Raw genomic sequence first — 60,948 nt, 5'->3', positions numbered from 1 at the left:
TTAGTTATTATTGGTTCAAATTTAAAACTAACACTAAGATTATTTTTTTTGTTTTAACAATAACCACCGATAACAACTTGACACTTAAAATTTATTATAAAAATACGGTAAATATATCATTTATTTATATATATATATATAGATATATATAAAAATTTTAAAAAACAATAAAACCCCCCACCTACCCCACCTACCCCCACTCTCCCCTATATCTCTCCCTAATCTACACGCCAAGCCTCAAACTTCCTTTCTCTCTGGTTTTAATTTTTTGTTTTTTTTCCTTTTTTTCTTCTTCTCCCTTATCTCTCCATGCCGTTTCAGGTTTCCTTTTTTTTTTTTTTTTTTCTCCCTTATCTCCACTCCTCCATCTTTCTTCTTTTCTTTTTCTTTCACTCTTCTTTCACTTCACATCTGAATTGATTATTTTCTCTTCCTCTCCATTATGATTTTATTTCTTTTGTTTTATTTGTGGTGGTGTTAATGTTTGTGGGTTTTGGATTTGCAGATGGTGTTGCAGCTTACTGATTTAGTTCAAATTTGTAGATGGTGTTTGAAGCCATTGGTTGTATAGTTGCAGGTAAGCATTTAAAAAAAAAAAAATTATGATTGTTTTGGTCTATTTATTTTTTGATAATAGTTTTGGTCTATTTCTTGTTTACCGTCAACTTTGCTTCGTGGGTCTCTGAGATTTTTGATTAATTTTTGTTAATTCTTTGGCTTTTTTTTTTTTTTTTTTTTTTTATTATTGATAGGTCTATCTCAAGTGATAATATCTTTGTTAATAGAAACAAGAAAGTAGTGAAAAATTCAAAATCAATTTGATGATTTCTTTTTGCAGGTTGGTCTGTGGCGGCTGAATGTGTTGGGGTGGAGTTGCTATTTTTTTTTTTTTTTTGAATGTGAGCATGTTGGGTTTGATTTTGAATTTTTTTAGGTGGGTTTGTGTTTCATTTTGAATTTGCTGGGATATCTGTAGTGTTTGTATCTGTAGTTGCTATTTTTTTTTTTTTTTTTTGGATGTCAGCATGTTGCGTTTGATGTTGAATTTTTTTTAGGTGGGTTTGTGTTTCATTTTGAATTTGCTGGAATAGCTATAGTGTTTGTATTTTGTTTTGTTTTTTTATCTTTTAATTTAATTAAAAAAAACTTTTTCACGTCAAAAAAAAAATTCCTTCGAGTACCAAAAATTAATTTTTGGTAATCAAATATTTTTTTGGTGGTTTTTTTTGGCTATAGTGCCGTTTGTAGAGTCTATAGTGGCGTTAGTCTCTAGGTGTCAGTCTCTCTCATTCGTCTCTGGCTGTGGGTTTTTGGTTGTGGTGTCTGGTTTTGAGTTTCGGCAGAAGGGGTGGGGAGATTGGCGTTGGGGTGGGTCGCTTGGCTAGCAGTTGGGCAGCGAGTCGGCGAGGTGGGTCTATGGCGGCTGGGCAGCGAATCAGCTTGGTGTAGAAGAGAAAAAATGAGGACGAGTGAGTCTGAGGAGAAAGTGGACAACGAAAATAATGGGAAGGAAGAGAAAAAAAAAAAAATTATTTAAATATTACTACATAAAAAAATATATATATATATATATATAAATTACATCAGAGCGCTGAGAAGGTTTATTTTTTTATTTTTTTGGGCTTTGGCTCCACGATGCAGTATTAGTTTTGTGCATTTTAGTATCATTTTATTCATAAAGTTATTTTTTATATATAATTTTAAACTATAAAAATTTAAAATTTTGCAGGCATAAAAGATAACAGGAAAAAAAAAGAATGTAATCTTATGGTAAATTTTTTAAAATTCATATCTAACGAAAAATATATTAAATGATATAATATTATTTAAATTTATTTAAATTTATATTGGTTATAAATTGAATTGATCTCAGTCATAAATTTTCTTTTACATCACTTTACACTCTCTTTAGTACAATATCAATAATTATACTTGAAATCTGGACGTGATCATGTGATTGGTGTGAATGTATGCAAATAACCTCCTCTTTTTTATTTTTTTTTATTTTTATGAATGTAGGAATGGATTTCTCTCGGATTTGATTGGGTTCTCAAATGCTGTAACATACCAATGAAACTAAGATCCTCTCTGGATGATATGGACTACCCCAAAGAAAAAAAACGAAAGAAATCCAACGAAAGTCATTTTTCCAAACGTCCCATGATGGTTGCGAAAATCCAAGGGAAGTGAGGACTACTTTAATCCTGCAGATATTTCTTTTGGTCTTTATCATAAGGGCAAAAGAGAATTCCAGGAAATAGACACGATCAAAGATGAGGTCATGCTCAAGTTTATTAAAGAATCTGGCAAATCAATTTCGGAATTTTACCATAAGGTACGTAACATGAATCATCTCACTAGAGCTTGTTGCGTTGATTGTTCGGAAGAAAAGTATTGTGATGATACATTTGCATTGATTATGCTCCGAGATGGTTGTTTCATTTCATATTTATTGGATATTGTGGTAGATCAGAAGTGGGATAAGCTATTAGAGCTATTTGATAATCGTGGAAGATAATTGGGATTTGGTTTTATTGGAGAACCAAATTCCATTGGCAATTTTGGAACGTTCGAGGAGCCTTAGATACAATAATAAAAAAGTAGTACCAAAAACAATCAAGCAATTCATTTATTTTGTATATTTGGGCATATCGCTTCGAGTGTAGCTCTTTCACATCATCAGGATTGGCAATGAGTGCATTCAGGAAACAGAAGTAGATGAAAGAACAACTTTTGTAACAAAATTGATATCCTTTGAATGGAGTCCTGCATGTAATACAAAAGTTGTTTTTTCATCTTACTTCTATTTCCTGAATGCATTCATTGTCAATCCTGACGATGTAAAAAAGCTGCTCTCAAAGCGGTATGTCTAAATATACAAAATAAAAGAATTGCTTGATCATTTTTGGTACTATTTTTTTATTATTGTATCTAAGGCTCCTCAAAAGTTTCAAAACTGTGAATGGAATTTGGTTCTCCAACAAAACCATGTACCTAACTACAGAACCAAATCCCAATAATCTTCCACGATTATCAAATAGCTCTGATAGCTTGTCCCACTTTTGATCTACCATGATGTCCAATAAATATGAAATGAAACAGCCATCTTGGAGCATAATCAATGCAAACGTATCATCACAATACTTTTCTTCCGAACAATCAACGTAACAAGCTCTAGTGAGGTGATTCATGTTACGTACTTTATGGTAAAATTTCGAAAACAATTTGCCAGATTTTTTAATAAACTTGAGCATGGTCTCATCTTTGATCGTGTCTATTTCTTAAAGTTCTCTTTTGCCATGATGATAAGGACCAAAAGAAATAACCGCGGGGTCAAAGTAGTCCTCACTTCCCTTGGATTTTCGCAGCCAAAATGGGACGTTTGGAAAAATGACTTTCGTTGGATTTCCTTCGTTTTTTTTTTTTCTATTGGGTAGCCCATATCATCCAGAGAGGATCTTAGTTCCATTGGTATGTTACAGCATTTGAGAACCCAATCAAATCCGAGAAGAGTCCATTCCTACATTCATAAAAATAAAATAAATAAAAAGGAGGAGGTTATTTGCATAAATTCACCCCAATCACATTATCACGTTCAGATTTCGAGTATAATTGTGGATATTATACTAAAGATACCGTGTAAAGTGATGTAAAAGAAAATTTATGGCTGAGATATGTTCAATTTATACCCAATATAAATTCAAATAATGTTATATCACTTAATATACTATTCATTAGATATGAATTTTAAAAAATTTACCGTAAGATTATATATTTTTTTTTCTGTTATCCTTTATACCTACAAAATTTTAAATTTTTATAGTTTAAAATTATGCATAAAAAAATAACTTTATGAATCAAAGTATACTAAAATGCACAATATTAGGACTGCAATGTGGAGCCAAAGCCCAAGAAAAAAACTTCTCAACGCTCAAATATATATATATATAAATGGGTTCAAGTTACATTTGGTGTATTTCTAAAAAAAAAAAAAGTTATATCTGGTGTAACTTTTTTGAATTACACTTTTTCTAAACCATTGGATCTAAACCAAGAAACACAACATTTTGGAGTATGTGAAGCTTCAAATTGCGAGTAACTACTGGTTACATTCCAAGTCTCTACCATACAACGGAAAAATATATGTCATAAAGAAAGAAAAGCATATATCATCAAACCATATAATCTAATCTCTAAGTTCTTGGCAACTTCATAATATTAGTTCCCAAAGAAAACAATATTCATATTAATTCTTCAACCAACATATTTGAAATCTATGTATTTCCAGTGAGAAAAAAAGATTATATAATTATAAAGAATGAAATATGCATAATGAGTGACATATATAGGACATGTTTTTTGCGTTTGTGGCAAGTTTAGGGTTAGGATAATTTGTGAATTTTATTTTTTGGTTTAACTCTTTATAAACAAGTATAAAAATATAAAAATTAAAGAAGAAGAAGAAGACGGTTTTAATTTTTAATTGATTAAGAGCATTAGCATTGAAGAATGCTAATGCCATATCTAAGGCTTTTTTGGCATTTCATAGCTAAAAAACATTTGCATAAAAAATAGTATACCTCACTATTGTAAAATTTTTTGCAATAGTGCTACAGTACAATTCTAAGTTTAGAATTGTACTGTAGTACTATGCTAAAAAATATATATATATATTTTTTATTCCACCCCTTAGCTGAAAAAAAAGTGATGATGTGAAAGAAATAATAAAGAAAGATTAAAAAAATAATATTTTAATGAAAAAGTAAAATAATAGAGTTTTTGAATGTAAGGTGTATTGTAAAATGGTATGGTATAATTGATAAAATAGCTTTTTGGGATGGTAAAATAGAATAGAGTAGTATTCTTCAATACTGATGCTCTAAGCTACTCCCTCTGTCCCACTTTGTTTGTCCTCTATTCCATTTTAGGATGTCTCAAAATATTGTCCTGTTTCTAAAAATAAAAATTATTAGTTTACTAATGTTCCTATTATACCCCTAAGCCTCATTAATAATAACTCCTTTTAAAAAAAGCTGATAAATTTATTTAAGAGTAATTTTGTAAACTTATACACTTTTATAAGGCAGACAAGATAATAAATGATGTTCCCTTAAAATATTTGACTTTTCAAACAGGACAAACAAAATGGGACGGAGGGAGTACTTGATATAATTTGTTTTACTGAATTTGTTAAAAACTTCCTAAATTGAAGACTATTCCTTATATATATATATATATATATATTTTTTTTTTTTTTTTTTTGAGAAAAGTCAGCACTCAACATTAATTTCAATCACCAAGTAATCTTAGATTCATGGTAGAACTGTTGTAGTCGAACCATGCGTGTGGTTCCCAACTTTTAAAGGATTGTATAATGAATTATTGTAGCACCAAGGTGGCCTTTTTCTGCATCCTGCATGTGCCAATGGACTATTAGCATACTTATTATTTTGGTATTTCATATACATATTATTTTGGACTTTTTTATTTTTTGAGAAACGGTGGAAAAAAAATTATAGAAAGACGTATACTTTTTTGTGTTTTTTTTTTAAGTTTAGAGATATATATGAAATATAATAAATAAAAGATAATTAATGAGATCCTAATTAGAATATTAACATTAATAAATATCTTTTTTGACCGTTAGATCCACATAAATTTAATGATTTAAAAAAAGTGTAACTTGTAACTTGAAACTATCTTTTATATATATATATATATATATATATGTAGTAATATTTAAATAATTTTTTTTTCTTATTTTTTTTCTCTTCCTTCTCATTATTTCCGTTGTCCACTCTCTCCTCAGACTCACTCGGCCTCTCTTCCTCATTTTTTCTCCTCCACCAAGCTGATTCGCTGCCCAGCCGCCATAGACCCACCTCGCTGACTCGCTGCCCAACTGCTAGCCAAGCTCCGACCCACCCCAATGCCAATCTCCCCACCCCTTCTGCCGAAACTCAAAACCAGACACCACAACCAAAAACCCACAGCCAGAGACGAATGAGAGAGAGACTGACACCCAGAACCAACAGAAAATCAAGATTAGCATCGCCACCAAAACTCAAGATCGACCACAAAGTCAAAACCCAAAACCAACCAAAACTCAAGATTGGCACCGTCACCGAAAACCCATGGTCACCGAAACTCAAGATAGGAACCGCCACCAAAAACCCGATGCCAGAGAGGGCAGAGAGAGGAGTCTAAGTGGGACAAAGGAGAGAGAGACCGGATGTAGAAAAGAGGGAGTGAGCTGAGAGAGAACGAAAGAAATTGTTGAGAAATGGACTCCCTGTCTTTATTGTTGCATGTGTAAACCGAAAGAAATGAAAAAAAAAAAATGATGCAAACTGCAAACTTGGAAGTTGCAGTGAGGAAACAAATGAAAGGAAAATGAGCTGAAGAAGAAGAAAAAGACGGGAAGAAGTACATGTATAGATTTTTTAAAGAATATGTGGTGTAGATTTTACTTTGGAAAGGAGAGTCTTGGGGAAATAAATGTTTTTTTTTTTTTTTTAATCTTATATAATAAAATGTTGATGTTTGGTTCAAATCTGCTGTTATTTTATTTAATATTTTCTATCTTTTAATCAATGTGATTGCTTTTTTTTTTTTTTTTTTTTTTTTTTTTGCAAAAAAAATGATTTCGTTTTTCTTTTTATTGACTTTTTATCTTTTAAGTTAAGTTAAAATATTAATTTGACTTAAATGTAAACTAATTACGTTTAATATTGAAAAAAAAAAAAAAAAAGACATGACCATCTCCACAACCATTCAATTAAAAATTGTAATTACCATTCGAGTGGTGGTGGCAGTGGTGGTTGAGGTGGCAGCTGCAGTGGCAATGGTTGTGATGTTTGTTTATTGTAATTAATATGTTATTTTATAGTGTTGTATATATTATTTTATTATATTAAAAGCTAAAATAAAACTACTAATGTTGAGTGCTTTGTAAAGTAAGAAAATAAAATAGATAAAATAGCTTTTTATGATGCCAAATAACTAAATTTATGACTCCACCAATGTGGACGCTCTTAGCACAAAATTTGACATAAATGTTAAAAACATATAGTACATGTAATCTAACAATAAGATTTTCAACACAAAAAATTAGTATAAAGTTATTTAGTTGTGTAACATTGCTTAAATTTATACCTGTTGATGCCCATTTTTTGACAAAAATGCCTAACCGTAAAAGAAGCCCAACAATAAGAAAAGGTGAAAAAAAAAGGGAGTGGAAGAGGTAAAAGTAAAACAAATAGGCCAAGGAAACCCAAGAAAAGAAAAGAGGTAATAAACCTAATGGGCCAGTGTGGCAAGAATGGCAGCCAGCAGGCCCACGGGCTCATTAAAAGGTAAAAGTAAAACAAATGGACCGAAAAAACTCAAGAAAAGAGGTAAAGCAAAACAAATAGGGGAAGCACGAGGAAAGAGGTAACAAACCCAGTGGGTCCACATGGTTGGAATGGCAACCAGCAGACCAATGGACACAATAAGAGGTAAAGGCAAAGCAAAATGGCTTGGAGAAGCGGAAGGAAAGAGATAGCTAACCTAGTGGGCCTACATGGCAAGAATGGCAACTAGCAGGCCCATGGGTACATTAAGAGGTAAAAGCAAAGCAAAATGGGCGAGGAAACCCAAGGAAAAAGATAACAAACCTAGTGGGCCCACATGACAGGAATGGCCACCAGTAGGCCCATAGGCATATTAAGAGGTAAAAGTAAAGCCAAATGGGTCGAGAATGTCCAAAGAAAGGGGTTATAAACCCAATAGGCTAGCATGGTAAGAGTGGCAACCAACAGGCCCACAGACATGGCTAAGAAAAGAAACAACAGGGGCAGAAGCCCAGCGAATTGCATGGGCAGGGACTTCTACCAACACATTGTCCGAGCCCATGAAGGAATAAAGGGAAATGATGAAGCCCAAGAGCCTACATCCTTCATGCTATGGGTCAAAATGTCAATTGTAGAGTAGGGTGTAATTTGATAATTTTGTCCAATTTAGGTTGTAAATTACAAGTTCTTAAATTTTTTAGTGAAAAGTGAAAACCCTCCCTATAATTTAAAGTGGATTTTGCAATTACCCCCCAAGAACCTACCTAAAAATGATACTCACTGTTAAGGTTTGTATATATATGTGTAAGGGTCATATTTCTTATGTATTGACATATCCGAGCACTCTACATGTATATATTTGAGTCTTAGATTGTGTTTGTTTAGAGTGTGAAAAGAATATGAAAAATATTTTACATCATGAGAAGTGTTTGGGTTGGCTAGAAAACTCAATCAAATAGAAAAACCATTTCTGTTGACTGTAAAATATCAAGGCTTGAAGTGTAAAATAGTTTACACTTCTATTTCTCCTTCAAACCACTTACACCTATTTTCAGCTTCTACCCAAACACAGAGAGAGAGAGAGAGAGAGAGAGGAAAAAAAAAAAGAAAGAAAGAAAGAAAAGATGTCAGTGCTAAACTCAAATTATATAACTAATAATAACTTGCTACCTAAAATTTGTGATAATATAGTGAAAATGTTGTGATATATCATTACTCTTAAATACAAAATATATTTAAAATAAAAACAGTGAGAAACAATTTAAGAGCCGATTTTTATAGTTTTATTAGTATAATATACTTTCTACGAAAAAATTTAGTATATTACATTGGCAATATATATGACATTTTTTTTTTTTTTTGATACGGCAATATATATGACATTAAAATGCACATGTTAATTAAATTAAAGAAAATTTAATCAATATAATGAAAATTGAACCATAAAAATGACAAGAAAAGACAAAATTTACCCAATTTACTACTATGTCACAACTTGTACTTACATCCTTTGTCGTTTTTGCTTTCATCCTTTGTCGGAAGAGACTGCTCCATTGAAATAATGTGCGCTATTACGACAATGACACAGACTTCGTGCCCGTTTGGTTCGACCTTAAGGGGCCAAAAGTGCGTTTTCCAGCTCAAGGGAATCCTGAGAGAGAGAGAGAGAGAGAGAGAGAGAGACACCTGTTTGTGTGGAGGAAAGTAAAATCGTTCATTCCCATCATTCACAGCAACAAAGTAACTGTTGCATCAATGAGAGAGGCCGAATGGGGAAGAAATCAAGAGGAACAAAGTCATTTTCTCTGTATTTTGCAAAACTGGTTCAACCATATCGGTTTCCGGTTTTATAGTTGAACTGGTCGGTTTTTTATTATTTCTGATTTTTTGCTATAACCAAACCGAATTGTAGTCTGGTTCCTGGTTGAACCAGTTGACTAGCCGATCTGATCCGGTTTTTAAAACCATGGTAATGGTTGGGAGAAGTAACCAAAGTGGGGTGGGTTTTATTTATTTATTTATTCATTATCTCTTTTCCTTTTTCGGTGGAGCTTAGAAAGTCTTGTAGCTATATGTGCCTCTTTTAAAGTTTAAACCATATTTGTGAACAAATATAGTTAGTTACCTTTAATATTTAAATGATATTTATTATATATGTTGTGAAAAATTATTAACATTATAAAAATAAAATATATTCATCATTATTTATTTATTTATTTTAAAAAATTATTAATTAAATTATTTATGACGTCACTGGTTTGACCATCGGTCAAACCTCGGTCGGACCAAAAAATCGATAATTAGTCTCTTTTCCGGCTTTTTCACCCTACTAGTTTTTAAAACCATAGTTACAAATGATAAATAAACTAAAAACAACTGAATAGGAGGACCAAAACTAAATGCTCAAGATCTCCTCCTTAGTTAGGATTTGGCTCTTTCACACCAATTGTGATGCCCCAGATTGATTGAATATGGATTGAATGTGAGTGTGTTTCAAGTCCCACATTGGGTATATAGTGGATAAATTTGGCTTTTATTAACAACTCCAATGAGCCTCAATTGCGACTAGCCATTGCCTTTGAGTTATTGCGCAGATGTGGCTAGCGATTTTTCTTGAGTCATTACAAAATTGTATCAAATACAACTGATAACTTCATGTGTGCCCAGCAACACTACCCCACAATATGGGACCTAACATTGATGTCAGGGATTTAATTATGGTAGATTGTGACGCCCCAAAAATTTGATTGGATTGAATATTGATTAAGTGTGTGTGTTGAGTCTCACCATGTTGGTTATGTTCAAATCGGTTTTGTTCATGTATTCTTCTCAACCATTGCAAGCTTAGCTCATAAAATTAAAGGTTGAAAGCTGTAAAAATTTCAAGGTGGAAAAAGCCAGTTGCACTTCAGATAAGAGAAGGGAAGAAAGTAGTAACATTGAGTTAAATTGGAAAGTTGAATAGATGGGAAAGCGTTAAATGTTGCTAAGAAAAAGAAATGTGAGAATGATTCTTGGTTGAATTCAATCAGCAAATTTTAATTTCCGAGAGAGGAAAAGACAAAAAATAATAAAGAAATAGACTAGGAAAATGGCCAAATTACTAGTGATTTGAATTTAATGTGGAAACGTTAGGCAATTGTGTTGTTGAGCAGCTTTCATTGAAGGGGATAAAAGAGAAAAAATGGACTAAATTGAACCAAATTTGATCAAAGTGACTCAACAAGAGCATAATAACAAAAAATGTTATGCTACAACTTTTAAATATTATATGGGTCCAATTAACCATCCATTTTTTAAAACTGTTTATAGAAATTTGAAAAAGCTCAAAAAAATTTATAACTTTTTGATTTTTTCCATAAAAAATTTCCTTAAATAGTTTTCTAATAGTTTTCTAATGTATGCCCTAAGGGACATACATTAGTAAAATTCATATTTTATATATATATATATATATATATATAATTAGAACTCATGATCATTTTTTTTTTACTTCAATTTTTTAATATATAATATAATTAGCTCTTTGAAAATGGACAGCTAGAAAAAAGTTTATACCTAAAATAAATAAAAAAATAAAAAAGAGTTTTGAAAAAGCGTACTTTGAAAAATTGCGATTTCAAAATGGGCATGGGAAACGGCGAAGTTTTACAGTTCCACCTGATATCTACAAGCTTAAAATGTTCAAGAAAACCCCCCCAAAAAAAAAAAAACTAAATGAAGCCTACGAAATGAAATGGACCACTCCAATATCCACATTCATTACAACTACATGCACAAAATTAGTTTGCAATTGCAACACTGTATCTGGGTTCTTCCCTTTGCCATCCACATTCCTCTTGCTTGTTTCCAACCCGGTCATAGTGCCTCAGGAAAACGCAAATCCGCAGGGCCTGGACCCAGAATCCCTTTCTGGTCGTTAATCTTGGGGAGTACAAGAGGTGGCTCTGTATGTCCATCTTTTTCATCATCCCTCCAGCCAGGCGCTGGCCAATCTCTCTATAACATCAAGAGATAAATAAATGAACTACTAAAGAAAATAGAGAATATTATGCGCGTCAAGCAGAGAAAATGATCATTTCTTCTTGAGAAAAGAAAAAAACCATATAGAGGGACCATCATGGAAAGAAGCATTACCAGTCCATCACCACAATCAGATTGAAGTAACCTCAACATTTGCTTCTTATCTTTAAAAAAAGTTATTATCGCCTTATAATTGATTATGCCTTATAAATGATGCTCTTATTATCGTGTTTGCTAATGTTAGAAATACTTGCCTCATCATGAGTGTAACTTGTGTCCTGCAATATAGGGGTCATTATTGGGGGAGCAATATCTGGGTCTGGTTTTTGAAATATAAATGTGGTGTAAAGACCTGTGAAAGGAAAATGCCAAAGAACCTATTAGTAAAATGCTGAACTGGGCAAGTTGCAACTGATAAATGGTAGAAAGAATAGGCTTCAAAGCAGACAATGAAATGTAGATGAATCACCTAACACATCATAAGATCGAGGAAGAAGTCTCCCTCTGGGATCAACAAGGTTTGGAACAAAATTCGTTATCATGCCTGCAAATTGGGCTCTTTCGGCAACACCAAATATGGAGAATGAAAAATCAGCCTCACTAAATCAAACAATGTTAATCACAAGCAAATACATTACATAAAATCAAAAGCAGAGCCCCGGGGATAGGGATGGCAATGGGGCAGGGCGGGGCGGGGCCGATGGATGGGGTCTTCGTCCCCGCCCCGCATGGTTTTGTCTTGCCCCATCCCCGCCCCGCCCCGCATGACGGGGAATACTTTCTCACCCCATCCCCGTCCTTTGAGGCCCCACGAAGCCCCGCCCCACCCCGTAAAACTCTACTTTTTGTTAATTTGCCTTACAACTAGTACAATTTTTTTTAATGAAACCTATTTTATTAATAAAAATATACTTGAAATTACAACTAAATTTATCCCATCAAATCAAATCAATTTTTAGAAAAAATTAACTAATATATCCAAGTGTTTAACTAGACAATCATTAAAAAAACAAATAAATAAAAATCTCATAGTATAACACATAACAAAATAAAGGTAAAGAATCACATTGGGTAGAATAAAATATGCTAATATTAATATGTTTGTTTAAATAGTAGAGTTTTAGGGTATGAAAAATTTACAATTATAACCTTTAGTAACGTGAGGCGGGGACGGGGAGGGGCAGGGCGGGGTGGGTCTAAAAAGCCTAAACCCATCCCCGCCCCACCCCATGGTGCGGGGCTAAAATTTTGCCCCATCCCCACCCCACTGCCTTTGCGGGGCGAAGCAGAGAGGGGCGGGTTAAGCGGGGCGGAGAAAAATTGCCATCCCTACCCGGGGATTGTTTGGACTTTGAAGAATTTAATAATTAATTCATTTCAGAACTTTGTTAAGGCATTAAAGAAGAAAGCATAAATTCACAAACCTGTTATCATCATAAAATTCAGTTAAGTTTTGAATCTCAACATACTCAAGACCAGCTTCCCTTGCCAACCTGAGTCACATCAGAGAAGTTAATTGTTACAACAGTCCAAAGCCAACGTCTAAGCTAGAGAGCACTTTAAAACTATAAAACCATTCCATTACTACCAACCCAAAAAAAATATGAGAATGCCAAACAAAAGAACTAAACTTGAGGTCATTGAACCAAAAACATAGTGTGATACATTGGCAATCCAGTGTGGGCCATAATTAGCACTGTGCAATTTTAAACATTATCATTTCTATTCCAACCGCAGTTAAAAACTTTAATTCTCGCTAATCTGCCATCACTTTGGAGGCAGAATGGATTTATGGCAGTTTATAGGATTGAACAAAGTCTAGAACCAAAATATAAGATAGAATATAAATGAACCTGATGAAACTTGGGAAATGAACCAGGCAATGGGTTTCAGCAGATGGATCACTAGCAAATTTCAGCTGATATTTCTTTCCAAATAATGGGAACCTGGAAATATACACTTTATTCAATTGAATTAGAATGAAAATATAGAACAAGGAAACACGCTTCTTATTGAAAATTCATACATACTTTTCTTCCTCAACTTCAAACGTGATCATGTAGCTTTCTGATCGAATGCAATTGGGAACAATGTTTGGCTTCATGCTGCTGCCTTTGTTGTGGTATGCTTCAACATTCTTTTGGTACTTTGCCCTGTATGGCCAAAATGTTAATATCTATAGTATGGCACTCCTTTTCTAAGAAGAAAGATCTCATGATTCACAAAGATCAAAGATCAAGCAACGTCATGAATAGAAGAAAATATCATTGAAACCTGGGCTGAAAGCTAGAAGAGAGCTGGAGAAAACAAACAACGTAAATGATGGAATTAACACCCAGACAGAGATGCTCTTAACAACTGCAAAGAAAGCTTTGTTTTCATTCAAGAAGTATATGGTTGACATTCTTAGACTTGAGTTGCTTGACCTTAACACTGTATCTATACCTGATATGTTAAATAATATGGAAGCACAACCATTGGTAATCTAAAATGACTTTTTAATTCAAATTTAACATGACTGTCACTCAAGGGAAACTGAAATCAAGTTAAGTTCTCCATGTTTTTGTTAAAGCATCAACCTTGGCCCTATGGAAACTAGCAGAGACAAAGAATCACTAACAAATATTAATACTTGATGGTGGAAGGTGGAAGGTGGAAGGTGAATTATAACCCTGAGTAATCTAAAGAATTTAGAATCTGATCACAATGCAAGATCTTTCTATTATATCAAGCAGGGTAAAAGGATAAAAGTCTACCAAATCAACTGAGAGAGATGGAGAGCAGCATATGGATGAGGGCCCTGTTATCTTAGTTTTAGTACCCAAAAAAACCACCAATATGGATCAACAATTAATTAAATCACCAAATTGCAATCAAATACTGAAAGCACTAATTAGCTCAAATTTTTGAACTGATTTCTTTAAATACATACAAACAAAACAAGTATACAAAGTAAATCCAATGCAATCAACTAAGCAACTCCATAAACAACAGGTCTTAACAATCACTATTTCATACCATATTGTAGATGAGTCAGGAGTAATACCAAAAAAATAACCCCCCGGTTTCAGCAAACATGACACATTTTGTAGAAGTTTCCTTGCTCTCTCCTCGGTTTCAAAGCACAACTGCAAGTAGAGATGCTTTTCAGATTTGGAACCTGATACTCTGAAGGGAGATACAGGACTGTTTGTGTGTGTGTGTGTGTGTGTGTGTGTGTGCAAGCATGCATGTGTGCACATGAGAGAGAGGGGAAAACATATATGAAACCTGTAAATGCTGCAAGCAACATACTATATCAGCCTGATTGGTCTTCTCCTTTAAATGTGTCTCCATATTTTCCTATCAAGGCATACACTGTCAGATAAGGAGGAAAATGTAAAACAAAGACTATCTGGAAGCAACTTTTGTTCCAATATATATATATATAATGACATTTTATACAAATGATTGATGGATCCAATGCGACAAAGAAAACTTTAAGTTCTATTTTCTTTGTTGTTGTTTGTTGTTTTTTCTTGTGTTCACCATCATGAACACCTTGTATTTTCATTCTATATTTTTCTTCATCTTGATTAATATTATTCTAATTACCTATCAAAAAAAATGACCACATAAGAAGAAACTATAAAAAAATTCTTAGAAAAAAGGATCTTTTATCCCCATATGAGGTTGAATTAAGTAAAAACATAAGTCACTAAATAATACAGAAACTTGTCACAAACTGCAAGATCCCAATTAAGACCAAAGTCAGAGAGTATTTTTAAATCAAATGTGACGAGTTTTCAGGACATGTAGAAAAGGAGGCAAAAAAAGAAATGATTCTGAACCCCTTTAAAAGCAACGTATAAAGTCTTCTGGAGCAGATGGAAAGTCCTTTAAAAAATAAGGTTCAACATTGTCAAAATGACTTCAACCTATACAATGGGTTAAGCTCATTAGTTAATCTCCTAGGCAATTGCAAGGCCAACTTAACTGCATTTATACTTCAGAAATCATCACATGGTACACCTATTTAAAATCTTTGCATAGTGACAATTAAGGTACCAGAAGATGTCTCACTCACTACCATTATTCTAGAGGCAAACTCAAAAGTAACCCCCCCCCCCTCCCCATTTATTTATTTTAAAAAAATTACACTCTCAAGAGTAGCAAAAAGAACAATTTGTATTAATATCATCTCAATTATATTAGTAGATTAAGTGGATAATATTTCTTTTCTTTTTTTTTGGGTGGTGGTGGTGGTGTGGGGGGGGGGGGTGTTTAAAGCAACTCATGCACCCAAGCAAGATCGAACCTGAGACCGCTCAGAACCACTAGAGTGGTATAGCCCAACTGGTGTATTAAGCGTATAATCATTACTATAATTTTAGCTAGCAAATGGCACAGCATAAATTGCACATAGGCAGACAGCTGAAATCCAAAAAGTAACGATTTTCAAGGTATGAGGATCATTATCCCGAATCTTGCGACAGAACTCTGTCACCGAAATAATTGTCTTAGCCTTTTACGTATGTACAAAAGCACTCAAAAGCTGGAGTGAGTAGGTTTCAAGGTCAACCCTTTTTCCTTAAAGATCTACTTCGAATTGCTAACTAAAAACATGGACTATATGTAAATGTTCTTCAATGGCCCCAAAACACTTCAACAATCCCCCAACCAGGAAGTAACACAGAAATCGGCGAGGTACAAACTAAAATATTGGCAGGTTCTGCCGATTAGGTACAAAATTACTAAGGCATAACAACACCTATCAAGATAACTAGACACCCACCTGGATCAAAATTTGAGAAGTATAGTCAAGGCACCCGCATTGAGGGACTAGAATCACATGCAACATTTAATTTTAAATCCGGTGATCGATAATTTGAGATTGACAAATGCTTTTAAGCCATGTGAATCATAGGCATAGAAATGTGCTTTGGTGTTCAACATGAATGCGAGTTACTATATACACGAAACCAGAAAACTAAATTGTACTGAAGCACAGATAGCAGACCGAAGACAACAAGGTTTATCATACATTAGTATCCATATCAAAACTGGTCAGTTTTCAACCAAAAAAAAACCTGTGACCCTTGTTAGCCTATGTTGTTCCATTTCATGAAACACAATAAAGTAAAAAACTTGTCACAACAAGATATCTGACCATCTTAGTCATATTATCCTCCAAAACCCACAAGCCAAAATCCAAACTTGAACAGACCCAGAAGTTGTATACTCAATAAACAAAGCTCCCACTATGCAAAACACTGACTTTCTGAAAAATAAATAAGGTTTGCAAAGCCAACACAAACACTAAAACCCAATAACCAAAACTAATAGCAAAAGAGAAAGAGAAAGAGAGAGAGAAGAAGAAGAAGAAGACAGACCAAGCAAGGGTCAAAGTGAAAGAAGTCAGAAGGGTAAGGCTTCTTCTGACTCAGGCTCTCCCAGGCTTCTCTTAATTGGGCTATTCCAGTCGAAGATACATCGATTCCGATGTAGTGACCAATTTGGGCATCGTTGTCGAAGCCAAGTCCTCCTCCTCCACAGCAATACAAGTCACACACAGTCGCATATGGGTGCGCGAATATCTTCATCAGCGCCATTTTTGCGAACTCGTACAGCTTTTGGTGACTCGACTCGCTCCGATTTGGGAGCCCCACTACTTGGGAACTCATCTCTGATTCTGAGTTTGTTAGCTCACTGGCGGTGGAACTGGAATAAGTATAGTTTGCAATTGCATTGCATTAGAATGAACTGGTGTTGGGCCTAGGCCTAGGCCTCTAAATGGGTTAAACACTTAAAACTAGTGTCCCATTACTTGTAGATTTTCCCCCCAAAAAAAATGTATGGGCAAAGATTGGCTCAGGAAAAATTCTAAAAATTCTAAGAACATATAAAATGACATAACTTATATTACAATTATTTACGTGGTAGATGTTAAATGGTAGAGAAAAAGTGGTAGGTTTATATGAAAGTAACAGACAGTCAGTCACAATCTGACACGTAAAATAATTGTAGCAAAAATTGTTGTAGTAGAACTACTCTGGATACTGGATCCAATGCTCCAATACACTAAATCTGTTGGATTATGATATGTGTCAACATTTCAATGAGCCCAATGCATTAGCGGCACCGAATCCAAGCCAAGTTCAAGATCTGTACAAAATTTATATGGGCTCATTGCCTTTTGTTTTTAAGATGGATTATATATTTTTAAGTTGAGTTTTTTAATACACTGAAACCAAACGCCGAAATAAATAGGAAGGGTGGTTATGTTTGACACGTCCATTGATCACCACACTTTTTTGGGGATTAGTAGGGGTGTCCAACAAGCCATGAAACTTGACCAAACTAGTCAACCCAAACCCCTCAACCTTATGATTGATTTTCTCAATTCCTTCAACTGACAACGAGTTTCATGTCTTAAAACCCAACCTTTTTCAATTGAATAGCAAGTGGAGTTGGTGGGTAATCGAATATCAACTAATCGCTTAAACGTATTGATTCTTTGTTGGAGATCTATTGTCATCAACTACCTCCTTAGCAAGAAGTACCAGATCTGGCCATGAGAGGCTGCAGTCTTAAAGAAAAAACCATATTTGGTTGTGAAATGTTGAGATCATCATCGAAAAAAAGTCTAGATATGGCCTTCAGAGGCTAAGATCTTCACCTCTCTCCCTGACCCTTGCCATCAAGTTCTTGTCTTTGTCTTCAACAAACCACACAGATGAAATCGACCATATCCGACTGATTATTAAAGGAGTACTAGCAGTCAAATAACTTTTTATTTTTTGAGAATAGCAGTCAAATAACTTAGACTTAGAGCATCAACACTTCTAAAAAATTTAACATTTACCATTTCAAAAACTAATTTTATAATATATAACACATCATTTTACAATATCCCTTCCATCAAAATTTCTATTTTTTTAACACTCCATTTAAATATTCTTTCTTTATTATTTTTTATTTTTCCTCTCTCTCTCTCTCTCTATTAAACAAATAATTTTTTTTTTTACAATCTTGCTACAGTGGGTTGTTATCTCTAACAAGGCTGTTATCTCTAGTAGCCCACTGTATTTGAATTGCAAAATGAATAGGATTTAAGAGCTTTGATGGAGTATGCTTTTTGATCTTTTGATGCTAAAATTTAGCATTTATAGCATTCAAGAGTGTTGATGAGAATGCTCTTAGTGCTCAATGGTGGTTTCTAGATTATCCCACCTAAACAAGGTAGGTCGAGTGACAAGAGGAGTATAAACCCAACCAATGGGCACCACTAAGAATTAGTGTTTAGTGTAAATAATTTGGTGTTAAAACAAGTTGACCTAATTTGACACAATTAATAGTTGGATCAATTCAATGCTAATCTACTTAACCCATAATAAACTCGAAATGGCCCTATGCATATAAATAGAGATTATTTTTTATGTAACATAAATTTTGAATGTCATATATATAGAACTAAGAAATGGAAAGAATTTTTTGTTATACTACAAAATCTTCAATTTGGAGCATTTTTTTTTGTTTGTTTATAATTCGATAATTAAAACAAGCAAATGGAAACTTAAATCATATATGTCTTTATTAGAAACAACTTGAGCTGCTAACTACCAATCAATTTGGAACACTTTCAAATTAACCATCTTTCATCAAAGGTCTTGTAACTCAATTTACTTCTAAAGTTTAAATTCTCAAAAAGAAAAAGAAAAAGGAATAATAGGACAATTATCAATCTGCTACTGCTAAATCATTTTGGAGGTGTTTGGTGATTACACTTAAAAAAATATGTGTTTTATTGTTTGAAAATATGTGTGAGTAAAAAAATTTTAAAAATGTGTAAAAATATGTATAATAATAATAATAATTAAAAAAAAAAAAAAAGTAAAAATTGTGGTTTGAAAGGGTACACCAAACACCCCCTTGTTTTTGGAATCTATTACTAGAGAAGGAAAAAAGAGAGCAAACAGAAAAGCAAAACATGAGCCCACAGCAGCAAGATGGTGAGGAGACCTTAGTGGAAGCAGCATTACGAGTGCTGAAAACAGGCGACCCATACGAGAAGGCTCGACTCGGTGACTCTGTGGCATCCCAATGGCTACAAGGGACAATCACTCAGCCCTACGACCCTTCCCTTGACCTGCCCGTGCCAGACCGCCCCGCCAGGCTCGCCAACGTACATTTCCTTAAAATTCAGTGCCCATTTGCTACTTTGCATTCCAACCGTTCGATGAAATGCCTCAATGAAAATTTTTTGTGTTTGTATTTTTTGGGTGCAGGTTAAGCTGGTGTCGCCGAGTCTAATGCCGAAACTGGGAAAAGCAGGTAGCTTGCAGAGTAGACAGGCAATTGTGCATAGCCTGGTGCACACTGAGAGCTGGGCTATTGACTTGTCTTGGGTACTATTTTGATGCAGAAAATAGGAACAAATTCCAAAAACCAATGTGGGACTGAACAGTAACTGAATGAATGAATGAATAGGGAAACACAGAGAATGGGTTCCACTTTAAAGGGTCACTTAAAAAAAAAGACTAGTTTATGAAACTTCTTGTACTTTTCAGTTGGTTGAATGATAAATTTTCTTATTAAATTAATGAATAAACTAATGATGAGAAGGACAAGGATGATATCTATATTGTTTTTCAACCCCCCATTTGTTTTGTTTTTATTTAAATAATGTTTGTTTTTATCTTTGTTTTTAGTCACACAATATTGATTGGCTCTATTTTACCATTTTTGTGGTACTAATTTAGACCATCTAATATGAAATAAAGCATATAGACATTGATAACCTTTTACCAGTTTTTCCATTCATTAATTTTAGAATTTTGAGGGACTATCGCATGATATATGGTGTGTAAATCATTCATTAGAAGAACCATTTCCATACTTGTACTTAATTATAGTGGATATGGAGCTAAGCTCTAGCTCAACTAGCATCTGACTTTATAAGTTCTAAGAGGAGGGTGGGGTCATGAGTTGAACACTTATTGGTACACGTGTAACTTACCAATCATATATATATGTGGTGTGTGCGCACGCGCGTGTGTATGTATGTGTTGTAGTAGATAAGGATGCTTGTATTCATTCTTTGTTGGGTGCCTCATGGACCATCAGATTTGTTTATGATTTCAATGATTGGAAACTAGAGTTAGTTGACTGTATGTTGGACATCTTGTATTCCAACATCCTGATGACAGAGGGTTTAGATGCTTGAAGTGGAGATTGAAGAGTAATGGCAAGTTTGATTTGTTCTTATTAAAAGACTCTAGGAGGATACAGTGATGCCGGTTTCCCAAAGGAAGAGTATCTGGTGTAATAAGGTATTGGAAAAGGCTGGATTTTTTTGTGTGCGCACAGCAGCATGGGGAAAAACTTATTGGTACACTAGTGTTGTATGTGCAGAGTTAGTGATAAAAATGTGATTCATTTCTTACTGATCCACTATGTGGTTGCCTATGAATTGTGGTTTCTTTTTTTCTTTTCTTTGTCTGGGATTCATTAGGCAATGCCAAAGAGTGTAGTGGATCTGGTTTTTGAATGGAGAAATTGGTTTGAGAAACAAATATCTTCAGTGTAAAATATTGTTCCCCTATGCACGCTGTGGGTCATATGGATGGAGTGGAACAATTGTTATGATGTGGAGGGATCAGTTTTGGAGCTGAAAAATAAGTTTGTGAGATTGTTGTTTCGATGGTCTAGAATCCTTGGAGATATTGATATGCATTTTATTATAGACTTAGACTTCTTGTAATTCTTTGTTGGGACATTGTTTTGTACTCATCCTATGTACATGATATATCTCCTCATCTCAATAAAATTTTATTGAAAAAAATTTTCTAGAAGTTTAGGTTATGTTTGGTAACAGTTTTTGTTTTCTACTTTTAAAAACTTGTTTATGGGAATATAAAGAAAAAACAATTTTCTTGTATTTTTGAAATCAAAAACATGTTTGGTTAGTTAAAATTAAAAAAAAAAAAGTTTTTTTGAAGAAAAAAATAAATAAAAAATACTAAAATATGTTGTTATTAAGATTTGAACTCTAATGTTAACTCATTAAATGAGATATATTCATTAAATCAAATGCGTGTTTTCTTTGACTTTTGAAAACTAGAAACTTAAATCAATCATTTGCATGTTTTCAATTTCCTTCACAAACTGAGTTTTGAGAACAGTTTTTGTTTTTTTTTTTTTTGTCCATTTTGAGTTGCCAAGCAAGTTTTTAAGTTTCAAAAATAAAAAATAAAAAATGTTTTTGAAAACAGAAAATAAGGGGAAAAAGTAGTTACCAAACATACCCTTAAGGATCTTATGTATGTATTTTATTAGGAATTCTTTTTTGATAGGTATATTTTATTAGGGATTCTTTCATGTAACACTTCTTGTATTAATTGTTTTTGTAATAATCTAGAAGATCATTACTGCAGAATATTATATTTAGAAGAAGCTTTCTGAACTTAGTTTCTTAAAATAGATTATAATAACTTCTTCTTTTCTTTTCTTTTTTTTTCTTTTTTCTCTTTTGCATTGTTTTTTATTTCGTACTTTCAAAAAAGAACTGATTCCAAATGTGAAGCAAGCATGTCTTAGTTATTCATATACTTGTTCATGTGCTTGATCTATTCTTTTTTGGATGTATTAATTTCTTGTTCTATGCATCTCATGTATGGCCTTACATCTATCTATCATGTACTTTTGGATTATTGTAGGATATAATTGCACGTTTTGGTAAGCAAGAGGCAATGCCAAGGGAGTTCTTCACTGATTTTGTCAAGGTGGCTCAAGATGAGGGCCGGCACTTCACTCTCCTTGCAGCACGGCTAGAGGAGATAGGTTCTTCTTATGGAGCATTACCAGCTCGTGATGGCCTTTGGGACTCCGCCATTGCTACTTCAAATGATCTCCTTGCACGTCTTGCAGTTGAGCATTGTGTCCATGAGGTGCTTTTTCCTTAAAAACTTTCTTGTTTTGAATGGATTCATTTGGACCAACACGAACCATGGAGTCATTAAATAATTGATTATGAATTTCAAATGGACACTTTTCAATAAATTAATTAAAATATAGTATGTATATTTCTGCGATTGTGACCTGGTGGGGTCTAGCAGTGTCTTTCATTGGAATAATCTAGTGTTCTCAGGTTTGATCAAAAACAAAAATCTAGTTTTCTCAGGTTGGTAGGTTTGGGGGCAGGAATTGATTTTATATATATAGGTAAGTAGATCATCACAAATTTAGGGCATGTTTGATAAACTGTAATGATGATTACTTGGGAAGATGAGGAGGAATCAAAACTTACTAGGAATACAAGAAGTTGGAATGCAATATTTATTCTGTTCAACTGTTTGGTAATGACACTGGAATATATCAAGAATTATTATTGTTTTAGCAAACTTATAGGTTCTCTTTTAGAGTTTCCATCTACCATATTTAATGAAGATGCAAAGACCTGGACTTAAGAGTTATGTTATTCTTTCGCAAAAAAATAAAAAAAATAAAAATAAATAAATAAAATAAATAAATAAATAAAAGGCTTTGTCACTGACCATATATAAAGGGTTATATAATTATTTTACTGGGAAAAGAAAAAGAAAAGAAGCTATGAGTCTATGACTTCATCACTGATCAGGGATCACATATAATTAATAAAAGACAATATATACTCATGCAATATATACCACTAACATACTGAAAAGAAAAGAAAAACTAAAAAACAACCATTATTTTTATTTTTGGCATCTTGCTAGGGAAGAAATATGGATACTACATCACATAGGTGTAAAAGATCAAAAAAGACCTACAATGAGTATTCATATGTGCTTTTAAACCCATAGAAAACCTAAACTGGTCAGTATAGAACTTTCCTCCTACTTTGATTTTAATTTGACTAAAGAGTGTTCACAATCCAATGTGTTACATTCTCCTCTAATGATGGATATCTTGGGACCTAAATTTCCACGGAGCAGAAATGGAGCCAGGAGGATACGATACTGATTAACTATCAAGATGAGATTCCTCTATGCTGCCAAATTATTAGTGACAGATTTTAGATGGTGCCACTTTGTTGCCTAAATGTCAATTCTAACACACACCCACACAAATGAAGCCATGAGGATATGATACTAATTAACTATCAAGGTTGGATTCCATTATGCTGCCAAATTATTAGAGTAATATATTTTAGATAGTGCCACATTCTAGATAGCAATAGATCTGAGGAGAGTGGCAGCTAATAGTGGTTTTTTGGGATCTTTATTTTTTAGAACTATTATGTAAGTTAAGAAATAGCAGTTAACCTTTTGGGAAACAATAGTTATTCTAATAGCTGTTCCTTAGTTTGAGTGAAATATAGCTATTCTATTACAAGATCTATTCTTTTATACCAAACTTGCCCTTAATTTCTAATGAAGCCAGCTATTAGACTTGCTATTTGAAATAAATGGAAATTGATTTTCTTCATACATATTGTAATAGCATCTGCTGGTAAAAATCCATCTAGATTGCAGGAATTGAAGAGAATGGAACCATAGTTCAAATCATGCAAATGATGGGCATCCTTTTTTTGAGATGAATTGAGTCCTATCATTTGTGAAGATGGCTCCATTTTCTTGAATTTCTGCAAATGATATGTATTCTTTCATACAGTTTGCATGTAGAGGGCTCATTTTTTTGATACACCCTTTCAGTATGGTGTCCAAACATTCCATCAGTGAATGATGTTTCCATAATCATAACCCTTTTGAGTTTGAACACAGGCCAGAGGACTTGATGTGCTGCCCACAACCATTTCTCGTTTTCGCAATGGAGGTGATAATGAGACAGCAGAATTACTGGAGAGAGTGGTTTACCCAGAGGAGATTACGCATTGTGCTGCAGGGGTTAAATGGTTCAAATATATTTGCCTGAGGTCTAGTAATCCTGCTCAGGATCAGGACAGCTTGACACCTCAAGGTGGGGCAGGAGAAAATGGAACAATGGAGGTTGAAAATGAAGTAATTCAGAAGTTTCACTCAATAGTGAGAACACACTTTAGGGGACCATTGAAACCACCTTTTAACGAGGAGGCAAGGAAAGCGGCTGGGTTTGGTCCTAGATGGTATGAACCACTTGCTGTCAAAGAGGCCACTCCTGAATGATGACAGTATTTTATATAGCAAGAATACTCTGATAATTTTTGGTTGGGAATTGATAATTTTTCCCCCCTTATTTAAAATGAGCCAGCTTAACTTTGGATCATAGAAATCTTAAGAACTAGTATTTCAAGTGGCATATCTCTTCATCTGTTTTTGCATCATGGAACTTCTAAGTCTGGTCTTTTTGTTTTACTTGTTTCTTATTTGGTGAGCTTCTGTTGTTTATGATACTTGTTGCAGTTTGGAATCTCTTTGGTTCTATCTTGGTTGGCTGATAACCGACAGGCTTAAACTACCTGGCAGAAAGTTGTCATGAAAACTCCATTATATCACATTCTCCAAGTTTTAGAACTTTCAAGCAATGAATTTTTCGAAGACCAAGAGAACAATTAGCATATTAACTGAGGTGTTTCCTAGTGTTATCCGTACATTTGTAATGCAAATAAGCCACTCGCCGCTCGTGCTTGATGCCCCTGAACTGAAAGAAGACATTTGTGGCATTGAAAGAATACAAGGGCACTTTTTTCTAATAATAAGTCTAGGGACACACCTAATTTCACCATCAACTAATGTGTTGTTATTGGTGTATAATAAAAATAGTTTCAAGATGAATCCATGTGAAAGTAATGTTGCTCCTATCATAAATTGATAACTCAGAAAGGTATGACAAGTTTGTTCATAGGATTGTTGTTTACCTTTAACATATTTATAAATCTTGATGTTTTAGTCCGCCTAATGTGGGTTTCTAGAACTCTTTGAACATTTGAGTATTCTCCCAAATGTGTATAGGCCACTATCTCACACATACCAGAAAATTATGAGAGAGATCCCTGCCCCTTCCCCCTTTAACATGAGTGCGCAGAACTCTTCAAACACTTGATTATTCTCCCATATGTGTAGGCCCCCGTCCCACTCACACACAAGAATTACATGGAGTAATACCTTGAGGGTAAGGCTATAAATGGACCGAGTTCTTTATGAACAGATCAAGCTAGACTCAAGAAAAGACTTGATTATGTTCATTTATCTAGTAAATAAGTAAAGCTCAAAACCAAGTTTAGGCTCGATTATTAAATAAACAAAACTTAAACATAACAATCTATTTGCAAACAAGCTTGTGAACATTAAACTCAATTTAAGTATTATAATAATGTATATTTGTCTAAAAATATACTTATATGTAGACTTAAGATTGAATTGTGTAAGTTTGTAAATAAATTTAGAGGATATCAAATTATAATTTGTAGTTTATGGATTATTTATATAGTCAATTTCATATTATATTTATATATAATTTTTAACAATAAAAGGTAGGTGAATATAATTTTATAAGTTCATAAAAAGAAACTATTATTTCCAATTAACTCAAATAATATAATTTTAACTATAATCTCGTTATTAGCTATTAGCATAGATTTGAGAATGGGAAAATTTTAGTCATGGTATTATTATATACAAGAAAAGAATAAGTTAATCAAGTGACTTGTTTACAAGTTGGAATAAGAAAATCATCCAAGTTTAAACATTTAATCTAGTTTAATGATGAACTCAAGTTCATCTCATGTTCCGAAGTAAAATTAAAAAACAATTCTAAACTCTAAAACTCGACTCAACTTGGCTCGTTTATTATAATACTGGGTGGCCCTAAGATGCTAGATAGGAAGTTTTAACCCTATACCTCATGGATCTCAGCTCACGAGGCCTTAAGAATCAACAGCTGGAGTTACTGTTTAAGTCATTTAAATCTCAAAAGCACTCCCACTTACTAACTTCACGTATGAATATCATTTTGTCAACAAGTTAAAAGGGGGTTTGGTATCTTGTCATTTAGTACAGGGTAATTTGTCTAGTACACAAAATTTAACATTTTGATAATTTTATTATTTATGATTTGGTTTCATTTAATTTTTTAGGTTTCTTTTGGTTATAAAACAAAAATCTATTAGTTTTTTCGTTAGTGTAAACTTTCCCTAAATTAGAAATACTAATAGCATACCATCCACTCAATTTTGCATCTAATTTTTTTTTAACGTTATTACTTAATGATATTTAGACAACATGTGTATTTACATAAGTTAGAGCAACTATACCAGCTCATGGATAGTCTCCAAAAATACAAAAAGTGCTCAATTTTACACATTTTAACCCAAAAACTCCCCACATCAGCCTTTATAAAAATGTCTAAATATGCACAATGGTCTTGCAAATGAACAGTAACCGTGTATATATACACGGTTACTGTTCACCATATAAATGATTTTTTTTATTCTTTTTTTTTTCTCTCCTCTCTTCACCTCACTCTCTTTTCCTTTCTCTCCTCTCTTCACCGTGTAAAAAGAATGATTATCCTTGGTCTTGATTAGAAGTTCATATCTTCTTCTTTTTTTTGTTGATATTTTCTATTTTTCTTGTTTGTAATAATTTTGTTATTTTAACCATTTTTAAATTAAGAAATATACTCATTACTTAAAATATTAAACTTATGGGCAACCAATGAACCGTTGATAAAACCAATAAATCATTCATTTAGTTCATTCGATCCTCGTCTTGTTTCTGAACCTGTGTCACAAACGACTAATCAAACCTGTGTGTCCCTATGCATTGCTCATAAAGCTTCATAATTGGGATCTTTCTTTCCAGGTCCAGGTTGTTTGTATTTTCAGACATGTTTTATCTACGTGACAGTGCCTAGTTCATTACACCTTCTCTCTCAGTTAACACTTCAAAATCACCAAAGAATTCCACAATCTTTGAGCCATTCTATTTACGACTTCAAGGCTTCGGTCATCGGATTCCCTATCATCAAGTCACTAACGTCTTGACCTTCCCGCACTGGGAAAGTAGCAGCCCGTCATTGGTCTTTCTCAAATTTGTAGCCATAGAATGCTTTGGTAAATATTGAGGGCGTTTGGCTACTGTGTTTTCCTGCGTCTACGTTTCCGTTCTGCGTCTTTTTTTTTTTTTTTTGGCCCGCATATGTTGACTTTGGTGCACAGAAATTACTATTTTGCATTGTAGCAATACTGTTTATGTACTGTAGTAATACTGTTTATGTATTAAAAAATATTAAAAATGGGTCTCACGATATTTTTCACACATTTAAAAATTATTTTGCTACAGTATTTTCAGTTTTCAGTTTCAGCAACAATAAGCTCAATCCAAACGGACCCAATATTATCTACATATACAACAAAAACACTTAACACAGTATCAAGAACAAAGATTAGGATCAAGCTTTGGTCTCATTTAGGAACTACTGGCACAAGCAACACAGTTAAGATTTCACCAAATCACTATCAATAATAATAAATAAATAAATAAAATGGTGGGGTGGGGGGGAGTGGGGAGAGATTGTATACTGCACAAATAAGAATTAACTCATTGATATATAAGTTTATTTTCTGTAGCTCTTTTATACATCATTAATTATTCCAAAAAATGGAACGTAAAGCTACAGAATTATGTTTGATGACGAAAAGCATCAAAACCTTGGAACATTTCTGTTGTTTTCTTGTTCAGAAAACCTCAGACATTTGAAACCTAAAATCATGCCAAACCTCATGGCTTATGCTCCTCAACAATTCAGTTCTCTACGGGGAAGTTGGATTCAAGGAACCAGCAAAAATCCTCTGACTGAGATGGTACAACAAAAGCAGAATGTTTCAGGCTGGGGTATTCCAGGAAGAAATATAACATGTTAATCTGAAGAAAAAAAAAAAAACTAAATTACATCCGCCACTGTAGTTGATCTCTTGGAAGCCCCCATTAATTAATCTCATGGCTTTTCTCATGTTATTACAAAAGAAGTCTTCGGACATCACTAAAGTTTGAACCCAAAGCTGAGAGGAATGCTCCTGCAAGATAGAATAGCATTAACCTGATAAGTACTCAAAAAATATGAATAGGGATGAAAATTTGTTATCATGACCTTCAATAGGTCCTTTTCAACTGCTTATATATCAAATCATCACTAGGATAGCTAATGATCAATACAATATAAGAGTAAACATTTAAACAAGAAGATAAATCAGAACCCTTTATCAGGTCTGAATTTGTCTGATAACAGCAATGAGAAATTGATGCATATTTCAAGACTGGTTGTACCCAACAAAAAAATGTACATCTTCAGGTTCACTGGTTGTCAATCTCAATAAGGTTTTAGTTACTATCTGCAATGAGCCTCCCCCATTTGTCATTCACCCATAGCACCATGCCACATTCAAGGATATACATGATCTGTTACCCAATACAGAGGCAACATAGTAGCTAACTTCTCCGATAAGTCAACTGTGGCCCCATGTCATGATTGGCGTGTCACTTTGACTACAAAACCAGAAGGCTCAAGAAGAAGCCAAATAGTTCATTGTTGTCAATTGTGCTAAACAGAGTTTGTGCAAGATTAATCATTTATTAGGCAGCTTCCTAAATTAGAAGCAATGGATTGGTGATTGATGAAAAGATTCATGTCAAACATTAGCACACAACCTCACAAATAGGATAGCAAAGATTGTACCTCCAACTTTTCCATCAAAAACACGATGATCAGCAGATAACGTTAAGTTCATTTTTGTGACAACTGCAGGCCTTTCGACTCCTGGGTAAAAAATAATTCACATCATCTAACCTGTCACTAAAAGCATATAATATTCGGTGTAGAAAACAACAAATTTCTTACCATCACTTCCAATTACTACTTCAACAACTTTGTTGCCTCTACCAACAGCAAGGATACCAGCCTGCAGGAAGTGAACAAATTTATACAAGAGACATTTACTGCATGTAATGCCAACTAAATTTAGAATAGAGTACTCTAAGGGTCAATTTGGTTTTTTTTTGAAAGGCATTTTCTATTTTCTGAAAATGGAAAAGAAGAAGATTATAAAAATAAACAAGTATAAAAAACCACAAGATTTGGCAGCACAAATTCTTGTCAATTGTTTCATGTATACAGGCTTCCTTCAGCAAAAGCCAAAAGGTGAAGAATTGTTTGCTGTGTATGAACATGAAGATTATTGAACTGACAGGAACCCAAAAATAATGTGCATTTAATCATTTGATATCTCAAAATGCCTCTTAGATCTTCCTCTGTTAACTAAAAAAAAAAACCAGCTTTTCATTTTCCGAAACAAAAATAGCACTATCATTTTTAACACAGATAAAATTAATTTTACCAATCACTTATTCTAGAGCTGATATCATCACTTGTAAAGTTAATAACCAAACAGAGAAATAAGTAAATTTAGGCTCACAAAGAGAGAGAGAGAGAGAACCTGTGGAGGATTTATAATTGCACAAAATTGATCCACTGGAAACATTCCCAAGTTTGAAATGCTGCATAAAGAATAGAACAATTTAAATTTTAACTATTTTAGAAAACGAGAGAGTAATTAGGTCCCTAGCATGATATATTCACCTAAAAGTTCCTCCTTGGAATTCATTTGGTGAAAGCTTCCCTGCCCTTGCCTTCTCAGCTAATTCCTTGATCTGAAGCCAAATATCAGTAGAGAAATTGACAATGATCCATATTAAATTTGAATGGATGATTAACAAGAAAAGGTGAATCTAGAACAACTTTTTTCCTGTTGAGCAGTGGATTTAAATAACTTCAAATTCTATGTTTTGTATCAATCATTTTCCTGCAGCAGATTCCACACTAACTTCTTTGGACATCATAGCAATAAAGAGGAAATAATAAATTGATGCATGCTTCCAAAGTGCAACTGCATTCAAGCAGATTTTTTCCCCCATTGGAGGAAAAAGAAAAACACAAGGAAAGACTCGAATTGTAAAAGGAACCCAAATTGAAGTGGTCAAACTAAAAACTACTCAAATTACAATAGAGTACCTCCAGGGATATTGAAGATAGGGTCTTCTGATCTGCATTCCTCACTATTGGAGTCATCAATCCCTAGGCAATACAATAGGATGACATTAGGCACTGTTTAAAACTTCAAAGCCACAATTGTTGATATAATATTCATACCTTCTCTGTTGCCACTGCAATCGAAATGTCAACAGAATCGCATAAAATGACTTCTCCTTTCTCAGCATTCCAGTAAGCTGACATGCATCAAGAGAACAAAATTTCAGTATCAGAATATCACTGACTAAATTGCTGTTTTAGAGTCTAGAGTCAAAATGAACATAGATAAAACACACGCATATTTGTATGTATGCATGCTTACTCAGTAGATCCTGCCAGCAGTAGAAAGAAATGAAGTTCCGAGTATTATACAACAATATAACATTGTGGAAATTTTTTTTACCTTAAATTCATCAACCTGACCAATAATAATACACAAGAAACATTGGGAAACAGATAGTGGTGTGGAATTTAATGCAAGAAAATTGAAATACTCCTAAACTTCAGATGTATATCTATAACACATATTTCTTTTTTTTTGATAGGTTTTAGAAAAGCAAACTAAATGATTTTTTTTTTTTTTTTATACAAGATAGAAATTCTACTCTAGAGTAGAATTTAATTGTATATATATGTGACCTCCCTCCTGAAAACTTGAACCCTGGCCCTTACCCCTCACACCTTATAAACACATACTTGTGGAGTGTCCATCGCATTAAGGGTGTGCGGTGGTTACATATTTCAGAGAAGCTTGTTGCTAATACAAGCCAGTGTGGTGGAAAAGAGCATCCATATTAATTAGTGGGCTAATGACAAGTGAGAGAGGTTGCAGGAATGATAGAGAAAAATAGTTACAAACTCCATGAAAATGACAATCAGCAAACAAGCACATGAAGAGAAAGCGTATTAGTTTTATACATTCAGATATAACTAAAATGTAATCATTTTACTGTTTATTCATTGACAGCCTTCAGATCAACAAATACTGAGTATTCAATTAAAACATTTCAGATGCAACTAAAGATAATCTTTTCATTGTTCATTGACCACCTCAGATCAAGCTGACATCCCCTATCCAAAAAAAAATCTTTTTTTCCCCCAAACCTACAATAATTGGAATTAAAAAAAAAAAAAAATACACAAGCAAAGCACAAAAAACAACAATTATAAGTAATAGCAGGGCATGAAAATATAGGAGAATCAGCTTTTCTCTATTTCTTGGTCAAGATATTGGGTTTTCAACTACCTTTTGGGCATAAAATAATAATGAAAAGTACGGGTTTATATATGTTTTGGCACAGCCTGTTTCCCTAAAGACTGACATCAAATATTTTCTCAATGCTCCATTTTTCTTTATATAAAAGAAGTACAATTTGATTTAATTATCAAAAAATAAGTACAATTTGATTTTCTAGATGACTCTACCGTCTTTTTTAATAAGAATTACAATTTCCAGGATTGACTCTACTATCTGGCAACAAAAAACGTCTGCCACCAATTATATGTGCATCAACGAATTGACTTGACCATTATATAACTGATATGTCTTTACCATTTGCTTCCGGTACATTTCTCAGTGCCACAGCTACAGCTTTGATGACAATGTCATTCACTGAAACTTTAACATCATGCTTCTCTGTAATTGAGGAAGTAAAATGAATGATCACAGAGAGTACATATATGCCCAAGAAACTGAATTAATAGATTTGAAACTTATTCCGTACCTTTAAGTTCCTTTCTAAGAGAAAGAAGAGGATCCAGTATAACATCTGACAAACATCATTTTAATATTTTAGACATATCATTTTATATTAACAACCATGGAGTATTCACATTATCAACTGTAGAGCTTCAGAACCTGATGATAAATATAAATGTGGTGTATTTTGTTTCGATTCCAATAACCTTCTGGCTATTACCTGAAAAACAACAATGATATTACAGCACAATCACTAAAAACTACAATTTAATCACCTAAAAAAAATTATAAAATAATAAAAAATTATAAAAAAATAAAAATAAAAAAACCCAAAACAAAAGAGACATTCTAAATAGTCTAAATATCAGAGATTTTGAAGCTCAAATGTAATGCTTTTGGTGGCCTTTAATTAGGCTGACATTCAATTTAAACATTAAGTCTAAAATAATGCCCTAGACTAGTTGCTTTAGGTAATTGATTGTAGAACTAAACCTCTTCCTATATTGCTGATAGAATCATTTAATCATTATTCTAACATCTCCCCCTCACACGTAGGCCCAGACTCCCATTTATAAGTGGGGCCTAAGAAGTGGGATTTTTAATCTTTTATAAGTTGAGGAAGAGTGGAGATCTAGTTCGAACTGGAGACCGCCTACTTTGATACCAAGATAAACTACCACTTTTCCCAAAAGATTAAACTATTAGGAAATGGTAAATTGAATCATTTAACTATTATTCTAACAAAATGTATCTCTTTATACAAATTCCCTGGCATATATACCAAGTTCCATGTAAAGACAAGTCAATGAATTCTCATTCCAACCACTAATAATCATTCGTAGAATCCTTTTTTATTGTTCTATGCTACCTAAGGCAAGAACATAAGGCCGCAATCTTTTCCTAATTTCCTTGACCGTGGTTCTTCTCGGCCCTTACCCTTGCCTTTGAGTTGCATGCACTTGAACCAAATTACTCCTGCTTCTAGTGCATAATCTTCTCCAAACCATCTTATCCAAAATTTTCCCACAATGTCCTCTATTAGTTGCCGCCATGTACTTCTCATAAAAGCAATTTTTTTTTAGTCAACTTATATTAAATATATATATATATATATATATTATTCCCTTCTCACAATTCTAATTTACATTATAATCATGTAATTCTTAAATACCCCGTACTCTAGGCCACCAGCAAGGCTAGCCTTGGAGCCATTTATGGATTTTCTTTTAATTTAACAAGTACTCATCAACTATATGAAAAATATTTTAAACATTTGGATTATCAAATATATGAGACAGCAACAATGTGCCTGGGATGCCGTATTGTTGTCTCTTAAACTTCTCCAATCTTGGAATCCACAAAACACATATAAAAGGACATTCTAAACAGAAAATATTGCTCAAATCTAATTACTAGTTCAACAAAACAAACCTTGCGTATTTGACTATTAGGCAGATCTTCAAAAGAATCTGACTGCTTTATGTGAGACCTTGAATCTGTTGACACAGCGGGAGAAGCTTTTTGAGGAGATGGGAGTGTCTTCTCTTTAGATGAAGATCCTTTTCCTGACTTAATTGCAGCTAAAACATCCCCCTTGAGCAGCGTACCATGAGAACCTGATGCCTTTAATGATGATAAATCCAATCCATATTCTGTAATTAGCAACTTTGCAGATGGACTGATCCTCGCAACACTTGTTTTCTGAGCTTTAGCTTCATTTCCATCATCACGATGCATTGGCTTTGCCTCTTTGATTTCAGAACCACTGCTAACACTATTGTTTACTGTCTCAATATCAGCTGGATCCTCAACCTTGCAAAACAATAGGCAATGGTGTTTTCATAAAGTATAAGTGGCTAGTTTAAAGGATGACATTTCCATAAAGTAACAGTGCAGAAAGAAACTATAGCTATAAATCAATTTAACTGGCAATTAATAGCACCCTCTACATTTCTTTTTGGGGGGCAATAAAACATATTAAATAAAACATATTAAAATTTAGACTAGAACAATGTCAACCCTTTACAGGTGCAGGCTGGAACCATTAGAAAGCTTACAGGTGCCCTACTGCTCAGTTATTTGCATTGGCTGAACGTTGCTAAGGTCAAAAGTATGCTATACATTTGTACGAGCATTATCACACTTACTGTTATTGCAATAGGTTGACCCACAGCCACATCCTTTGAACCTTCAGGTGCTAGTATCTTAGCCAAGTACCTAAACCCAATATTCCATTTAAAAATGTAAGCAAACATGTTAAAAGTAACAAATAAAGGGCATCATTATTAACAATTCAAATGCCTCCATACCAATAAGAAGAAACATCCCAAAAAAAACTGGCATTAGCATTAAATTCAAAAGTTCTAAACTCAAAGATGGAACCAAAGTAAGCTATTTTAAGGGAAAGAGAGAGGGTGATAAAATAACATACATAAAGGCTTTGGTTCCCTAGCCTTTTCCTATTCTTTAAACTTTACAACTACCAGTTAAAAACAACTAGGACTACTTAACAAAGACACCCAACAAAGCCCTTTTATTCTGTGAAACGCATTCACACGTATGCCTACATGACCATGGTTATATTGCATTTCAACTTTATTAAAGTCACAATTTGGACACAATGAATCAGTTTTTAACAATAATATCAGTCACTTCCTCACACTGATCAGACGTGCAAAATAAATGGTGATCTGTTCTACAAGTAACCAAATACCATGTTAAGACACAAATATTTAACATCAACCAAACTGCAACACAATAATCCTAACATAAGGAAAGAACATTACCCCTCTTCAAGACATTCGAATTCAAGGGTAGCTTTGTCTGTCTCTATCTCACATATAACATCACCCACATTGATCTGTTAGTTTGAGTAACAATCAAGAGGCATTTTAATGCAATTATTCTGTATCCCCTAAATGAGAAACAAGAAGTCGTTCAACAGAAGATTTAGAATATATTAAACACAACAAACCTTGTCTCCTTCTTTCTTTAGCCACTTCGCAATGTTTCCCTGATTCTGTGCATACATATAAAAGCAAACTTAAGCTTCACCCAGAAGAAAGAAAATTTAGCATTATAATCTGAGCAGAAACTAACATCCAATGTTTCTTACCATAGTTGGGGATAATGCAGGCATTTCAACAAGAATATGAGGAGGTATCGCAGATGCACTTGTCTTAATTGAACTTTTCTCTTGTACTTTGTTCTCATTTTTCACATTCTGATTTGTTGTTTCCTCTTTAATCTCAGATCCACCTGCCACAGTAGCAGGGACATTTTGGATATCATCTTGATCCTCAACCTAGTAAATGCACAAATGTTAGTTTTTCTTCTTCTTTTACTAGTAAACTACACACACACCCAATTGATTCAAGACCTCACCCTCCAACCCATTATAAAGAAAGGAAGTGCCAAATTGAGCTATTGCTCATCGGCACGTGCCTAATTTAGTTTTTACAATAATTAAATACTTGAATGGTTAATACAGAAACTATTAAAACAGCAGTGTCACATTAAAATGATATTAACTTTCCCAAAAAAATTTAATATCTTTACAAAGTAAATAAAATTTACTGCAGTAGGATTTTCATGAAAAAGAAATGGCAATCTTTCATAAAGGATTATCATGAGTTACCGTTATTGCAATAGGTTGTCCAACGGGCACATCTTTTGAACCATCAGGTACCAGTATCTTAGCCAGAAACCTGCAGAATTTAACCCATTACCCATCCAAGAACAGATATGGTAAGCATTTTAGGATGGATCAGAATTTGCACCTTTATGTAGTTCTGATCAACATAGAATACAAAAGAACTGAAGACCCAGGAAACAGATATGAAGCAAACTATTTACAAGTAAACAGGAAGGGAACAGATGACCAATCTAGAAAGAAAACATTCTTATTGCCAATGCCAAATGAAACATCTAATGTGAAGAGTGGTTACTAAACAATTCCTTTCTTTAATAGCTGATGTGCAACACGCATTCAAGTATTATACATTTTCCAACATAGCAAATAAACATTACCCCTCCTCAAGACTTTCTAGCTCAAGAGTGGCTTTGTCAGTCTCAATTTCGCATAGTACATCACCCACTTCTATCTGTTAAATTAAATCAACAGTCAGGACAACACAAATTTAATAATGAAAACTAAATTGATCCCCACTTCATTAAGAGTAAGGATTTATTTTTCAACAATTATCTTTAAGTATATTGAATTGAAAATGACTAAGCTTTAATCTTTCAAAACTATATGAAACTTTTGGTATAACTGACCCTATCTCCTTCTTTCTTCCTCCATTTTGCAATGTTACCTTGGCTCTGCACAAAAGAGTAACAATTAAGATTGCAAAACTTCTTGGAAGCAACAAAAAGAACAACACACGCATGTGGATAACATCTAAAATCAACTCCTTGCATATTTTACCATTGTAGGAGACATAGCTGGCATCTGGAGTACTGTATGTGAAGAATCTGCAATAACAGTCCACTTGATGATGAAAGTCAGAATATAATTCACTTACACACATGATTAAGCATGCGCAGTAGAGTATTTTCATCATTAGATAATATTAATAGTTGTAAAATCATACTGCAAGGAAAAAAAAAAACTAACACTAATCTGGTATATGTCAGAACTAGAATAAAGTTAAACAAAATCAAAACAAGAAGAAGACGCCATTTGATGAACATTCATACTAATAAATAAGAGAAAAGGTGATATGTGACGTTGCACCAACAATCATGTCACGGAACTTATGAGTCTCTAAAATGATAAACAAAATATTAAAAAAATTATTTTGAAGAATTAATTTGGGTTCTATGTGAGGGGGATTATAATGAAAAATTATGATACTTAGAAATTTATGGAAGTTTAAAGAGAAGAGAAGTAATCCTTGAGAGATATGAAGGATTTCTTTTCTTTTCCAATTTTTTGTTTTTGGATAATTTCCGTAATGGAAGAACATCAATCGAAAACATTGAGGACATATGAATAATTGGAAGAATGAAAAGCAAAATTCTTATCAGAAGTATGCTTTTGTCAAGAATTGATAAGACTTTTTTTTTTATGAATAATAAATTTTATTGAGTAAAGAAAATGGAGTGCACCACATAGGACGCGTACCAAAGGTATATCATAATTAAACTCCAAAGTTACAATGATCAATGAAATCTAATAAGTTTGAAAAAGAGAAACGTTTCAGAACTTTGTATAAAAAGAATTGATAAGTCCTTAATTTATTTTACATTGCTTAAAAAGACATGTGCAAGACTTTTCCATGACAGACCGAGAGTAAGGTTAATTCTAAGTAAAAGCAACAGAGATATACTTTCAAATTTGAACAGTTTAAGGTTATGCACAAGACAAAATATAATTCAAACCATACTGCTCTCTGTCGCAGTCAGTCATTCTTGGCCATTATATCGATTTAATATAAAAAATGCCTTCCTTCATGGAGAACTTCAAGACAAAATATACATGGATCAACCCCCTGGATATGTTGTTACTAGTAGTGAACACATGTTTGTTGAATGCACAAGGCTTTCTTTGGTTTGAAGTAGTCTACTCATCCATAATTAGATCTATTTAAAGTCATTGCACTTGGAGGTATGGTTTCCAGTGTTCTACTTATGATTATTTTAAATCTTTTTATTAACAAACTGTTTCAATGATGTTGGTCAATACCACTAATTGTTTGGGAAGTTATTTCCAACTATCAATTGCCTGACATTACTTGTTTGATTCGTGTGGTTAGACAATATATGCATGCTCTGTCCCAGCCCCACTAACACTGAAGCTATTTTTCATATCTCGCATTATCTAAAGGATGATCCTAGAAGAAGACTATTGTACATGACCTTTACTTTTTTGTCTGACAGATTTTCCTGATGCTAACTAGGCTGGTAGTCATTTTGATCGGCAGTCCACTTTTGGCTACTATAGCTTTGTCAAATATAATCTTGTTACATGGCACGGGGAAAAGCAAAATGCTATCACTCATTCTATTGCCGAAGCTAAATATCAAGTTATGGCTCATACTGCTTCCAAGATGTTATGGGTTTGCTCTCTCCTTCATGACATGGATATTGATGCTCCTACTCCTATGCAAATAGTCTGTGACAACCAAGCTACTATCGTATTTTACATGAGCATCCCGAACATATCAAGGTTGACTATCACTTTATTTGAGATTTATTAATGTGGCAACAGATTGCCACTCCCTATGTTCTCTTAGATAATTATATGGGTGGCATTCTCACAAAGTCGTTAGCTTGTGCCTCATTGCAAACACCGTCTTTCAAACTAAGCATGTTTGATGTGTACACTCCAGCTTGAGGGGGAACGTTAGAATTGCCCTTGTTATTTTTAATATTAGCATAAAGGTGTTCTTTTGGTTATATATAAGGTAAGAATAATTTTATTGAAAAGAAACTACTACATGTATAAAAGACACAAAGAATTCTAAAGAATTACAATAAAAAGAATTATCTACAAAAAGGTAATTACTCTATGAATGATGCAAGGGAATCACTATTTCTAAGCCCCTTGCACGCAACCACTCATATAATGAACTAGTAAAAGTTGCCTCCCTATGCCTTCCAAATCTTCAAAAGTGCACTGCTTTCTAAATATGTGCTCAGGCAAGGGACTAATTAACAAAGCACTAAATCTTTTATCAAATGTCTCTCCCCCCCCCCCCCCCCCCCTTTTCCCCCTCTCAAACCTAATGCCTCATATTTTACAATTTAATTACCATGATAAGTTACCACTTGTCCCAAAAGTTTAAGTTAATAAGAAATGCTGATTTTAATCACTAAAGCATTATTCTATCAAAGACAAGCAGAGATTTGTAACTGAATGGAGACATATACCTGCAGAAGAGAAGTACTTGATACCACCAACCCACAGCTGAAAAAATTGTAATGGTATCAGAAGACATCCTTGGTATGAAGAGCTATTTACCAATACATTTCAAACACTAACCTTTAGTTTTAAAGAATTAATTTGAACTCCAGTGAGCATAAATAAAGATGCGGGCCTGATTAATTTCATTATCAGTAAATAAGAAATTTAAAAATAAATAAATAAATAAATAAAAGGAAAAGAAAGAAATATCTAGGAGTGACAGCTGAGTGAGTCCAACAAGACAAAGCCAAATAGCCCCTGAATAAAATTTTGGGTTTTCCCTACAACATTTTTTTTTTTTTGTAAGTAACATTGTTTTGGTTCTATGCTGAACGCCTTCAAGATATGCATACAGGCATACATATGAAAGATGGATAAAAAATTCATACAGGGTCACGAGACTAACAAAACATCCGTCATACTATGTGGACAATCTCTAACTACATCTGGAAAGGTAAGAGCTTGTTCAAGCTTATGCAATTGAGGTCACAAATGCAAAAAAACACATATAAAAAGAAAGATAAATTATTGAGGATAACAAATTTAACATAATCTTCTTTATACTGTAATTTACCACCTCAAGCTGTAATAGGAAACTTGGGTAAGGACCAGAAAAGTTTATAGCTAGTCCTTTTGCCATCTTAGGTCTGTCCTAAATTTATCTGCGTGGTTGGATTAAACTGGTTCCTAAGCTGATGATCCTAGCTTGGCTTAGTTTCAACTTTCAAGTATCAATGCAACTAAGTTTTGATGGCAATATGCCCAAGCCAAAACAACTTTACCCTTTTGAGTTGTAAAGACAAAATGCCCAATAAATTCAAAGTACATTCATTGAAAAAAGGGTAACACCTTTACTCCTCAAGTTAAATAACAAGTGCTTCAAGACAGTTGCAATTTCCAAGAGAAAGTGAATACGGATTTTATGAATCATAAAACCAGGTAAAGCAATTGTAATTGAATTTGCAAACAAATGATAAACAAAAAGCTGATGAATGCAAACCTTAATAGAGAGCCATGATCACCCACAAGAGAATTTTGAACACAGGGAGGGCTGCACCAGCAGGATAAAACAGCACATTATAAGATCAATTATGCAGCTCTATAGAGAAAAATACTGGGCAATATGCATTCAAAACAATAAGAGTGAAAATATAAAGAATTCTTCTAGATTAGTTGAGAAGCGATCATTTAAATTGTTAGAAGAACATTGACGTGTAAGGGAAACACAATCGCCATTGACATCTTAGTTTTATGTATATTCAAGTCAAAGTGATCAAGCGTTGTAACATTAACCCATCGCATACTCTTAAAATTTTCAAAAGCACACTTTTTTACTGAGTTTTAGTACTACACATAATGATTTATTGGCAGCTTTGTTCGATTGACCAGCATTGTCCCAGTTCTGTTTAGTGTCAAACGAAAAATTTGTCCTAATTCAATATAATTCCACTATAGTGCACTCATTAATTAGTTCTTTGATCATACTAGCAGCTCATTTCAAATAATTCTCTCCTCCAAATCTAGTCATAAACCCTCTATGATACCAAAACTTTTACATTAACAACAACCAAGCCTTAGTCCCAAAATTTTGGAGTCGCCTATAAATCCTCAACAAATGAGTCAAAATCAGCAGACCACAGTTTATTCTTTTCCGCCATTCTATTCTATACGAAATCACACTCTCTGTTCCCTCCTTAATTGATACCGAAACTCGTCGCAGCACAAAATTCACCAAATAAAATTTGCAGAACATTAAAATAAAAACAGAGTAGTTATCAATATCATCAGTACACAACACTTTCCACAAACCAATAACAGATTCACAAAATTCTCATCGTCTCAATAACAAGTTCGATCATATGCAATAATCCAAAACCAAAAAAGAAAAGAAAATAATAAATTTCAAGAGAGAGAGAGAGAGAGAGAGAGAGTACCGAGAGAGGGATCTAGAGGAAGAAGAAGAGAGAAAGCGAGCTCTCAAGAAAGAAGGAGCGTGAGACTTAGAGATCTCTTTCACTGGACCTCGAAGCCGTGAAAGCGCCATTTCCAATTTTTACTTCACTGTCTCTCTCTCTCTCTCTCTCTCTCTCTCTTCTTCTTCGTTTTCTCTTCAGAAAAAAACGAGAATTTTGAATCGCTCGAACAGAAGAAGTTGAAATCGATCGTTCGTTCGCTAATGGCGAGCGATGAGTGCGAATGCAGAACGGTCCTCGTTGTCGTTCTACGACTCTTCAACAATTTTTCTCTCCTATTTAAATTAATTTTTATATATTATTTATTTATTTGAAGCCGATTTTTAATAAATACTTGCGAAGGGAAAAAAGTAGCACTAGCAGTATAGCATTCCATTTTGGTAGCTCGCGCCTGCCAACTACTGCTACTCTTCTCTTCTATTCACTGTTTACTACCCTACCAACCCTGGACTGGAGTAGGGGGAATCTCTTTCATTATTTTTATTTTTATTGATTGATTAATAATTCTCTCTTTAATTTTTTTTTTTCTAAAAAAAAAAATTCACAATTTTTATTGTTATGTAAATAAGTTACGGTTAATGGAGGTAAAATGTTATATTCATGCTTAAACCACTCATGGCTCATTGCGTGAAATGTGGCAAAAATTGTGGAAATTTTTGTGCTCTTAGTATTGCTTTTTGATTTTTGGGACAATACTCCCCCCAAGTAGTTATGATCCTGACTCCCTACAAATTACTTGCACTCTCAACAGGAAGTATGTGTGTTAAAGGACATTTTGGAAAGAAATTGGCTTTTAGGTATTTTTACTACTTTTTTTTGGTCTGGAAAAAGTAGTATTTTGCTTTTTGGGTTATTCCTTAAATAATGAGTTTTAAATAAATCATGAATAATTGTGGGTTACTTTTCTTAGTTTTTCACTGCATGGGCCGAGTTGTTAATGTATGAGAAGTGGAGCCCAACACTCTCACAAAAAATAAAAGGGTCTTTTGCCATGCTATTGGTACCAGCAGATTTCTAAACTCGCAAGCTTAAAGCCCACGTCAACCTTTTTAAGAAAGACCCTTGCAGACCCCAGGCTTATAGTGTGCAGTCCAAGTCTGATGGGCTTGGAGACTTTTTTTGTCAAAACTGAGTGAGAGTGAAGCTCCCATGAGTTTAAGCCCGAGGAAAGATTGATCCAATGGAAGGGGAATAAATTTGAGCGTGCACATTATGGATTGATGGGATTTTGAAGGGCTTTCTTTCAGGACCAGTGAGTGATTGCTCTTTTTGTCATCAATTTGATCATCTCTAATGGGTTTCCTTGTTATTAGTGTGAGTTATGTTATTAGTTCATAGTTTTGGGCTTGTTATGGCCTAAGTCATGAACATTAGCTCTCCAAGCACATGTGTTGCATGTGCAGGCACTATGTGAGAGTCTTTAGTCTTTTGTCTTTTTTTCACCTAGGCCTGTCCACGAGTTAGGTCAATTCAATTTTAGACCTAACCCAGACCAGACTTGTCGATGTCGGGTGGAAGGCGGAGGGACCCGAAACCAACCACCAACATCAATTGGTTGAGTCGATTTCAGGTTTGGGTGGTGGTTGATCGGTTTGATCAGTGGTGAAGTTCGCGCAAAATCTATAAAATGTTGCCAAAATCTTCAAATTTTTGTTGAAATTTGCTAAGATTTGGTTCGATTTGGCTAATCCCACCAGATCTAGTCGAGATCTCGCCAGATTTAGCTTGATCTTACCGGATTTCTTATATAGCATCGGTCGGGTCAGGTGGCTCGGGTTTTGGAGAAGGAAACTCGCCACTTGACCCATTAGCTTCGATTCTTGGAATCGGATACTCATTGCCAACTGACTGGAGCTTCGGATCGGGCTCAAATCGGGTCAATGTCAAGTGGTTTGGTCGGGTTTTTGGGCTCCGATTTGGTCTAAACACCCCTATGGTGGTGGTGTGGGTTGCAACATGGAGGGTGTGATCAAGAGCAAGGTCTCCATCCTCCACTATGTATATCACCCTAATATTGTGTAGCTAGGTCCGAACCTTGACCAATGTACTTTTTGCCACTCTCATGTATCAAGTTATCTACTACCATGACCTTAACCCCAAACCTCTTGCTTGATGAGAACAATGATTTTAGGGACTCGAATTTTGGTGATTGCCTCGTGCCCTTTCAGACTAGGTATGCTCTTTGTTTTATGATGTGGATGGCAATTATGGATTGCAATGACAAAAGAGAGCGAAATAAAAATGGTAAGAAAATAATATTTTAACAATTTAAAAAAATAAAATTAAAAATAATTATATATGTGGTGTAATGTATTTGATGGTGAGAGTAGCTAAAATATAAAATATAACTTTTTGCATTATTTTGATTTTTTTTTTTATATATAAAAAAAATAGGATAAATTGCAAATTACCCCCTAAAGTTTGGGGGTGTTTGGATTTTACACCCCCAATTATGAAATTTTAGGGTTTAAAATCCAAATACTTCCAAATTTTAGAGAGTAAAATCCAAACACCCCTAAAATTTAGGGGATAAAATCCATATTTTGAAACTCTAGGGTGTAAAATCCAAACACTTCCAAACTTCAGGGCGTAAAATCCAAATTTTGAAATTTCAGAGTGTAAAATTCAAACACCCCCAAACTTTAGGGGTATACTTTTTTAGGGATGTAATTTGCAATTTACTGGGAAAAAAAAATAGTATGCTAGTGTTAAATTGCTAATACTCTTAGAGCATTGGTATTGGTGAAGGTAAATTGCTAAAATGCTAAATTTATTGACCAAATATAACAAAAATGGGACATTAATGGAGGAAAAACCAACATTTTTGGCTGTTAAGCTATAGTGCATAACCATCTTTGCATGTGTAGCTTGTGCACTGTAGCTCAAACGTTAAGCAAAAAAACAATATTTAATTAGGTCCTCCATTGTAGCTTGGATTATTAAATGATTGTTGTAGTGGATATATTATTTTATTGTGTTGTTTATAATATTTTATTGTGTTAAATGCTAAAATAAAACTAATGATGTTGGGTGTTTTGTAAAGTGAGATGGTAAAATAAATAAAGTAGTTTTTTGTAGTGCCAAATTATTAAATTTTTGCCACCACCAATGCTAATGCTCTAAGAAACAAGTATAGCAAGTTAATTTATATTAAAAAGGCGAAACTACAATGTTAGTCCCTCATCTTCGTGTTTGGGGGGATAAATGGCTGCCATCATCTTCTACATTCAAGGTGGTGTCTCCTAGAATGTTTATGCCTGCTGATATGCGGGTTAGTGAGCTGATTTCTCAAGAAACTAAGAGCTGGAAAATGCAGGTGATAGATGCCCTGTTTCTCCCACATGAGGCAAGCATTATCAAAGGCATTCCCTTAAGCTCTCTGTTACCGCCAGACAAAACTATATGGGCTGCGACAAATAATGGCTCTTTTAGTGTTCGTAGTGCATATAGGATGGCAATGGAGAATACCCGGTCTGACAATGCAGGGTCTAGCTCGGATGGCAGTGGACTTCGGAGATTTTGGAGAAGCATTTGGAGGCTGCCGGTACCTTATAAAATCCGACATTTCACATGGAGAGCTTGTCGAGAAATTTTGCCCACGAAGGTGAACTTGAAGCGGAGGAAAGTGGTGGAAAATGATACCTGTGAGGAATGTAACGAAGGTGTGGAGCACTCGGGTCACTTGTTTTGGAGCTGCAAAAGAGCTAAACAGGTTTGGCAATGCACTAAACTCAGGTTTGCATTTGAACCAGAGGCAATAAACTCCTTCTTTGATCTGGTATGGCACATGATGTTGCTTGAGGAGCATAATGAGGATAAATTAGCTGCGGTAGTTACTATAGCATGGTCCATGTGGACAAATCGCAATGAAGTGCGCCATGGTGGGACAAAGAAGACGGGTGAAGCTCTGGTAAAATGGAGTACGCAGTACCTGGCGGAATACAGAGGTGCAAACTCATTGCCGGAACCGGTACCGAGAAGTCAAGAGGTGTGATGGTCTCCCCCACCAACGAATAGATACAAACTGAACGTGGATGGAGCTGTATTTAAAACACAAAAAACAGCTGGGGTTGGTGTTCTAATCTGAGATGAGCAGGGGCAAGTCATAGCAGCTCTAAGCCAGAAGATCAAGGCACCTTTGGGAGCGTTAGAGGTTGAGGCGAAGGCAGCTGAAGTGGCGCTCCAGTTTGCAAAGGACGTCGGCATCTCTGATTTCATCATGGAAATGGACTCTCAAATAGTCTATAATGCTCTATGTGGTCACTCATCCCCACCATCCGTAGTAGCATCAGTCATAGCAGGTGCAATTGGTTTTTGTGGGTTGTTTCGCCAGGTTGATTTTTCTCATATCCGCAGGCAGGGGAATACACCAGCTCACTTATTAGCAAAACATGCAAGAGGCATTGTTGATTTTGTAGCATGGATGGAAGAGACGCCTTGCTTTTTAATGCAAGCTCTTACCAATGATGTATCTTTTTCTATCTAGTTTGAAATAAAATTGCAGTCTTCCTATCAAAAAAAAAAAAAAAAAAAAAATTTACTCTGTGTACACAATTGGTCCCTCAAGTTTCAAGTGAGCACAATTAGTTTCTCAAGTTTTAAAAACTGAGTTGTATTAGGCTTTTTACTAACTATCATTAGTGGTGTTACTTATGTGACTAATAGAACAATGACTTGGCATTTTTTTTTAATGATGTGGATTTTTTATTAGAAATTACAAAATAAATTTACACATAAGAAATTCACAAACCAATACCAAATTAAAACCAGAATTTGCAATTGATTCATGAACCCATTGCTTCCAAACAAAAAAAGAAAAGAAAATCACAAACCCACCCACGAGAGAGAGAAGGGGAGAGAGTAAAGAAATCCAAGCACGGACTTGCCGCTAGTGGAGACCCAAGCCTTAGCCGCTGTCGGCGATAGCCCAAGCCCTAACTGCTACTGGCGTCCCTACTTCTCTTGCACACTACCTAAACATTGTGATGTGAAGGAGTACATCGAAGTGTTTTTATTCATGGATTAACGTTTTTTTTTTTTTTTTTGGGTCAATGTACTATCTTGTGTTAGGACCAGCATCACAATCTAATGCTTTATATGATATGACACTGCTTCAAGGTTTTGGCTCTGTTTATAGTTGGGCTTACTGGTTCATGAATGCTCAAAGGTCACCTAGGTTATTTACTTGTCGTTGATGCTAAATAGTTGAGGTACCAAAGACAATTTGATGCCACAGGAAGTTCATGCAATAATACATTCACAACAACATTTGTTTGACATTTTTGTTGATGTGAGATGCTGTCATCTTAATACAGCTACAAAAATGGCTACTACTGTCTAGCTCAAATAAAATAGTCCAATCATGAGCAAGGGGTGGCGGCTAGGGTAGAAAATACTTTTATTTATTTATCTATATATATATATATATATATATATATAAAACCGAAGCCTTTGCTGACACCACAATTTTTCACGTTAGTACAATATTTAAAAATAAATAAAAAAACCGAAGCCTTTGCTGACACCACAATTTTCCACGTCAGTACAATATTTAAAAATAAATAAAAATTATAACTCCTCAAAACCCTAACAACCTTACTCCTCTCTCAAGTTAAGAAATATAAAACTACGGTTTCTACTATTTAAATAATATATATATATATATAAAACCGAAACTTTTGAAACTCTCACAATTGTCCACGTCAGCACACTATTTAAATAAAATATATTTTCCACATCAGCACAATATTTAAATAAAATTACTACACGCTATTTTGCTACTACTAAAACATAAAAACCCTAGAACTCTTCCCATCCCTTAAGAACCTACGCAAGGCATCTGTTTCAACTCGGTGGAGAAACCTTTGCAGAATATGCATGGAACAACTATTCGCCAACAAGACACTTGATGCTAACCAAGCTATAAGGCACAAGAAAGTGCAAGACGCCCTAGCTGATACTCATGAAAGCAGTGAGGCAATAGATATTGGGAGAGCTGCTTTCAAGACCACACTTAATCTATTATCAAACACTATTTTTTTGGTGGATTTGGCTAACCCCAATTCTGACACAGCTATTAATGGACTTTGACGCATGTTTGAAGAACTCACCATCCATTGAATAAAAAATTGTTTATTTGACGGTTCTTCATGTTGTTGTTGTTTTTTTTCTTTTTTTTTTTTCTTTTTTCTTTTGATTTTGTAGGTTTCCTAGGAACACAACCTAGCAGGTAAGAGAATTAGTAGTTTTTTTTTTTTTTTTTAATCTAATTTTTCTTTTAGATGCAATAATGTTTTACAGTATTCTTCACTTAATGTCACATATAATAGAGTACATAATCTCTGTTTTCTAATTCTTTAGTTTGATCTCAAAAGCATGTTCACTTAACGATAAATTTTTATTTGGTATGTTATATATAAATTTGTTGAATTTGGTTTGGTTTTGAAGTAGAATTTAGGGATTCTATAAATTTTGAAGTTTTAAGTCTTGGGGTTTTTGGTATTTGCGTCTTAGGTTGATCTTGATTCTTCACCTAAAATGTTTTTTATTTAGGTTCATGTGATTTTTTTTTTTTTTAGGTATTATAATTTTGATATTGTTCCATGTTTTGAATTGTCTATATTGTTATTATTATGAGAAAGTCATATTACTACTCAAATTTGAAACTCGGTGTTTCTTCCTCACATCATGGTCTTTATTTAAATATTTATAGTTTATATTAGTTTTCAGTATGTGTGTATATATAATTATTGGAAGTTTTGTTTTATTAATTTAAGAATTGTAAATTACTTTTTAGGTTTCAGTAACTTTGCACTTGCAACTCAATAACATTCACGGTTAGACAACACTTCTAAACTATGAAAAAATATAGAAGTTAAATATTTCTTCATTTAAAAAAAAAAAAATACTAACTAGCAAAATGTCGAATTACTAATTGTTGGATTTTTTTTTTTATTTTTTTTTGTTTTTTTTTTTTCAGAATCAATAGTTTTTCCGTGCATCGCACGGGTTAGCGACTAGTTTATTATAATTTGGTTAGTACCAGGTTGTGAATATTGTTTCTAACATGGAAACTAAATATTTTAATTTTTTAATTAAAAATATGTCACATCATTCAAAAAATTTCAAATAAAAAATTTCAAATCATTTTTTCGTTAGCCACACAAATAACATTATTAAATGCAATTAGTAAAAAGATTAATATAATTCAGTTTTTAAACTTAAGGACCAATTATGCTCGCTTCAAATTTAAGGGATCAATTGTACACAAAGAGTAAAATTTAAGGATTAATAATATAGTTTCGCCAATTAAAAAAGTTAAGAAAAATTTGTCATTAACTCATTATTACAATAAAAACAAGGGCATAACATCTTTCAAAATTATGGATAAATCTATTGTGATTGATTTGTTATGACTTATGAAAATGACATTATTGATCTACTAGATCTAGATAGTTAGAGAATTTCCAGCAGAATCTCCAAATTTTTGTACTATTTACAGAATGAACAGTGACTTTCACCTTTTAGCTACTTACTTTTTCAAATACACTTCCAACAGATTCTATATCCTATTCTCTATCTCATTTAAATACTATTTCTTCATTCATTATTTATTATTTTTTTAATAACTACATATCTTCCAACATTTTTTTATTCAACATCTAATTATTATAATAGAAAAAAAGCATTTGAAGAGTGAACAGTAACTCGTTAGACTTGATGAGCTACTGTTTATGAGCCAAAAAAAATCTAGGAATAAAGAGTCTATTGGAGAGTTTTTTATTTTTATTTTTTTTATTTCACTCCCTATTATAGAGAGAATTTTAAGTATACATATACCATTGAAGATGCTCTTAGAAGCAATCTAATGTTGGTCCACTTGTGCAAAAAAACAAGTTTGGAAATAAAAATAAAAATAAAATGGTACTTTGAGATGGTGACTTCCCTCATATCATATGTACGACAATACAGATCTGAATGTCCTGCGGAAAATTATATGGTGTGAATTTGAAGCCACTAAATCACCGACTTCCATTTTTCAAAGCTAAACAGTAAAACACACCCCATTCGGCAGTTACCCATTTCTTTCAGTTCTTGCAGCTGGAGCTTTACTCTCTCTCTCTCTCTCTCTCTCTCTCTCTCATTCATAAATTCATATATATATATATATATCCGGCAATGTTAGCCGGCAAGGCAGCAGCAGCAACGACGTCGTTTTGCTCACTCCAAGCCACCCTCCTCACACTCGCAATCCTAACTCTCCTTTCCTTCACCTACTTCTCCCTCAACTCCTCCATCCTCCACTCCCATCCCCTCTCTCCTCTCAACCACCACCACCTGCTTCCCGCCACTATCCCCGAAGATCACGTCAACACCACCACCACCACCACCGTTGATGACCACCACCAACAACTCTCCGATATTTACCATTCGCCCAAGGTTTTCGGGTTGAATTTCGCCGACATGGAGGCCAATTTCAAGGTCTACATATATCCAGATGGAGATCCCAACACTTTCTACCAAACCCCGAGGAAGCTCACCGGGAAGTATGCCAGCGAGGGCTATTTCTTCCAGAACATTCGCGAGAGCCGATTCCGGACCCTGGATCCCGATCAGGCTCACCTCTTCTTCATCCCCATTTCCTGCCACAAGATGCGAGGCAAGGTACTGCGCTTTTCGCCAATCTGAACTGTTCTATATGCATCGATTGAAAATGTGAGAACAAGTTGGAGATTTTGTGAAATTTTTTTAGGGATTTTAGGAGTAATTGAGAGATAAAAGAGAAGATTTTCCAGCACTAGATGCTCTATGTTAGATTTTTTTTTTTTTTGGTTACGAGTCTTGAATTTCTTGTTATTGACTACAATAAAGCATTGGACTCTAAAATGATCTATTCCTAAAAAGACTAGGACTGCTAGTAATAACTAAGAAAAGTACTTAAGAATTTAATCAAAATACAAAATAGGACTCATGGGCATTTGGGTGGGGTCAGTTGCCCGTAGGAGTTTGATTAAGGTATGCTTTGCGACGTGCAACTAATCTGGTACAGGGGAAATCTATTCCAAAAAAGGAAAAAGAAAAATCCGGAATTAACGAGATTGGCATTGTTATGTAAAAATGTAATTAAAATTGATCCATCAACAAATAAACAATAAAGTAAGACTCAATTCAACTTAACTAACTAAGCAGGTCCTAAGAGAGCTATACATCATCCGAAGGATGCCAATGTAAATGCTTTTGCGCTACTTTTTGTGATGGAAAGAATTTGGTGAAAATTGGAGAGGTTGGATTTGTGCCTGTATTTTTAATGTTTGATTCTTAGTCTTAGTGAACTGTTCCCGTTCTGGTTTCTTTAGTGGTTTGAGGGGGTCTAAGATATGATGGCCGCTATTTCCATTGTCTTTTGTTTTGGTTATGGAGGTGTAGAACAAGATGCTGTAGAAAACTGAGGAAAGAGGCTTCATTAATGACTTCAGAGTGGGAACTGTTGCAGAAACTAGGCTTCGCATCTCTCACCTCTTATTTGCCAATGTTAGAATTTTATTCGTGATGCAAATGTTGAAAAATTTCTTTATATTAGAATGGTGCTGATTTGTTTTGAAGCTGTTATAGGTCTAATAGTAATCTTGGGTAAGAGTGTAAAACTGAAATGGTTCCAATGGAAGAGTTTGGCGACTTGGTAGAGCTCATAGATGTCCTATGTTGCAAGATTGGGAATTTTTTGATGGCTTATCTTGGAATTCCATTGGGGCCATCCTTTAAAGTGAAAAATCTATGGAATCCATTCATAGAGAAGATGGATTGTAGATTATTTGGTTAGAATAAGTTATACTTGTCGAGGAGGAGGAGGAGGGGGGGGGGGGGGGGGAATAATGCTTTTGAAGAGTACACTTTTTAGCTTACTTACGCACACACTCTCTCTCTCTTTATCATCCCCACGTGTGGCAAACCAATGGAGAGACTACAGAGAAACTTTTTGTGGGTGGTTCAGGAGATGAGAGTTCAAATACCATTAGATGAGGTGGGATACAATTTGCTCCCTTGTTGCTAATGGAGGATTAGATGTAACTTTGTAAGGAAGATTGGAACCCTTAATCAGGCTTTATTGGAAATGGTTAGTGCACTTTGGGATGGAAAATACACATTTATGGTGATAGGTGTTAGGCTATTAGCTATGAAGTAAGGTGAGGAATGGGGTGGATGGGCATTGAAAGCTATTTGAGGGACTCATGGTTGTAGCTATGGAAAAGCATTAGGGTGGAATGGGACATACCTCTACACCGATAGATGGTAAGATGCGGAGCTGGAATGTCAGATTTCATAGAGGCTTTAATGATTGGGAGTTAACGTAAGGTGAGGAATGGGGTGGATGGGCATTGAAAGCTATTTGGAGGACTCATGGTTGTAGCTATGGAAAAGCATTAGGGTGGAATCGGACATACCTCTACACCGATAGATGGAAGATGCAGAGCTGGAATGTCAGATTTCATAGAGGCTTTAATGATTGGGAGTTGGGAGTTGGTGAACTCCTTTCTAAATCTTCTTTACTTACCCTTGAAGAATGGGATGTGATAGAATGAGTTGGAGATTAAAAGGGAGTAGTGATGTGATGTTCGCTCTTTTTACAATGCTTTAAGGGGTACATGTGCAGTTTCTTTGCCATGGAAGAGTATTTAGTGTGTTAAGTCTCCAATGAGGGTCTCCTTTGTATGGACAATAACTTGGAGAAAATCCCTTAAATGTTATAATCTCATTAAGAGAGGCTATATGTTAGTAGGATGGTGCTGTATACATTGGTGCAGTGGGGAGACAGTGGATCATTTAATGTTACATTGTGTTGTTGCGTATGATTTGTGGAGTTTTGTTTTTTAGATCTTTTGGGATTTCAATGGGTGTTACTGAAAAAGGTCATTGATCTTTTGTTTGGTTGGAGAAATTGGATTGGCAAACATTTATCAGATATTTGGAATTTAGTCCCTTTATGTTTGATGTGGACATTGGGTAGAGAATGAAATTGTCGTACTGATGAGGATGTAGAAAGTTCGGTGACTCAATTGAAAACAATATTTGTTATCTTTGTTTGATTGGTCTCTTGTTTGGGGCCTTACCAATAATAATTTTATTGCTGATTTTAAAGAGTTGCTACACGTTTGTATATAATACATTTTCTTTGTAATTCTTTAGGCCTCCTTGTGTTCAGTATTTATGTTCATGAAGTAGTCTTTTTCCAATAAAATATCATTACTTTAAAATTAAAAAAATAAACCTAGATTTCTCTTGCTCCTTATATCTTCAAAGGGGGGCTGCCAATTACTTTCCCTGTCAAGTCTACATGAAATCTGAAAGTTCATTTGCCTTTCTAGGCATCCACAAAGAGTTTATTCTAGTGTTGTGTTGTATAACTTCTCCAATTAACCAATTGGATATTACTATAAGTGATGTAGGTCCTGTAAATAGCATAGCAATGGCCTGAGAGATACTGCCATTCATATTCATAAGCATGTAATGGAGAAAATTTTCAACTCATAAAGGTGAAGAATTCTTTTTCCTTAATTATGGGAAGATCTTGCAGTATTTAACTTTTTGTTTTTTGCTTTAATTTCCTGGCCACATATTTATTATTTCTTCCAATGAAGGCTTAGACTCTCTAATGCGGGAGTCGCAAGAAGATTTTTATTTAGTATTATTTATGTTTGCAAGTCAATTGGATTTTTTATGTTTTAGGTCCTAGTAGTTTATTAGGCTATTAATATTTTAATTTGAAAGCAAGGTTATTTTTGTAATGAGGCAATTAGGGTTTTCTAGCCAATTAGGACTTGGGTTTAGCAATCCTTTATAAGCAACCTATTCTACTCCTTGAGGAGGGAGTTGATAATTTGATGAATGAAAAAATTGGTCGTTTGGTCTCTTTTGGTATGGTGCTGATTCTAGGTCCACCCTAGGTGCTGACTCCTAGTAGTTTTCTCGTTTGGTTCTGACTCCAAGTAAGGTCTAGGTGCTAACTCCTAAGTCATATCCATTTATTTTATTGTTGTTTCAATTTTGTTCTGGTTGTCCTGCATCACTCTCACTAACTGCCATATCATTTTTGTTGAGATAAAAGATGAATAAGTGTGTTACTTTATAATATGGAATGTATTGCAGTTACTGGTTGTTTTGCTCGTGTCAGTTATAATTTTGTAGGTTCAAGTTCATAAAAAATAAAAACAAAATAAAAAAGAAGAGAAAAATTACATTTTAAACCCTATAATTTGGACGGTGTAACAAATTAAATCATTTAGTCTCACAAGTAATAAATTAAACCATAAAAGTTTCAAAATTTAACAAATTATACCTTGAGATTTCAAAGAGTAACAAATTAAACCTCACCCCATTTAAGTGGACTTTGTTTGGTGTTTGATATAATTTTAGGGTTTAATTTGTTACTTTTCAAAATCTCAGGGTTTAATTTATTATTTTGAAGCTATAGGATTTAATTTGTAACTTTAAATTTCAGGGTTTAATTTTTTACTATTAAAACTATAGGGTTTTATATGTTATACCCCTAAACTATAGGGTTTACACATGGTTCTTCCATTTTTTGAGTTCCAAAACTCCCTTAGATTTTCTATTTGATATTCTTGTAATTTCTTAAGCTACTTTGTGTTCACCATTGTGACTGTAGAGTACTTTTCATTTTCATTAAAGTATAAAATTCTAATTGCTTATATATATTAAAAAAAAAAAAAAAAATTCCCAAGAAAATAATTGTTATCGATTCTGTGAAGAAGAAGTGGCTATAATGATTTCAAATGTGGATGGTTACATGTTACGGAAGGTTCTACCGTGCTGACTATGACAGCAAGTGCATCTTTTACAGACTCAGAACTATTTCTGAATTTGTCAGATGTTGGTCATATTCAAGACACATACAACTAATACAACACACACACACACACACACACACACACACACATCTGAATGCATTGGGTTAGGTCTGACTGACATTTCCTTCCTATCTATAATTTGATATATTCTGTGCTGGTATGTGATGATTGCTTGATCATATGCAGGGTACTTCTTATGAGAATATGACCATAATTGTCCAGAATTATGTGGAAAGCTTAATTTCCAAGTATCCTTACTGGAATAGAACCTTGGGTGCGGATCATTTTTTTGTCACTTGTCATGATGTTGGCGTTAGGGCAACAGAAGGATTTCCACTTCTTGTAAAGAATTCAATTCGAGTTGTGTGCTCCCCAAGCTATGATGTTGGATTCATTCCACATAAAGATGTTGCTCTGCCTCAAGTATTGCAGCCATTTGCTCTCCCAGCTGGAGGAAATGATCTTGAAAATAGGTAAAATTGTGGGATGTGAATTTTTGATTCCCTGATTAACATTCTTTCACATCTTGACTTAGCTTCCGAGTAGATGACAATGGACAGTTTTGTGGGGTATTTTCCTGCTTTGATTATTTGTTGCTTTTTTCCACAGCTACTCCTTCAAAAAATCAATTGGAAAGTTTTGCTCTAAACTGGTTTGGAGCTATCTTCCTCCAACCCACTATGTTGCTATTGAAGATATCATCTGTGTACAGTTTTAGTCACTTGACTTTTTTAATGAGTAGTGTGACTTGTTTAAATAATACACATGGATAATCTTATAAATTATCACGTAGTGGGTTGGACTCTGTTGGAGGATATAGGAGCTAAAATTTTTCCAACTTAATTTGATTTACTTTACTTTATCTCAAAAGGAAATAGTCCATATCAGAAAAGAATGCACACCTCCCCCTCCTGTTATAAACAATTTCCTGGTATTTGAACCACAATCTGATTGTTATCTTGAATGCAATGTGGTTACTGCTTTATGTTGTGGTGTCATGATGTGCTAAAATCAAATGAGGGGGGAAGATTTTTATATTCACCTTTCGAATAAGGTTTAGATAAAACTGCAAAGAACAGTTAGATGCACGCAATAAACACTTACTGTTGATGATCAATGGCATGGCTCATTTGGAAGTTGAACCATGGAACTTGTCTGAAAGTCTACCATAGTTGAAATTAATTATGCCGCTTTCTTCTGCAACTTTTTTTATACGTATAGAATTCTTTCCCTGAAAGTGGATTGATTTGTAGAGATGTTTGGAAATATGTGGAACTTGAACCTATTTCAGTTCAGACCTCAGCTTGAGTAGTTGTTGTTTAGTGTATTACTTCCCTTTCTTAATATGGAGGTCAGGCCATCGGTTTAACTCAGTAAGGGTGGGAACCTGTGGGGTTTGGACCTTTGGGGTTGTTATTACCTTTGCAGTGGAAAGAAAAACTAAGAAAAGAAAGTCATCTTAGTGTATTGCTTCCCCTTCTCAAGATGGAGGTCAGGCCATCGGTTAACTCAGTAAGGGTGGGAACTTGTGGGGTTTGGACCTTTGGGGTTGTTTTTACCTTTGCAGGGGAAAGAAAAACTAAGAAAAGAAAGTCATCTAATTAATTTTTTTATAAGGTGTCTCTTTTTACGGGAGGACTTGATAAGTTGTTGTATATATTAACGTCTAGTTAGACGTAGCACGAGTCATCTTCTCTGTTTTCCCTAGCAGCTAAGAGTTGAGAAGTATCACTTCATAAAATGAAATTGAGATTGGAAAAGCTGTCTATCCAATCTGTGAAGCATAATCTTGGAGCTTGGTTCACTTGATTTGGCTTTTGTCAACTTACCAACCCAAACATGTTCAATAATGTTGTCAAGCGTTTATGGGAAAAATGAAATGCAAGAGTGGAAATATTTCACAATCCCATGAACCTATCAAATTTTGCAGAGACCTTTTGTTTTCATAAAATTTTTTATTTGATTTTTTAAATATGACTTTTTTTAAGACTCTCTCTCCTCATCTTGAATGGTATGTAGTTTTCATTTCATAAGAATGTCTCATGGTGTCGTCTTATTGCTTGTGGAGAGTTGTCAACTTGTTATAGGTTAAGACATGCCTTACATGGGTGGGTGATTATGATTTCTCTATATTATCCACTTAAAGAACGCAGAAAGGTAATTCATTGCTTATGAAAATAACAAAGATGCTTTGCAGGACAAAACTTGGATTTTGGGCTGGACATCGGAACTCAAAAATTAGAGTAATACTAGCACGAGTTTGGGAGAATGACACAGAACTTGACATTTCGAATAACAGAATTAATAGGGCTATTGGACCGCTTGTATATCAAAAGAGATTTTATAGTACTAAGTTCTGCATATGCCCTGGTGGTTCCCAGGTGAACAGTGCTCGCATAGCTGACTCAATCCATTATGGATGTGTTCCTGGTAAGATCTCAGTATTTCTAGGCTGTTCATATGATTAAGGTATTGGATAGTTTTTGTTCCATTTTCTCTTGTTACATGCATGGTAAATGTGGATTGTGGAACCATATACCTGAATAATTGAGTAAGTAGAGATTAATCAAAGAGACAAAGACCCATGGCCTGTTCCAAAATATGATTATTCATTATTGATGCAAGGCAGACCAGAACGTGCATAATCAAATTGAAGAATAGGAAAAATAAAATGGAGAACGTAGGAATTAGCAGCTAGGCCTGCTTAAAGTTAGCACCAAGCATGAGAAAGCCTCTAGGAGTCAACACCTAGGTTGGCTGAAGTTGGCACTAGACCTTTGGGACAATTTCAACATGAATTTTATTCATCAAATCACTACCCCTTTCATTGAAGAACAATACCTTGTTTATATAGATTACTAAACCCTAATTCTACTGATGTAGATAAGAAAACCCAAATTCTAAATGACCTGGGAAAGTCCCAATTATTGAATTTCAAAAATGATCTTGACTCTTAAATAAAAATACTAATAAACCTAATTACACAATAGGACCTAAAATAAAATAAAATTGACCAATAATAAATATAATTGACTTGAAAATTAAATACAACCAAATTAAAATCAAAATATCTTTGCACTTCCCGAATCAACTATACTTCGGCCTAATAACTTGGCTACATAATACCTAAACACAACAAGATCACTTTGACATTTTGCCTATGTAATGTTGAATATGTGATGATTTACCTTTGACTGAGATTATGGTTGCAATGCTTTAATTGGAGCTGTCTCAAAATATAATTCAATTCTCTTAAACAACTTTTGAAACCTACCTGGTAATCACCATTGAACACTTGGAGAATATGGTTGACCTAGAGGAGAAAACTGCAAACCTGAAAATAACCCAGGTGTCTAGCAGTCATGATTTCTGCTTTTGGATCATGATGGGAGCTGCCCCTGTAATACTATAACTAGGAAACAGACCTGCTACTATTGAGTATGTTCCATGGAATGCATAGGAAATTATCTTTTGAATAACATCAAGACATGAGAATGCCTTTGTTATGGAAATGTACAGTGAAGCACTAAGGTTAGCTTTTTGGCATGAAGCAGATAGCATTCAAATGAGATGAATCCCTTGGTGTACATCCTGTGTACTTGGGTTGTGTCCCTTTGTGCTGTATTTTATTACATAACCATTTATTACATAACCAGATGAGAAGAAAATGAATAAAAGAGAGATTCCATGTATCAACACCCACTCTCCCCACAAAGAAGTATAAATACTTGTGACTAAAATTCATGGCTTAGACTTCTGACCTGATTAGATAGTACTCTTAAATCTCAAACAACTTATGCTATTTTGGCTCATACATTAGTGTGGAAGTTTAATTGCAAAGTTATTTAGGTGAAAAGCCTGTGGCGTAGAACTTGACCTTATTAATAACATCAAGGAATTAATGGTAGATGTTAGTCTCAGTTTAATGTTTGGGTTTTTTCTTGTGAACTTAAATTTTTTTTTTAATTATTATTACTATTATAATAATGGTTAAGTGCTTAAATTCACTTGTTCCTATATTAGCTTAAACTTTTGGAACTAGCAATAGTTTATCATACTATCAGAGTAGATGGTCCTTATCACAAGAGGAAGAGTGTTAGAATAATGGCTAAAGTTAATAAATTTACATTTTCCTATTAGTTCAAGCTTTTGGGATTACCTGTGGTTTATCATTTTTTTATTTATTAATTTCTAAAGCCCTAAGTTCCTTATGTACTGGATCTCTTGCAGTGATATTGTCAAATTATTACGACCTGCCATTCAATGATATTCTTGATTGGCATAAATTTGCTGTTGTACTTAAGGAGCATGATGTGTACCGGCTAAAGCAAATTCTCAAGGACATAGCTGATACTGAGTTTGTTGCTCTTCATAAGAACTTAGTTAAGGTAGAATATGACTTTCTATCTCAATTTGAAAATTCTAAAGTAGTATATTTGATTTATATCACTTCTCATTTTCATATAATTGATTTGCTCCTACGCTTTATATTATTTCTTTTGGCATCAGCATAGGTGGAGCTAAAATTTTTAGGTTTTAGCAACTCAAAACTACTTTATCTATTTTAACACCTCACTTTACAATTCACCCAATATCAATGGTTCTATTTTTTTTATCACTTCATTTAAATATTATTTCTTTATTTTTTATTTTTTATTCTTTCTTTCTCTCTCTTTCTTACTTTATCAATTTGGCCTACCTTTTTTTTTACTTTCTTGTCCACGCAGTTTCTTGGTCTGACTTGTCTGAGTTCAGAAAGAAATAAAAAATATATATATATATTTTTTATAAATTGTAGCTACAGTGAGCTGCCAAATCTTTGGCAGCTCACTGTAGCTCATTGCCAAAGTTTAACTATACCACCATCGATGTGGCCTACCTTTTTAGTTTTTTGGGTGTAAACTATAATTATTAAGAATTTCCTTTTTGGATTGTCTTTTATCAGGTTCAGAAGCATTTCCAGTGGAACTCTCCCCCCATCAGATATGATGCATTCCATATGGTCATGTACGAGCTCTGGTTGCGCCGCCATGTTATCAAATACTAATTTATTCACAATTTCAATAGATTATACGTACATTTACTGGCTAGTTATCAAAAAATCCTGTAAATCATCATATACGTTCTTTATCTGCCCTGATTGACTCTTGATGGGGAAGTAAACTTACCAAGTGTTTTTGTTTAGGTGTTCCCTGGAGGTTTTGTAAAAATTATCTTTTTTTAAAGATAATTTGTAAAAGTAGAATACATTTCAAATCATTTGGGGATCTAATGCAATTTTGAATTCATGTTGTGACGTGATTTTTGTGCTCAATTTCGAAACCTTTAACCATTAATCCAAGCACTTCCAGAACTCTCAATCAAACCCACATCCTTAGGCCCTCAATGACTGTTGGAATCTCCATCACCACCACATGCATTTCACCAGAATTATACATACGCTCAAATCACAACCAAACCCACATCTATGGCTTATGGCCAAGAAATCTCTACTAGTACCTGTCGAAGCATGCCCCTGATTTGACCTAAGACAACCACACTCAAATCCATATAGCAAGATTTTGTTGTGAACAGCTGCTACTCCACTTTCAGACCCACAAGAGGGAGGTGAGATAGCAGAGCGTGAATGGGTGCTACTCTGTTGCCTCCTGCTGGCTCTATTAGCCCCACTTGACTTCTGCTCTTTGGTGTCTTGTTCTTTCATCTTGTTTTTCATCGAAATTTTGTGACAATGTTGCTTTCGTGCTTCATAGAAATGCTTTCATTTCATGGTGAATTTATACTTTGTTTGTCACTTCCCGAACCCAACAATATAGATAGGCAAGTGACAATGGCGCACTCTTAAAAATTTTTCACCCTACAAATGTGCAAGGCCTTCTTAGCAACTAAAAATTATCTTCAAAGAAAATTCCATCAATAAATCCACAATCACCCTCAATAATATAGTTGTCAAAAAATCTCCAAAGTACTAATAGAAACCACAATCCAAACTTCATGACTGTTAAACAAAAGATATACTAATTATTACAAGATCATCTTATTTCAAAAATTCCTGGTTCTGTTATTGATGTTGATTGTAAAGAAACCCAAGAACCATAATTTTAAGCATCTCCATGCTATTTTTTTAATTGGTAAGTTACACACAAACCCAGTGTGTCTTGAACTCATAATCCGCTCCATCTTGCTCTTATAAGATGAGATTTTGGTACTACACTTACTATATAATGTTCACTCCCTAATTATATAAAGGACAAAACTCAGGTACACTACATTAAATTTCTATCATGTAGGAGAATTTAAAATAATGTTCATTTGGAGCTACTATAAAGTGATTCTTTTAGGAACTAATTTTTCTGTCACACCACATTTGGCCCCAAATTTATAAATCACTTACATCCTTTAAAATCCCCAAAATGCACTCATTAGACAATAAACACCAACTCCTATGTATAAATAATAACAATTTTTTATAAAGAATAAAAACGCCAAATCGAAAGTCATATTTACTGAAACATAAATTTGACCCCATTAGTCTATGAAGTGATTATGGTTTCATCTAAACAATCTAAGGGTATTTAAACAGTTTTTGTCGAATCATTAACCCATTATCTAATCCAGCATGCTGGAGGCATTATAGGTTTTGTCAATTGGACAAGGGCATTGTAGATTTTTTCAATTGGATAAAGGAAATTTGTTTTATTATTATTGAGAATGTTTAGCTCATGAGGCAATGGTTTTATTCCATCTAAATTAAAATTTAAAATACAATCTTTCCATTAAAAAATGAAGTTTCAAGAAATTGAAAATTTTTATTCTGACCAAAATCTTATTACCAAAAATGTTAAGAAATTAAAATAAATTTTATATTTATTTTGATTGTTAAATTCATCGATCATAATTTTGTATTTTTAATAAATGAGGACAATGCATCTAGGCCTCCTACGGACACACCAATCCACGGAGTGAAGTTGAGAGAAAGAGAAGGAAAGTCAAAGAATTGAATTGAATTGAATCTTACTGTTTGAATTGTTTGGTTTTTTATGTATATGGATTGAAAATGAGAATAAGTTTATATCTTGGTTAGCTAAATGGTTAGAATAGGCCCACTAATCACTAAATTGAATTTTTATTTGGATTGTAGTGGGGTTGATCTTATTAG

The 60,948-nt window shown here is 34.1% G+C and overlaps 4 protein-coding genes and 1 long non-coding RNA gene across 9 annotated transcripts; 3 read left to right on the top strand and 2 right to left on the bottom strand.

The window, feature by feature from the left end:
* The first annotated feature begins 400 nt into the window (after window positions 1-400).
* Window positions 401-2,795, top strand: LOC115983975. The gene is made up of 3 exons (XR_004090325.1): window positions 401-577; window positions 839-934; window positions 2,020-2,795. It is a non-coding gene; the product is annotated as an uncharacterized LOC115983975 (long non-coding RNA).
* Window positions 2,796-10,959: 8,164 nt separating this feature from the next.
* LOC115987129 (mRNA cap guanine-N7 methyltransferase 2) lies at window positions 10,960-17,097 on the bottom strand. 4 transcript variants are annotated; one of them, XM_031110602.1, is made up of 9 exons: window positions 16,730-17,092; window positions 14,628-14,636; window positions 14,376-14,485; window positions 13,388-13,510; window positions 13,211-13,303; window positions 12,782-12,850; window positions 11,827-11,915; window positions 11,612-11,709; window positions 10,960-11,333 (listed from the first exon to the last, which is right to left on the bottom strand). In XM_031110602.1, exons 1-9 carry the CDS (start codon window positions 17,018-17,020, stop codon window positions 11,193-11,195), a joined length of 1,023 nt encoding a protein of 340 aa, XP_030966462.1. In that variant the 5' UTR covers window positions 17,021-17,092; the 3' UTR covers window positions 10,960-11,192. The 4 variants fall into 4 exon arrangements, with proteins under 4 accessions (XP_030966462.1, XP_030966460.1, XP_030966461.1 ...); XM_031110600.1 differs by having other exon boundaries at window positions 14,628-14,699; window positions 16,730-17,091; XM_031110601.1 differs by lacking the exon at window positions 14,628-14,636 and adding an exon at window positions 14,652-14,699 and having other exon boundaries at window positions 16,730-17,091.
* Window positions 17,098-19,271: 2,174 nt separating this feature from the next.
* Window positions 19,272-24,651, top strand: LOC115983689 (uncharacterized protein HI_0077). The gene is made up of 4 exons (XM_031106427.1): window positions 19,272-19,521; window positions 19,625-19,744; window positions 22,055-22,285; window positions 24,101-24,651. The coding sequence occupies exons 1-4, from the start codon at window positions 19,327-19,329 to the stop codon at window positions 24,479-24,481; spliced, it is 927 nt and encodes a 308-aa protein (XP_030962287.1). The 5' UTR covers window positions 19,272-19,326; the 3' UTR covers window positions 24,482-24,651.
* Window positions 24,652-27,837: 3,186 nt separating this feature from the next.
* LOC115986582 (dihydrolipoyllysine-residue acetyltransferase component 1 of pyruvate dehydrogenase complex, mitochondrial) lies at window positions 27,838-41,297 on the bottom strand. 2 transcript variants are annotated; one of them, XR_004090795.1, is made up of 24 exons: window positions 40,885-41,297; window positions 39,951-40,001; window positions 39,029-39,083; window positions 38,917-38,953; window positions 36,470-36,516; window positions 36,319-36,363; window positions 36,070-36,143; window positions 35,678-35,747; window positions 35,156-35,344; window positions 35,015-35,059; window positions 34,827-34,900; window positions 34,188-34,257; window positions 33,472-33,852; window positions 32,200-32,260; window positions 32,066-32,110; window positions 31,894-31,977; window positions 30,462-30,538; window positions 30,324-30,386; window positions 29,892-29,962; window positions 29,749-29,809; window positions 29,154-29,214; window positions 28,992-29,072; window positions 28,209-28,332; window positions 27,838-28,111 (listed from the first exon to the last, which is right to left on the bottom strand). XR_004090795.1 is itself a non-coding variant. In XM_031109728.1 (23 exons), exons 1-23 carry the CDS (start codon window positions 40,992-40,994, stop codon window positions 28,274-28,276), a joined length of 1,911 nt encoding a protein of 636 aa, XP_030965588.1. In that variant the 5' UTR covers window positions 40,995-41,297; the 3' UTR covers window positions 27,838-28,273. The 2 variants fall into 2 exon arrangements, 1 of the variants encoding a protein (XP_030965588.1); XM_031109728.1 differs by having other exon boundaries at window positions 27,838-28,332.
* A 7,596-nt stretch (window positions 41,298-48,893) lies between these two features.
* On the top strand, window positions 48,894-59,090 carry LOC115987739 (probable glycosyltransferase At5g03795). Its single transcript, XM_031111331.1, has 5 exons — window positions 48,894-49,587; window positions 53,976-54,262; window positions 55,987-56,219; window positions 58,020-58,177; window positions 58,735-59,090. The coding sequence occupies exons 1-5, from the start codon at window positions 49,102-49,104 to the stop codon at window positions 58,834-58,836; spliced, it is 1,266 nt and encodes a 421-aa protein (XP_030967191.1). The 5' UTR covers window positions 48,894-49,101; the 3' UTR covers window positions 58,837-59,090.
* The last annotated feature ends 1,858 nt before the right edge of the window (window positions 59,091-60,948 follow it).

This window comes from Quercus lobata, chromosome 4 (assembly GCF_001633185.2).
Source record: "Quercus lobata isolate SW786 chromosome 4, ValleyOak3.0 Primary Assembly, whole genome shotgun sequence".
NCBI classification, from domain to species: domain Eukaryota; kingdom Viridiplantae; phylum Streptophyta; class Magnoliopsida; order Fagales; family Fagaceae; genus Quercus; species Quercus lobata.
Note: the sequence above shows the minus strand (reverse complement) of the source record. Positions and strands in the feature narration are given on the sequence as shown.

Coding starts and splice junctions, on each gene's coding strand:
- LOC115987129 (XM_031110600.1), bottom strand. CDS start 17,020: ATGAGTTCCCAAGTAGTGGGGCTCCCAAATCGGAGCGAGTCGAGTCAC. Junction 13,511..14,375: donor CCTGACTCATCTACAATATG/GTATGAAATAGT, acceptor TTGGCCATACAG/GGCAAAGTACCAAAAGAATG. Junction 12,851..13,210: donor CATTTCCCAAGTTTCATCAG/GTTCATTTATAT, acceptor GATGTGACTCAG/GTTGGCAAGGGAAGCTGGTC.
- LOC115983689 (XM_031106427.1), top strand. CDS start 19,327: ATGAGCCCACAGCAGCAAGATGGTGAGGAGACCTTAGTGGAAGCAGCA. Junction 19,522..19,624: donor GCCCCGCCAGGCTCGCCAAC/GTACATTTCCTT, acceptor TTTTGGGTGCAG/GTTAAGCTGGTGTCGCCGAG. Junction 19,745..22,054: donor GGGCTATTGACTTGTCTTGG/GTACTATTTTGA, acceptor GGATTATTGTAG/GATATAATTGCACGTTTTGG.
- LOC115986582 (XM_031109728.1), bottom strand. CDS start 40,994: ATGGCGCTTTCACGGCTTCGAGGTCCAGTGAAAGAGATCTCTAAGTCT. Junction 36,517..38,916: donor CAAGTACTTCTCTTCTGCAG/GTATATGTCTCC, acceptor CTGTTATTGCAG/ATTCTTCACATACAGTACTC. Junction 30,387..30,461: donor TTGCAGTGGCAACAGAGAAG/GTATGAATATTA, acceptor TGTATTGCCTAG/GGATTGATGACTCCAATAGT.
- LOC115987739 (XM_031111331.1), top strand. CDS start 49,102: ATGTTAGCCGGCAAGGCAGCAGCAGCAACGACGTCGTTTTGCTCACTC. Junction 54,263..55,986: donor GGAAATGATCTTGAAAATAG/GTAAAATTGTGG, acceptor GATGCTTTGCAG/GACAAAACTTGGATTTTGGG. Junction 58,178..58,734: donor TTCATAAGAACTTAGTTAAG/GTAGAATATGAC, acceptor GTCTTTTATCAG/GTTCAGAAGCATTTCCAGTG.